The sequence below is a fragment of the Salarias fasciatus genome, assembly GCF_902148845.1.
Source record: "Salarias fasciatus chromosome 7 unlocalized genomic scaffold, fSalaFa1.1 super_scaffold_4, whole genome shotgun sequence".
NCBI classification, from domain to species: domain Eukaryota; kingdom Metazoa; phylum Chordata; class Actinopteri; order Blenniiformes; family Blenniidae; genus Salarias; species Salarias fasciatus.
Genome location: NW_021941229.1, coordinates 13,101,287 through 13,155,036, shown reverse-complemented (window position 1 = coordinate 13,155,036; position 53,750 = coordinate 13,101,287). Strand labels below are relative to the sequence as shown.

At 41.5% G+C, this 53,750-nt stretch overlaps 5 protein-coding genes across 8 annotated transcripts; 3 read left to right on the top strand and 2 right to left on the bottom strand.

The window, feature by feature from the left end:
• The first annotated feature begins 3,818 nt into the window (after positions 1–3,818).
• ube2g1b (ubiquitin-conjugating enzyme E2G 1b (UBC7 homolog, yeast)) lies at positions 3,819–9,012 on the top strand. Of its 2 annotated transcripts, none has more exons than XM_030084937.1 (6): positions 3,819–4,034; positions 4,433–4,535; positions 4,625–4,722; positions 6,667–6,845; positions 8,434–8,527; positions 8,636–9,012. In XM_030084937.1, the coding sequence occupies exons 1-5, from the start codon at positions 3,992–3,994 to the stop codon at positions 8,518–8,520; spliced, it is 510 nt and encodes a 169-aa protein (XP_029940797.1). In that variant the 5' UTR covers positions 3,819–3,991; the 3' UTR covers positions 8,521–8,527; positions 8,636–9,012. The 2 variants fall into 2 exon arrangements, with proteins under 2 accessions (XP_029940797.1, XP_029940798.1); XM_030084938.1 differs by having other exon boundaries at positions 8,434–8,531.
• A 383-nt stretch (positions 9,013–9,395) lies between these two features.
• On the bottom strand, positions 9,396–12,424 carry arpc3 (actin related protein 2/3 complex, subunit 3). Its single transcript, XM_030084936.1, has 7 exons — positions 12,289–12,424; positions 11,825–11,924; positions 11,042–11,118; positions 10,621–10,689; positions 10,380–10,506; positions 9,850–9,944; positions 9,396–9,662 (listed from the first exon to the last, which is right to left on the bottom strand). Exons 1-7 carry the CDS (start codon positions 12,292–12,294, stop codon positions 9,600–9,602), a joined length of 537 nt encoding a protein of 178 aa, XP_029940796.1. The 5' UTR covers positions 12,295–12,424; the 3' UTR covers positions 9,396–9,599.
• Positions 12,425–12,743: 319 nt separating this feature from the next.
• On the bottom strand, positions 12,744–14,981 carry gpn3 (GPN-loop GTPase 3). Its single transcript, XM_030084935.1, has 8 exons — positions 14,828–14,981; positions 14,582–14,690; positions 14,138–14,305; positions 13,923–14,047; positions 13,735–13,850; positions 13,484–13,580; positions 13,276–13,404; positions 12,744–12,818 (listed from the first exon to the last, which is right to left on the bottom strand). The coding sequence occupies exons 1-8, from the start codon at positions 14,873–14,875 to the stop codon at positions 12,753–12,755; spliced, it is 858 nt and encodes a 285-aa protein (XP_029940795.1). The 5' UTR covers positions 14,876–14,981; the 3' UTR covers positions 12,744–12,752.
• Positions 14,982–16,398: 1,417 nt separating this feature from the next.
• rnf170 (ring finger protein 170) lies at positions 16,399–21,324 on the top strand. The gene is made up of 7 exons (XM_030085582.1): positions 16,399–16,528; positions 17,609–17,775; positions 17,937–18,012; positions 18,117–18,231; positions 18,453–18,526; positions 19,763–19,894; positions 20,044–21,324. Exons 2-7 carry the CDS (start codon positions 17,630–17,632, stop codon positions 20,311–20,313), a joined length of 813 nt encoding a protein of 270 aa, XP_029941442.1. The 5' UTR covers positions 16,399–16,528; positions 17,609–17,629; the 3' UTR covers positions 20,314–21,324.
• Positions 21,325–22,625: 1,301 nt separating this feature from the next.
• Positions 22,626–45,075, top strand: hook3 (hook microtubule-tethering protein 3). Of its 3 annotated transcripts, XM_030085047.1 has the most exons (25): positions 22,626–22,763; positions 30,776–30,861; positions 30,956–31,028; positions 31,131–31,181; positions 31,298–31,430; positions 31,557–31,624; positions 31,741–31,803; positions 31,978–32,061; positions 32,973–33,035; positions 34,860–35,023; positions 35,224–35,364; positions 35,539–35,626; positions 35,924–36,037; positions 36,154–36,264; positions 36,441–36,525; positions 36,626–36,695; positions 38,050–38,190; positions 38,578–38,665; positions 39,351–39,385; positions 39,511–39,593; positions 39,982–40,082; positions 40,205–40,309; positions 40,475–40,546; positions 40,783–40,919; positions 42,560–45,075. In XM_030085047.1, the coding sequence occupies exons 1-25, from the start codon at positions 22,707–22,709 to the stop codon at positions 42,573–42,575; spliced, it is 2,229 nt and encodes a 742-aa protein (XP_029940907.1). In that variant the 5' UTR covers positions 22,626–22,706; the 3' UTR covers positions 42,576–45,075. The 3 variants fall into 3 exon arrangements, with proteins under 3 accessions (XP_029940907.1, XP_029940908.1, XP_029940910.1); XM_030085048.1 differs by lacking the exon at positions 32,973–33,035; XM_030085050.1 differs by lacking the exon at positions 32,973–33,035 and having other exon boundaries at positions 40,783–45,070.
• Positions 45,076–53,750: the final 8,675 nt, after the last annotated feature.

Here is a 53,750-nt window from a genome sequence, read left to right as displayed (position 1 = left end):
AGTTTGGGGAGGCCATGGAGGAGGACTGTTGGTCGGCCTCGAAGAAATTCTGGCAAACCGTCCGGCGCCTCAGGAGGGGAAAGCAGGTCTCCGCCAACACTGTTTACAGTGGAGGTGGGGAGCTGCTGACCTCAACTAGGGATATTGTTGGACGGTGGAAGGAATACTTCGAGGACCTCCTCAATCCCGTCACCACATCTTCCGTAGAGGAAGCAGAGGCTGAGGTCCCAGAGGTGGACTCGTCCATCACCCAAGCTGAAGTCACCGAGGTGGTTGGCAAGCTCCTCTGTGGCAAGGCACCGGGAGTGGACGAGATTCACCCTGAGTACCTTAAGTCTCTGGATGTGCAGAGACTGTCTTGGTTGACACGTCTCTGCAACATCACGTGGCGGTCGGGGACAGTACCTCTGGATTGGCAGACCGGGGTGGTGGTTCCCCTGTTTAAAAAGGGGGACCAGACGGTGTGCTCCAACTATAGGGGGGGTCACACTCCTCAGCCTCCCCGGGAAAGTCTATTCCAGGGTACTGGAGAGGAGGATTCGACCAATAGTCGAACCTCGGATTCAGGAGAAACAATGCGGTTTTCGTCCTGGTCGTGGAACACTGGACCAGCTCTATACCCTTCATAGGGTACTCGAGGGCTTTTGGGAGTTTGCCCAACCAGTCCACATGTGTTTTGTGGATTTGGAGAAGGCATTCAACCACGTCTCTCGTGGTGTCTTGTGGGGGGTGCTCCGGGAATACGGAGTCTGGGGCCCCTTGTTAAGGGCCGTCCGGTCTCTGTATGACCGGAGTAGGAGTCTGGTCCACATTGCCGGCAGTAAGTCGGACCTGTTCCCGGTGCATGTTGGACTCCGGCAGGGCTGCCCTTTGTCACCATTTCTGTTCATAATCTTTATGGACAGAGTTTCTAGGTGCAGCCAGGGGCCGGAGGGGGTCTGGTTCGGGAACCACAGGATTTCATCTCTGCTTTTTGCAGATGATGTTGTCCTGTTGGCTTCATCGAACCCGGACCTACAGCATGCACTGGGGCGGTTCGCAGCCGAGTGTGAAGCGACAGGGATGAGGATCAGCACCTCCAAATCCGAGGCTACGGTCCTCGACCGGAGGAAGGTGGTTTGCCCCCTTCAGGTTGGTGGAGAGACCCTGGCACAAGTGGAGGAGTTTAAGTATCTTGGGGTCTTGTTCACGAGTGAGGGATGGATGGAGCGTGAGATTGACAGGCGGATCGGTGCAGCGGCTGCAGTGATGCAGTCGTATCAGTCTGTCGTGGTGAAGAAGGAGTTGAGCCGAAAGGCGAAGCTCTCGATTTACTGGTCAATCTACGTTCCCACCCTCACCTATGGTCATCAGCTTTGGGTCATGACTGAAAAGACAAGATCCCGAATACAAGCGGCCGAAATGAGTTTTCTCCGTAGGGTGGCTGGGCGCTCCCTTAGAGATAGGGTGAGGAGCTCAGTCACCAGGGAGGAGCTCAAAGTACAGCCGCTACTCCTCCGCATAGAGAGGAACCAGCTGAGGTGGCTCGGGCATCTGTTTAGGATGCCTTCTGGGCACCTCCCTGGGGAGGTGTTCCGGGCATGTCCCACCGGGAGGAGACCCCGGGGAAGACCCAGGACACTCTGGAGAGACTATGTCTCGCGGTTGGCCTGGGAATGCCTTGGGATCCTCCCAGAGGAGCTGGAGGAAGTTTCTGGGGACAGGGAAGTCTGGGCATCCCTGCTGAGACTGCTGCCCCCGTGACCCGGCCGTGGATAAGTGGTAGAAAATGCATGGATGGATGTATCTTTTTAGATGATTTATTAAATCTTCATCATCACTGAATATTTTAGCTCAAGACATATTATTATTAGAACAGGTGGGAGACAAACTGAAAATCAGTTTGAAACCACTCTTTTGAGTGATGCGGTATTATTGAGTTGAAATTGGATTTATCCTTATAGATATTCTCAATTTGTTGATAAAATGCCGCTATACCTATATATAGATTGGTGATGCAGCAGTGACAGTCAGCTGTGAATGTCTATGTGATGGTGTCAAACATAAGGCCCGTGGGCCAAAACCAACCCACAAGCAGCTCCAATATGGCCATAAACTCACCAAGAAAACTGTAAAAATTTCAACGATAACTTTGGTTTTTCTGACTAATCCCTTAAGATTTTCTGAAAACATGCATAATACAACAACTATAGAAGAAGTTTTGGGGGAAATTTCAATACATTTTCCACCAAAAGGAATCATTAAAATTTGTTTCATCCTGACATTGCAGTAAATTTCAGTAGTAATCGTTTGCCTTTGTCCAAATACAGACATTTTGATCATTCTACAAAGAAAAACTTTAAAATTCCTATTTAAAGGATAAGTTCAGTTTAAACAGTTTTCACGTTGTTTATAGAACAAAGTAAAACAATACTCATCCAGAAGGGTTTTCTGATCCCATAAGTGGTTCGGGAGAAATTTAGATCCAAAGTCGAGCTGCAGACATCCTTATACTGTTAGCCAATGGGGCATGTGTGGCGCCGGCTCCCAAAACGGCTTTAATCGTCCAAAAACACATTAGTTTCACCAGTATTTCGGGTGGCGACCAACAACATAAGTGCACAGCGCCACCTACTGTGTCTCTTGGTGAATGTACTTCAGTTTACATCCTAATCACCGTATTCACTTCAGAGATCTGTAAAACCGCAACAGCATGTATTTTGCGACACCAGGCTGTCGTGGAGGAGTGGCGTGAGCAGACCATGAGGAAATATTGGTGAAACTAATGAGTTTTTCGACGATTAAAGCCGTTTTGGGAGCCGGCGCCACACATGCCCCATTGGCTAACAGTATACGGATGTCTGCAGCTTGACTTTGGATCTAAATTTCTCCCGAACCACTTATGGGATCAGAAAACCCTTCTGGATGAGTATTGTTTTACTTTGTTCTATAAACAACGTGAAAACTGTTTAAACTGAACTTATCCTTTAAATAGGAATTTTAAAGTTTTTCTTTGTAGAATGATCAAAATGTCTGTATTTGGACAAAGGCAAACGATTAGGCAAAGACTAACGTGCTCCAAAATGCTGCGGCAGATTGATCAGTTAAATTTCCAAATAAAGCACAGTCAATAATTATATATATATATGTATGTATATATATATATATATATATATATATATATGTATATACATATATAGTATATATATATATATGTATATATACTATATATATGTATATATATATATGTGTATATATATATATTTTTTTTTTATTTTTTTTTTGTTTGTTTGTTTGTTTGTTTAATTAAAAATATATATCAGCATCATTTCATTTCTATTTGAGATCTCATTCAGTGTTTGTGGCCCTCATCCAAAATTAATTTGACAAACCTCGGAAAGAAAAATTCATGTCATTGTTGGAGGGGAAAACAAACAAGAAATAAATAAAATGTCAGGAGCAATTTCAATAAATTGAACAAGTATACTTGTGCAAAACAAAGAAAAGAAAAGAAAAGAATAGAAAAAAGAGGAACCCTGCTTTATGGCTCTCTTGAATATGCTATGCATCAAACAGGCCTGTGGGCAGAACCGACCAATCAGAGCTCGTGCTGCGCTTCAGCTTTACAAGCAAGAAAACTTTGGTGGAGCCATTTTCGCCCTGAACGCTACCTTACAGGCAGTGTACCCTTCGAGACTGCCACCGAGTGCGCACTGTATTTGTTGTAGTTTGTCAAAAGTAGGATATAACTCGTCTTTCCTTTTACTTTACTCGTTATTTCTACCGGGAATAGTTCATATGTAGAAAATAGATTTTGCCTGGCGGATAAATCCAGGGCAAAATAAAACCCAATCTCCTCGGCTCATCTCTCGGCTATTGACTCATGTTGACGGCGCTGTCGGACAGAGTTTCACAAGGAAACGTGGACGTTCTACTTTACCTTCTTTTTCTCTGTTAACATCGTTAACAGTCGCTTAATCCGTTCAACACTCACGTCGAGAAATAGTACGAAATGACAGAACAGTCGTCGTTATTATTACGTAAACAATTAGCAGGTAAGTTAGCTAACTTCGGCTACAGAGTCCAACGCGGTGGTAGTTTTACTGTCATTTATATGTGTCTTATCAGTCATCTGCTGGCAGTGTGTGTGAGTGTTTTGACTGTGTATCACTTCAGTCAGTTTGTCTGTGTTTGCCGTGTGGGTCTCGGTGAAGTTACAGTGCACATGTATAGATAGCGTGCCAGACAGCTGCTAGCACAGATATGACTGTGTGAGGCTAGCTGCTGTTACTCAATAACTATTTCTAAATCAACACAGTTTCTCTTCAGTCTACCGTACATCTGCTTTATCGTCGTTACACATGTCTAGTTTAATCACAGCTCTTTGGTTCTTTATCACATTAGAAAACAAAATCCTCAATGATTAACAACTTTAGAACTGTTTTGTTGCCAGAGCTCAACAAGAATCCAGTGGAAGGCTTCTCTGCAGGTCTTGTAGACGATGATGACATCTATCTGTGGGAAGTGGTTGTTATTGGACCTCAAGACACATTATTGTGAGTAAAACTATTCACCCATTCGCCCCAAAGTGAGTTGTTGAGTTGTGTGTTCTTCCTAACGCAGTCCCCCTTTTTCACATTTACAGTGAAGGCGGTTTCTTTAAGGCCAACTTAACTTTTCCCCATGACTATCCACTGAGGCCTCCCAAGATGAAATTCATCACCGAAATCTGGCATCCGAATGGTGAGCACAAACACCCCAGACTACAGTCTTTTATAATATTAACTTCATCTTATAGTCCCTGTTAAAATGAAATAGACATGGCTTCATTTTAACAGATGTAGTGCAGTTTAAAACAACACAGTAAAACTGGAAAAGTACAGTTAAATTGAGTTGAAAGAGGTCACTTCTGAGCCTGGTTTCCTCTGGCAAGTCGTCCAAAATGGATGGGGCCCTAGCAACTGCTCTGTCACACTTTTTTTTTATCTCGCTCTGGGCATCAGTGTCAAGACCTTCCACAGGACCTCATGCTATGTTTTTGTTAACATGGTGTGTAAATCATTTAGTGTATGTGATACTCTCAGAGGCGAATCCCATCCGTCTTTTAAAAGTAATAACTAAAAACTGTGAACGGGCCTGCACAAAGCATGACGTTCAAGCCAAGAATGTATTTTGGACCACCAGAACAAACAGGGAAAAAAAAAAAAAAATCAGCATACTTGTGTAAAGAATCATATTTTTTGCTGTCACTGGACTCTACAGGTGTAGACTGCAATTTCAATACTTCCAAGGTTTTCTCTGACTTTTCAGTTGTTCTAACTTCAGCAAGTAAAATAAAGCTGATAATGAAGAGCTAGAACCAATGCAATGGCACTTGCCAAATTGCTCATTGGTTGGTCGCCTTACTAATGGAATATAGTGTAGAAATACTTGACTAGACGAAACATTCCATTCAACAAGCTGGAGAATGATCATGCTTACTTGGGCCAAAGGAAAACCTCACAAAAGCCAAGGTGTGAAGTAGCATTGTGATTGCTGAATATTAAAAAAAAAAAAAGGTATGTACCAGAATAAGTTCATGAAAGAAAATTTTCACTGTGGTGTGGATAATTAAAGAACTTTCATCAAATGTGATGTAAAGCTTGATGCACGTTATCAAATCTGACCTTCGGGTTATAAAGTTTGGCTTGTCTTAACATCAATTCTAAAATGAACTGGGAGCCAGTGCAGTGAAGCTAAAATTAGAGAGTTTTGTGGGTTTTTATAGCAGTGTGGCAGAAGTATTTTTTTTTATTAGCTGAAGTTTGATGTGGACAGACAGGAGGACCTGGGTCGGCAAAATTCAAAGAGCAGCATTTGCCAGGCTCCTCCCAAATAAACCTTTAAACAACGTTTTACAATTTGTATCAGGAGAGCGAGTTTCAAACTTGCAAACCTCCAACACATGCTTGCTTCTCTCAAATGTTGATTATGTACTGTTTGTAAAGTTAAAAAGTACAACTAAGAATACATCAGTAACCCAACATCAATCACCTGCAGTGTAAAGCATCCATTTCTTTTCCTCACTTATATGCTACATTTTTCAGCTTGAATCCAAAGCAAGAAACACTTTGAGGCATTTCTGCTTTCAAACAAAAATCAATAATACGAAGCATTAATCTACATGTCACTTATGGAAAGCCACAGGAAGCTTCACGCAGAGGCGGAGGAGTTCCACGCAGCTCCTCATCTGCTGGGATGGTTTAACAGAGGATTCACAATCGATGTTTTTGTTTGCAGTTACAGATGCAGTTCATTAGATGGTGATTCCTACTGAAAAACAACATTGTTTCACAATAGAATCAGGCTCTGTTAATAAGCATATTTAATCATGTGCTTGTTGGGATAATGGCTTGAACAGAAGCCGTCTTTTAACTTGAGCTTATTCACAAGTATGGAACCACTTCTGTATCGGCGTTGCAATAAATTGAAACAGCGGTCTTTAGTTGCTGCGAGCGGTTCATTTGCAGCTCAGGCTCCATGGGAAAAGTCCCTTGATGAGATTTTCATCGTCTTTTAAGTGGTTTCATAATTAAGTGTATTAAGTTTTATTCACGTAGTTTTTTTTTCTTTTTTTTTTTTTTTTCGAGACCACAGAGCTGTAACCTTCTCTCTCAATGATTTTTTTTTTCTTTCTGTTCCTTCTAGTGGCAAAAAATGGCGACGTTTGCATTTCCATCCTGCACGAACCCGGCGAGGACAAGTATGGCTACGAGAAGCCCGAGGAGCGCTGGCTCCCGATCCATACCGTGGAGACCATCATGATCAGCGTCATCTCCATGCTGGCAGACCCCAACGGAGACTCCCCGGCCAACGTGGACGCAGCTGTGAGTGTGGCACCGTCATGTTTCTCATGTCAATACTAACCCATGTTATTATTGTACAATTAAGTTCTATTACTTAAAATCATATTAAAGGATTAGATGCTGTATGATTTCTGCTTTTTTTTTTTAATAATCACAATAAACTGTTCAACATGGGGACTGTTTCAAGCCTAAACTGATAATCTGATTTCTTTGAGGATGAAGTGTCATTCTTTGGCTTTTTGTCTGTAGAAGTACATTGTGCGACAAAGAATTTCATCTTGAGTGGTTACATTTTTGTGTTCTGTGACGACAGTGTGTCAAACTGAAAACCTTCTGACACTGTGTAGTTTTCAAAGGGTGCAGAAGGTAAAAGAAACGGGTGTAAAAGTGATGGTAATGTTATTAGAACTGAATGGAATGAAGACAAAATTTTAAAGTCAGGTGGAGCAAACAATAACAAACAATTCAACAAATGCAGCCTTCCACTAGAAGAGCTTCCCTTTTCAAATCAAGGCCTCTGTCATCCCGCTGATAACCCATTTCCAAGTTTCAACATCAACCATAATTTGCTACTTAACCCGTCCTGACCTGTTTAAACTAATCTCTGAAACGAGTCGAGTGTTTGACAGATCAGCACCGCCTCCCTCGCCTCTCCAGTATTGGTTTTTGTTTCTGATTTTCAACCAAATCTTCTTGCTCAGTTGCAGTAACCAGGGTTCTGTTGATAAGGATTGTGTTGGGGATTATAACATTTTGGGGTCGACCTTCATCCCGTCAGTATCGGTTCAGCTGCCGATCACTGTGAGCTGATAGAAACTCTGTAAGACAGACGGGTTGTCTGACCCCGCTGCTCCTCATGGTGATTAAACATTCATGCTCACCCTGCTCCCAACATTAAGATTAATGGCTTGACAGGTCAGTGTGAAAACGACATTAACCTGAAATTATACATGCTGCATGTGACATTATAGAGTTAATAGTGACTTTTACTCCATGCTTGAGTTTTGACAGCTCTGCTTTACTTTGATTTTAAAATGCATTCATCTGTTGCTGAAGTAGCTTTTAATGAGCTTAAGATAGATTTGCTCTAAGTTTGGAAAATTCTTTAAATCAAGGTTTTCCTCTTCAGCTTGAGAAGTTACACCACTATTAATCACTAGTTGTAATTATAAAAGTTTGAAATAATTATACACTTTAAGTGTACTAATTCCAATCTTACATGAAATATTGTTTGACTCCAGCCATATGATCAAGTGGCCCTGCTGTCTTTGTTCTAAAATTAGTTCAATTTTTTTTTTTGTTGCACTATGTTTGTGGCAGGCTACGCATATAGTTTAGAATTCACATTCATCTTGAAATATGAAAACAAATGTATACAGTCTATGAAGCTACAAAAATGACTTTCTTCAATTTACTCTGGCTCTTCCAAAGGAAACTGAGCAGGGTGACAGAGTGGTTTGGGCCAAATAGACTCCAGAACAAGTTAAAGGAGCTTGCAGTTTTATTCAGAGGTGCTATTCAGTGCGGGGAAAAAAGGGTCCAAGTTCTAAGTATGATATAAGCAGGCTGTGTTGTAAGAATAAAGCTGACTTTTTATTTCACCCTGCAGAAAGAGTGGAGAGAAGATCCTAAAGGAGTTTTTAAGAAGAAAGTGGCTCGCTGTGTGCGGAGGAGTCAAGAAATGGCTTTTGATTAAAGGGCAAGTAGGTACAGTCGTCTCCTGCAACATAGTGTAACTCCTGAGACCTACGAACCCGTTGTTTCTGACATTACATGAACTGCACTGACCTGAAGTGTTGCTTTTCTTTCAGGTTTGGATGGCTTTTCACACCACAGTTAATTAGGATCAACTCTCCAACCAGGAGGATGTTTGAGTGTGGCTCTTTTCCATACAGCCGGTCTCCTTCGATTTAATTTTCTCCTGCAGTTTTGACCTCAGTTTCCCCATCATCAGATTATACTCCACATCACAGGACCGTTTTACCCCTCAGATAATTTCACTGTTTTTATAAAGTTAGTTTATATTAACTATTTATTTAGTAAGGCTGTGTGATGATGCATATTGTCTGTTTTGGGTTTTTGATTTTATTTTCAGCCTGCCATGCTGAGCCATTAAATCTACACTCATATCAGTGATTATGCAATTTTGCAAAGACATGAAAATACACTTTTCTTTCCTTTCAGCGTATTCTGTCTTTCATTGAGTGGGAAAACTGTACCTCAGCTCGGAAAGGTATTCTATGGGCCGAGTAATGGATGAGCCAAAGACCACGCATTACTAGATTTTACCATTTGTAACGATGATCAGCGTTGGTTGAGGTTCTAGGTTGCAGTTCAGATCATCTAACGTACACATCCTGAGCAGCAGTATCCACTTCTGAGGTTCATGTCACAATATGAACACCGGTAATAAAGTAACTATGGGCATTGAGTGTTTAAATTAATGATATTTGCAATCTGGTGTTCTAGCTAGAGTCTAATGAAACCTGATTTAATTCTTTCACGTCATAAGTGCATAAAGTCTTTCAGAGTTTTTGATAACCGCAATAAGGAACGAAGGACTACAGAATTACTTTCCAATCTCCATAATTGCTTTATTGAATTAAGCACCAGCTCAATATGATCGACATCCAGACAGTGGAAGAAATATTCTCAAACTCAAAGGGTATAAAATTTTCAACACAAAAGCAGTCTCATCTGTTCCCCCGGCCCTTCCCCCAAAACCGATCCATCTGTTTTGCAAGTGTGAAACAGAAAGTGCAGGTCCCTGGCCGTTTACTGTCCGGGAGCCGACAGGCTTTTGTTCATGAACTGCTTCTTGACAAAGCAGAGCCACCACTGAAAGACAGACACACAGCGTTAGCAGTCAAAACTACTTTAAAATAAAACGGTCCCAGACCCAATGATGCACATGCTCAGTTTGATTATAATCTGGATATATATTGTCATTTGACCCTTGGAGATCAAAGCATCATGGAGGAAATTCTTGAGTTTTATCTCCTTTTCTTTTCCCTCCTTCACTCACCTTGCTGGGTTTGTCTGTCTGGGGATCAAACACGCGATCACATAGCCTCAAGCCAGTCTCCTGACGGATCTGCTGAAGATATGCCCTCATTGTCTCTGAAAAAGGTTCAGAAGCAAATTTCAGTGTCACCCCAACCTAAAACTGATTGATCAGTGGAACAGAAAAGTCACGCTGTCAGAAGAAAGCTGAGGGATTTCTTTTTTTGTCTGATCAGATTCAGTCAGTTTGGACCTATTTCCATCATGTAGTCGTAACATGTTTAACTATCCATTAATTTGCTTCAAAAGCAACACACTAAATGAGAGCTTGTTTGAGGAGCAACTGTGAGCATAATACTGCAGGTACAATGGTCAGCAAAGTTATTTTTGGTGTAATTTTACGACGTGGTGCAGAATTAATTGAAATCTAAGACCAGTAGTGGGGAAAAAAACCGATGCTAATACAGTGTGTAGGTAAAAAAAAAAAGCATCAACCAACTAAAGATGGAACACTAAAAATGTGGGAACCGTAATCTTTTTTTTTTTTTTTACCTTCCTCCTGCTTGTTGGCAGGCTTGGCATACATTGCATTCAGAGGGAAACCAGGCTCTCCTGGAATGGGAAAGTTAGAGATACCCAGGGTGTACATCTCTTTCTCTCCCTGTCCCCTGGAGCTGCACTGTTGAGACACACACACCAACACAGACTGTTAGACCATCACTTATTCGTTAACCATAAAAGCCCATCTTCTGAATTCTCTGAAAAGCCTGTTTGAAGTGTGTATTTAACGTACCTTCTGTAGCCTCTTCAGGCACTCAGAAATGTAAAGTGTGACGTAGATCAGAGTCCTGTCGGCTTCGTTCTGAAAGAAACGCACCACATCTCATTAGCTTTTCTTTTCTTTTCTTTTTTGGAATGCAGCATGTTGTGTGACTGCTCGGTGCAGACCGAGTCTGAAATGCAAAAGGCTGAGCAGTTCACGTCTTCAGCAACTATGCCAGGATTGTATTGCTGACAGGGAGAAGCGAGCCCGGGCATGTGGAAGAATAAAGTGCTGCCGCAAGAAGCTGAGTGAGCGAGAGAAAAATGTACAGGAGCAAGAATACTTGTTTACTTCTTTGTGGGGTTTTTTTTTTTTCCGCTGTTGTTGAGGAATGCGAAGCTGAGTGAAGATAAAGCGACTTTCAGTTTCAAAGACAGCATTCAGGTCTCACCTTGATTTCATAGTTCTTAAAGAAGACATTGGCCTTGAAGTAGTAAATAGCCTCGTCGATGATATCCGAGTCTATGCCTGAAAGGACAATGCACCTTTTAATTGAAACACCATGACTGTAGACATCAGCGTTCAAGAATTTCCATTAGCTGTGCTGTGTGGGAGCGGTGGGCACTGGCACAAATTTTAGAAAAATCAGTTTTATTTCATTTAACCCGATATAAAAGAGGTGATGTAAAGGTGGTGATTGATGGGAGAAGTCTAGTTCAAACTGATGACAGACTTAACTCTACTGCAGGGCATTATAATTAGCGGAGGTTTTTTATTTTCAACATTTTGGTTCTCATTTCTGGAAATGGGATGGCGACATTAATAAAAATAAAGGCAGCTTCAGAAGCATTAATATGACTCCTTTCATAGGTTATATGAGCATGAAGTCACTTTAACTGTGCAATTACAACATGAAATTAAAAAAAGAACCAAATGTATGAGCTGTAAGTCCTATATGTTTATCTGGCTCTCTGGTAGTGAGCATGGGATTTCTGAAATTCTAAGATTGACCAGAGTTTCAGTGCACAGCAGCTTGACACTAGAAGGGAACTGATTTTATTTTCTGTCTTACAGACATTTGAGGATGCATCTTTATGTCCAAATAAGGAAGTGAAGCTGATGCATGTACATGCAGGAACTGAGCATCATGGCAGCACGAGGCTAAAAATAAAAAAATACAAATAAAGAGGACTTTGACAGCAGAGGCATCTGCACAGTGATCCTGCATCCCTACCGTCTCCTCTGGCTGGTCCTTTAAACTGAGTCTTGAGGGGGAGCAGAGCCATGTTCCCCACCAGCCTGGTTTCAGGGATCATCAGGCTCGAGTGATAAGCCTGAAATACACCAAAAAGTTGGTGTCACCAGTTTTTAGTGGGAACATTTCTACCGGGTCTAAAGCAGCAGCATCCGCGTTTCAATCGGCTCTGTATGTTCCCAGAGCTTCTGTCACCGCACCAGGTGATATTTACAACAGATCAAATCCTCACTAAGCCACTAAATGTTAAATATGAAGCGAATTTGTCAAACATTAATGAATTGGAGCTAAATGCTAACGCAGCTAGCCCACTGAGCTAAAGACACGGCAGCGCTTCCTCCGAGGCCTTTCTGTCTCTAAATACAGTTTCTTTACGCTGCTATTTCACGATAACGATGCAAAACGTAGACCTGCTTGTGGAAAGGCGATTGAAATGGACTTACCGGCATGTTGAATGATAAATATCAGTCCAACTGCTCAGCCAGAGAAAAATACCAGCACGGCCAGACGCAGCTTCCGCCTGTCCCACCCTTCAGCTTTCCGGAAGTGCTCACGTGTCATGCAGCGTGGCGGCCACGTGGGGGCGCCAGCTCACTCCATCCACTCACACAGATACAGGATGTGTCTTTGTGGTCAACTTTTATTTTTAAAAAAATAAATATCGATAAATGCTCAATAACATCTGTTCAAATTTTAACATACGCTTTAAAATAATGAAACCCACAGAGGTTGACATGAACTTCTCCAGTCATCAAAACAGAAGATAGCTTTAAATAAGAAAATATATGACAATATTATGATTCATGTCTAGATTTTATCCCCCACTCATGTCCACTTTTAGGTGTGCATGCAGTCGAGAGGGATTCAGCCACAACATCCGTCTTCAGCCACATCTCCACAGGACTCCTTAGCTGTACGATTTGTCTTGAAAAATCTCATCATAGTTCAGCTGAGCAGGCTCTTCTTCGAGCTCCTGTAGAAAATAAACACGTGAAGTTTTAATAAAATAAAGCATCAACTGCATCATAACTATGTCACATCATTTTTTTTTTGGGGGGGGGGGGTACTTTTGAGTACTCAAGGTGCAAAAATATGGAGCAATATATTTAAAACATTAAATAAATCTTTTTGCAAAACTATTTTTTCAATGATTATTCCAATTATTAATTCCAAAAAAGACTTTTATTGTGATTGAAACATATGAACTATATTTCAAGTAAATTGCTAACTTATAATCAATGCCTTGTTCTTAATGTGGTGTTACATTTTAACAAAGTTTTTTCTGCTATCCAATACAGGACATGGGATGATCAATCACTGCGTTTAAGCCCTTGATGTTGAGACTTTAAGATTTGGAAGATATTGTGTCATTGATCATCAACGATGTTCATCATTCGATAAAGTCAGAACTGCAAAATGTGTTACTCCACCTTTGGCTCCTTAAACTCCAGGTCCTCGCCATACTGTATGGAGAAATCGATGTGTTGTAGTACGATGTTAATGCCTTCTTCATCTGTACGGTCAAATGGGAGAAACCTCACCATGCTGTAGTCGTCAATCTGGAAACGGAAAAGTGTGCTGTTATAAAATTCTGCGATCCAAATCTCATCTTTACGCCACAACATGACCTCCACTCACCAGACTACAGATAGCTTGAGTTAACTTCTTGAACTTTGCACTTCTGATGGTATCAGAGTTATCTTCCATCATTGAGTACATGTCTGGGTCCAAATACCTGGAGAAAATGAACAAAGCAGAATTTTAAACACTCTTTCTAATGTATTCATGTTTAAATTTTCAAGACGATCCACACAGTTCAGTTACTGTCAGCCAGGCCAAACATCACTGTGGGCCTTGTAGAAGCTAAACTCTGTTCTTAGAAAACTTACTTCTCTATTTCTTTCTTGGCTTTAGGACTGAGCAGGTCCATCTTAGTCATGATGTTCACTTGAGGAATTTCTAAAGACACCATGGCACTCAGAGCAGCCATAACTCCTGAGATAAACTGCAGTGACAAACAGAAGTTAGACTTCAGCTTCACAAATGAATAGAAAGATAGATACAAAGAAATGTTTACCTTGAAAGATTCCACCATGAACTGCGAGTCAACGAGAAATACACCACAAACCCGAAACTCCCACTGCTGGAGTTGCTCCACCAGCTGCTTCATCACAGGGAGGTGTGTGTAAAGCTCAATCTGACCTGGAACATGAGACCACTTGTCAAAACCAGTTGACAAACTCAAAATGACAAAAAGACTGAGTAAAAAGAGCAGCTGCCTGGCACATTAACCTGGGCAGTCAAACAGAATGTAGTCATCTTCAACATGTCCCAGGCTTTCCTCCAGCCAGTCGAAGTTGTTGGCAAAGTACTCCATGCAGAACACCAGGCCTCCATTAGGACCAAATCTGAGAGAGTCATCCTCCATCACATCATCCACCTGGATGAGTTCGCGGATGTCTGGTAAATCAAAAACAAGATGAGCGTACACAATGTAGAGGAAAACACAAACTCTATAAAGGTTCTGACACTGTGTACGATAAACCAAAAAATATAATATAACCATTTACCTCGTTTACCTAATTGCCTTATATGGAGTACGCGAAACACTCTTTAGACCCAGTTTACAAGCGTAACAACACGTGAATGACACACATATCTTCCACTGGACTCGAGTCACTTTCTGGTACTGGTCATCTGCTTCGATTCTGTTCAATATGAACTGAACTTTCTCACCTGCCATGACAGGATAGTCAAAATGCTCAGCAGCTGGGTCCAGATTCACCACCTGTACTGAGCGGTTTATCGACTCTGAATGCTGGACCATGGTGGAGCAGTACGTACTCTGAAAAGAGAAGGAAAGGCTCAGATTGACGTTCATGCGTGATGGTCAAAACAAAACCTCATGCTTCGCCATGGAGCATTAGCACGTTAGCATAATAAGACGATGAGGCGCGAATAAGTGAAGAGCTGGCGCCTCACCTTGCCGCTTCCCGCTGGACCCATGACTAACTGCGCGAAACGAGGCATTCTGCCTCAAATAAAGTCCAAACGGACAGAAACAAAAGAACGTTTTGTTAATGATGGTAGCTCGAAATCCTGTATGTAGTAACCACCAAGGCTTCTTCTTCTTCTTCTTCTTCTGTTAGTTGTAGATGGATGGGTAAATGAATTTCTCCCGCCACTGCCCCCTATGGCCAAACTGTGAACTGCATTTTCTTTTTCAAAAAAAAAAAAAGTTGAGCTCATTCATTTTTTCTGAATAATTCGCTCATATTTGTAGTCTCTTGTGATACAAAATGTTTCTATGATGATTGGATTATTTTACCCATCACATCTGATTTCAATCTTTTTGTGCATTTGATGTGATAAAGATGTAGGTTTTATTAGTTTGCGTATTTGCTGCATTTTTTTGTCATGTGACGCTCTTGTCTTGATGTTTGTATTTTTTTGCCGTCCAATAAAAAAAAACTGTTATATGTAGCAACGTAAACAATAGGGTTCTACAGCCATTAGTAACAAAAACACATATTTTCTCCCGTTTTCCATTAATGGGAAAAAAATGTAACATTCACAATTATCACTGTATCCTCTATTTAACCAGCTTAAAGCCTCACTGAGAAACTACATCTCTTCTTCAAGAAGGGCCTGGTATAGCAGCAACTGGCAGTTTTAACATTCAAATTATTCATCCCTGACAAAGAATTGTTCCTAGTAGAATATAGTTTTGACCCATCAACCTCTGGGTTATGGGCCCAACATGCTTCCGCTGTGCCACTCTGTTTACAGTCAACCCTGTGAAACAGAGTTAAGAGAACAAATGTTTTGAGCCGTTTTTGGCAATGTTTGATGTTTTCCCCATTTTTCAGCTGTTTTGTCCATTATCAATTGTAAACCGATGCAGTATTTAAATTTGGAGAAATTTCCTGTTTACATAGCATGTTTTTAACTACCTTTCTTATTGTCATTATTGTATTTCTGACTAATTTTAGCAATGTTTGTGTCTTCTTCATTTTACCCAATTCAGCATTTTGTGACATCTTGGGCTCATTTACTTTTAATTTATTTCTCACAATTTTTCCTGTTTGGTTTTTTTCATTGTTCAATGCTTACCAATTTTAGCAATGTTGTCCATTTGAACTGTTTTAGAGCTCTCGACTGATTTTGTGGTTTTTCTCAGGTAAATCATTATCAACAGTCAAAGCAAACGAGTCCTTCCAGTTAGAATGCAACCCTGTCTCTATTTGAAGCTGTCTCTGTGAATGTTCTGGAAGCTTTGAGACTGAGCTGGAGAAATATTTAAACTCTTTGTTTTGTGAGAATAAATCCCCAGTTGAAGGAAGTGACGAGTGCTTCAGTTTTCAGTTTGCATGCAGTTGCTACACCTGCACAGGATGAAGAATTATACAAGACAGATGGATAGTCTGGTGTTCAAATATAAATAAATAAAAATTGTACAGAAAGTGTTCACTGAAATATAATTTTGTGAAAGATTCAGAAGAGAATAGTCGTGGTAGTACATGCTCCCGGACAGCAGGTGGCGACATGCAGTATTAAGCTTGTTCACGCGCCTGCGATTAAAAAGCAAAGAAGTAGAATAAATGGAGGAAATTGGAGCGCAGTCAAAACTGAAACAGACACATCAGCATGCTGCAGGAAAACAATGACCAGCTTCAGCTCCAGGTGATTTATCTAACTTCATTAAACATTTCCAGTCATGGGATCTACGTCTCGGTCGGTCGCTTCTTTTAGACAGGTCGGGGTTTGAATGAGAGGCTCCCGAGTGCAGGAGGATTTCTGGTAGGCGAGGTCGTTTTATCGTGATCTGTCAGGTCTCAGATGTTATGTCAGTCCCCGGGTTGTGTTTGTTCGCAAGCTGCACTTTTCTCTCTTGTCTGGCGCAGTTTGACAGATCTGTGCCGGAGTAACACTCCAAACATATCAGTGCTACTTTGTGCTAACTCGGCTAACAGTGATTATCAGAAGCGGATAATACCGAGAGCAAACAGGAGGAGACTTTTAGTCCCCAAGCAGGGTTTTTGTTTTTAACGAAATATATGACTCATTATATTCAATAAATAAACAAAACTTAACCAGATACTAGATATGTTAACATTAATACTTACGCTGATTGAGGTAGTTCACTGTAAATGTTTCAAAAGTGGTTCTCCATAGCAAATAACTCATATTTTATCAGATAAAGCATTTAAATTCAAGAAAACTCAGGGCGTCAGTTTAACGGTGGTGTTATTTTTTCTTTATTTCCCTGTGTATTTATTGAATGAAGTTGGCCCACTTGCCATCATATTAATCATATTAAGACACTGGATAAACTGACTTAACGTGAAGCTGTAATTCAAAAATATCTAAAGTATTTATTTGACAAAATATCTATACTTGTTTGATTAATTTCTGATTTGGATTTAAAAGTACATTAATCCTGATAATCTAGGCTTGACTCATTTACAGGTGTTAATGATAATGTGCATCACAATGTAACCCATACATTTGTCTTATCAGTTACATAACACATAACACTGCGACATATTTTTACAGAGCGTTATCGGGTATGTAATCATCCTTATGTCTGAGTTCCAGTTGCACTGTTTATGATTTGCTGTTACACGGCACAACATGTACTCAATATTGTTGTGAAACGGTAATAATCAGAATTTTCAGTTTGTCTTTGCAGTTGCGTGATGACAGTGTGAATGCTGAGTACCTGTAAATATTATGTTGAAGTTTTATCTTTGTGATTTGTAGATCTGTTGGTTATGAGTGTGGATGATGGAGGAGGACAATCAATGTGGGGACTTGGACTACCTCATCCAAGACGAGGACACCCTGATCGAGGGCGTCAGCAACCAGGTCTTGTTTGTTGTGGTGCTCAGCGTGGCCTTCCTCGCCGGGCTGCTCACGCTGCTCTGCAGGTGTGTGGTCAACTCAGTCTGATTAGTTGTATTAATTAAGGTGTTTTATTTCATTTTTGAAATCCACTTCTCTTTGATCAATCAAAGTAATTTTTTCCTGCGTTTACTACTGCATTGCCTTTCCAAATCTGTGTGATTTGATCTGATTTGATTCTCTGCAGAGAAGAGCAGCAGAACATCCATCCTGAGAATCAGGAGCACGTTCGAGCTGTCCGACAACAGCTCCAAACAGAGCAGGTAAGGAGGAAATGCAGTAATGAGATAAACAAACATGTCTTCTATTTTATTGAACATAAAAGTTTAACATGTGTTTTCACTCTGTGTGATTGATGTCTTGTCAGGATGAAAATCCCCAGGAAGAGACCAGGCATCAGTACTACACTGACATGTCATGTCCAGTGTGTTTGCAGCAGGCTGTTCTGCCTGTGGAAACCAACTGTGGACATCTTTTCTGTGGTGAGACACGTTGTACAGCTTCTGTCAGCATGCACTAAGTCAAACCAAACACTTTCGCTTTCATATTATGTGCAAATAAATAACTGTTTTGAAATTTTGCATTGAAATTGCAAAGTGTCATGCAATTTGTTGTGTAAAACTACATAAATCACCTGTAACTGCAGACATGAAGATAATTCAGATGTGTGTCTTTGTACACTCTCTTCATTGTTTCCTCCCAGGCTCCTGCATTATAGCCTACTGGAGGTTTGGCACCTGGCTGGGTGCCATTAACTGCCCCATCTGCAGACAAATAGTAAGATTTGTTGTGGCTGATGAGCCAAACAATGTTCCTGTGGGTTTTTTTTTTTAATTTATTTATTTATTTATTTTTTGGTTTTACAATGTAGACAGTTGATAAAATCTGTGTGTCCAGAAAGCTGAAAAATGAGTCTGGTGATGTTCATAATGTACAAGGCCTGATTTGAAGTTTCATTTCCCCTCTTAAGGGTTTGTACAGTTATGAAAGGTGTTCACCGCACGACAGATGAAAGTTGAGAAGGCTCTGTTTTGGAATATTTTAGCGGCTAAATAAAACCAACTCTTTAAAAAAAAGTGATGAACACTATTATCAGGACTGTTCTTCGGTGTGGAAATAGAATTAAGCTATTAATTAGTTAGTTTGTCAGCACTGTGGTGAAATTAACTTTTAATAAGGCACTCTAATGATTTTTAAAAAAGTGTAAAATAACAATTTTGACCAAAAGCTGTGGTTGAAAGACGTTTTTATATGTCAAGAATTTTACTCCTTACGTACAATAAAGGCCTTACTTTACAATCATACACTCAGGTGTTTTGAAAGTCTTGTAAAACTGTCCACATTAAATGTTACTTCTCCATTTCTACATAAATAGAATAGACTTTATTTATCTCACTACGGAGAAATTTACAGTCACAGAGGCTCGTAGGACACGAATACAACAGGACAAAAATAATAATAGAAATGTGTAAAAGAAAAGATCTAACTTTATGTACAACATAAATTTTAAAATATAACAGGAACTATGATATATACAAATCATGCTGTGAATGAACTGCATCCTCTGTAAAGACACCCTTAACATGATTAATTCTGGCTGTCTGACAATACCTTACTGACATAAAAAAAGAAACAAAGGCAAACACTGGTGGTTATGTTTTTTTAAGAAATGCTATTATTCTGTTTTCATTTATGTAAATCTTTATTTTACTAACTTAACTAACTTCTCTAAAAAAGGGTTTAAAGTACAACACCATTGTACAGCCCAGTAGACACTACTCTTCTCTTGAAAAGTGTTAAATTAGGCGATTAACATGGCCAAACCTCAAAGCTCCAGATTTACTTGTGGGTTGATATACTGCCAATTGCATTTGTGTGTGAATGCATAGTTGTTTTCCTTTTCCAGTGTTGCATGATGATCGTTGTATCAGCGAGAGTTTTGATGGAGGTCCTCCTCCCTCAGTATGTGCTTCTCTGGTGAAATAGGTTATTAATCATTCTGTCCTCTCCTAGGTCACTTTGCTCTTCCCGCTCTTCCATGAGCACGCGTCCCCTCAGAGGGTCCAAGATGGCGAGGCGGTACCTCAGCTTATATTGAGAGACATCAATGATTACAACCGCAGATTCTCCGGCCAGCCTAGATCTGTGAGTATCCTGGAACCAGACGAATCCACTTTACACTCTGATGTGTTGGACGCCATTTTTACCTTACTCATGTAAACGCAGCAGTTACTGTCTTTTACCATCAAAACATAAAAATAAAAATGTGTTTCTGCTCTGCTCTGCTCCTGTAGTTCATGGACAGGCTGCGGGACGTGCCCACCCTGCTCCGTCACGCCTTCCGGGAGATGTTCTCCGTGGGCGGTCTCTTCTGGATGTTCAGGATCCGAATCCTGCTCTGCCTGGTCGGTGCCCTCACCTACTTGGCCTCGCCGCTCGACATCCTCCCAGAGGCCCTTTTCGGACTCCTGGGCTTCATGGACGATTTCTTTGTCATCCTGCTGCTCTTCGTGTACATCTCCATCATGTACCGAGAGGTGGTCACGCAGAGACTCAACGGCTAGCCGACCGCTCTTCATGGAGGCCTTAGCTTGCTTTGTGTAAAAATGAGGTGGAGAGAATCGATCGTATGAGGTAGAATTGTTAAAAAGTTAATAAATGTTCAAAGTGCAGTTCATCCACAGTGGTCGTTTCCTCTGCATCAACACGGGGCAATTTTGTTTAACAAGACGTCTAAATGTTGTTACTATTGATGATTCGTAGACTAACTGAGTCAAATGAAATGTATTTAAAGGGGACCGTCTATGGCTTAATCCTTTGAAACACGTTTTATCGTAATGAGGCTGGCGACAAACTACAAGCACTCAGTGATGTGTGTCAGTGGTCTCATCATCTCTCGAAGGACAGAATCCAGAATATGAAAGAAAAGCCCTAAATATAAATTCAACAGGTCCCCTTTAAAAACTAACATCGCCCACTTTAAGGCACAAAGTATTTCCGAAGCACAATCTCACCGTGGCTCCTGCAGCCTGTTTGAAGATGCATTATACTTGTAACTATGCATTTTGATGACTTACTTGAAAAAACGCAATGCTTTGTTGTGCTTGTTCGAAAATCACTCAATCACTTAACCTGCAGAAGTTTACATTTATTGATCAAATGTGATGCGATCCAAATCTTTATCTGTGCACTTTTGGACGTAGAACGACCTGCGTGATAACATTGTGGAAGATATAAACAATCAGTTGTTCTGAAGAAGGAGCCAAAGCAAAGATCTCAAGAGAGGAAAAAGTGGATCCATTTGAATGCAAGCGCACTAAAACTATGAATGTTCACTCATTGTTTCAAGTTTACCTCAATGTTAATTCTGGTGTTTGTTCACTGTACAGATTTCATGATGATAGTAGATAGAACTTTCTCCAGATTTTGCATCTTTTGAAAATCTAAAATTTGAATGTTGCTATCTTGTTGCATTCAGAGGAATGAGATTGTGTACAATATGTCTTTTAAAGTTGCATATTTGCTTGGAAAAGGTGTCGTTTTCTTGAGAATTTAAATTAAATAACTGAGTTCAGTGAGCAGTTCAGTCAGTGTGCAGCTCTGTCTTGATCTTTTAGATGTGTAAATGAAGAACTTGAATGCAAGGGAGAAATTAAAATGAGGCAAATTATCAAGAACAGCCATTTTCATGCATCTGTAGGCACACACCGATTAATTTCTGGCGAGTAACGAGCTTCTCTTTGGCAACATTTTACTGAGGCTACAGTATGGCAGGATGGCAGACGGCTGCCACGCAGATGTAACTCTTTCTATACCCCTACATTTATGTGAAATAGATGAAATGCAAAATGTGTCTTTTCAGTTTGACCACTTGATGTCTCAAAAATAAGAGGTCACTCAGATTGCCCCATTTAAGGTGTGGCTCAGACCTCGGGTTTGTCTCTGGGGTGTTTGAACTGCTCCCACCTTTTTAAATTTAAATAGCTCAGATGAAGATAATGGATTAGAACCAGCTCGGTCAGCAGGTAGGCATCAGTTCTTCAATCAGAATTCGGAGAATGCACTAATCTAAACTGGTGACACAAGTGGTATATATAATATACTCCAAGTATGCATTAAAATGCATTTCAGACCAGATAAACTTGTAAAGCAGATCAGACTTGTGTGACGTGAAGTGATAAACTTACGATGCGAACAATTCAGTAGTTGTGCTTAATGAATTGCACAATGTCTCGTCAGTCAGAATACCTGACATGCTTCTTTTGGTATTCAGTCTTTCCTGAGCCGGGTGTGTCTCTCCTCCTGTAGAGCTCCTGGCTGAGCAGTAATGAGTCAGCTGCAGTCTTTTGAATAAAAGTGAGACACCTCATCTCATGGATAACTTCCAGTTTGCCTGCAGGAGAGTCAATTATTGCAACTATTTATTAGCTATTACACAATTAGTAACAGCTGCAGTTTGAGTTGTTCTGTCTTGACAAAACAATGCAGTGTTCCATTAAAATAAAGAAGACTTTATAATTTATTGTAATTTATTATAATATAGACATAATTTTAATATATACAGGATATTTTCATTTTATGATATACAAAAAGCAATTCATATTCAGTATGTCATTTTTAATTGCTGGCAGTTGATGTGATCAATATATTCAAGATTGATTATTTGCGCAGCACAATCTGCCAATATGTGCGCCAATCACAGGGATCCGTTATTTGCGCTGCGCACTCGGTACATTGCATCCATCAACCAAAAGTACAGGACAGATGTATTCTTTCTTTAAATAATATACTGCAGACTCCGCCCACTCCGCCCGCCTCCGGTAGAGGCCGGGCAGCAGAAGGAACGCAACCCGCCATTGGCTGGTGGAGAGCGAGACACCCAAAGACCGACAGATCTCCGGAGTGTGCGGAGTTCGGGATTTTCTCGCCACGTAAAGTCGGTCTGCGTGAGGAAAACATGAGTACCTCGGAGACCTTGGATCGAATGGAGCTCTGCGAGAGCCTGCTGACGTGGGTGAGTGCCGAAATTGTGTGTTTTCATTGACTGACAGGCTGTTCTGCGGCGCCCGGCGACGCTAGCCTAGCGTCCGAGGCTAGCTAGCTGGCTAGCCGCGCGAGCTAACGGGGAAACGGTGGAAATGACACTACGTGTGCAGGCAGGCCAGCTGTTCGTGTGTTTAGCTGCTGCTGTGCCGTTTTGGGGTTTTCGTTTTAGCCTCCTCGCTATCGCGTTTTCACCCAGCTCAACTCCCCGGTGCTAAATCGCTGCCCCGTGCTGCGAATGAAGGCTTAGAAGGCAGAGACATTGGCCTTGTTATGATTTAGCTCTTATTTGGCGAGGGATTTGATGCTTATGAAACGGACCCGCTCACTGTCTGCCTCACGTCTCACATCTCCTTATTGTTGTCTAGTGGTCGCATCTGCGTTTCTTATTCCCAATCATAAGTTAGTCATCTGCATCGATACACTTTAATAGGTGTGTTTCTGTGGAAAAAAACCTTCAGACAGCAGTCACGTGTGACAGATTACCCCATGTTTACATCTCTGAATCAGACGTCTAACTCTCCATAATGTGTCCACTGTAAAACATCAATTTTTATAGTTTAATGATCCATACCAATTGCGTTTATTCTATACACCACATCAAAAACAGCCTCGAGGTGCTTTACGGTCGAAATGAGAGCATCTAAAGACTAAATGTGCACCCCGAGCAATAAATATGGAAATAACACTAGATTTCATTGATCACAATAGTTTTTTTTAAGTTGTAAAAGTATTGTCTTGCTGATAATTACAGTAACATTTTCAAAGGGAAGTTGCTGTTTCAGAAGCGGATTTTGAAATACAGTATAAATTGATTAAATTTAAATAATATTAAAGAGGAATATTTCCTAGTTTGAATTATATTTGGAGCATCAACGTCATATCCAGCCTTGTTAAAAAATAGCATCACAACCCCCAATTTTAACTTTTTTTGTGAAGAAATAAACATTTTTACATACAGAAAATGTTAATATGTATTTTTTTTTAAATCAGAATTTGTAATAAATGCTACTAGGCCTGCAAAAATGCCTGGCCTGTCAGGTGGTGCACTGCTGCCAACGAGGTACATGGCTGAGGTCAGTAAGTGTGTGAATAAATGCAAAAAAATAATACTGCCAGTATTGGGGGCAAGTGAAGGAGCACTGGTATTTTGAAGAACAAATGTGATACCACAAAGACACGAACACAATACTTTCAAACAAGATCATCATCGACGTGATCATCTATTTTCATGCCGACCACAGGATTTCTTTTCAGACGAAGATTTCTGCAGCCTTCGTTGTGCACGTTACAACACACTGACCCTCAAAATATGAAATTGTGCGATTTTTACCTTGGGGCAGGAGGGAGTCCATGACTGCAACCTTTTCAAAACACACACACATCCGTCTCTGTCTGAACTGCTTTCAACAATGACTGCAATTTCAGATTCCAGAGTGTGATGCTCACTCTTTTCAGTTTAATAACACTTTTCCAATAAAGTGTATTTTAACAACCCCAGATGTCATGCAGAGACACTGCGATTGCTTTCACATCACACTCGGGCTGTGCCACAGTTGAACTGCTGCTGTCCTGTGACCTCCTCTTCAGGCCTCTCTTGCTTTCATACATGCACTGATTGTTCCAGACCAGATTTAGTTCCTGAGATGATCTGTTCTGTTTAGCTACGTCTGAAAGCTCATCTAGACTGTAGTCCGGATAAAATTGGTGAGCTCTGGTCCACCTGAAAACGTGGATCTTGGTTCACTTGCAGATGAACTGTAGTTTGGTCCGTGGACAGTGTGAAAGCACAGTGGACTTTCCAGCGCGTCGAGAGAGAGAGAGGATGTCGGATGAGGACGTAGAGTGCAGTGCATTTTGGGTTGTAAACAAACTAATATAACTGCGTGAATCTGAAGAAGTAGACACAAAATGGAAAGATGGCGTTGGAAAATGTCTGGTGCTCAGACTTGGAGGAATGAGGAAGTGCAGGTGCTCATTGAGATATGGTCAGAAGACCATAGCACAGTTGCTTGTGGCTACCTACTGGCAACTAGCCGGTTTATGGGGGGGAACACCTTCTGTCGGGACCAGTCAATGAGCTGGGTTTCTACTTCGTTGTGCTTTTTTCCTCTCTGGCCAATCTTCGTTTCGGGCGACAGCACCCTAAATGAGCAGCTGTTGTAATTGTGTTACGTTTTCCAGGCAGTTCGGTGTGCTCTTTAAGTGTAGGGTGACGCAAACCAAACCAAATGAAGTGGTGAAAATGTGACACTGAGCTTTTTCTTTCTGTTGATACATTTTTTAATTGGTTATTTGCTGATTGTGTGTCTGGGGAAGAATATTTTCCACTGAGGAGGAGGATCGGTCCTTCACTTAACAATCAGCCTCGGAGCACAGAAACGGGACATGCGTGTCTCCAATGAATTGTATATTTATTTTTTTTCCTTTCATCAGTATGCATGAAATGAAGAATCTGACAAAGATTGAGAACTAATCAGAATACTGATGCCTCATAGAGATGAACAGAAGAGAGAAGGGCAAAGACAACTAAATTACAGCAATGAATGTAGTTCAATGAATGCCAAGAGAGAAGGTGAAAGATGGGAATTGATGTATCAACCTGCATAACTTTTCAGGCTCACAAATATGCTGTTGTTTTAATCCCTGTGTCATTAGCTGGAAGGAGGTGAAGCAGAGTAGAGGAGATAAAAGAAAGGAAAAGACGACAACATGCCATGCGTTTTCATCGCACTTAATAAAGTCTAATTACGCTCTAAAGTGTCCATGTAAACGACTGAAAACTTTGTTCGGAATTAAGTTTAAATCCGAATAGACCGGCCTGTTTATTCTTCTTTGGGAGCAGAATTATATGTAAATTAGACGTGACTTTATTCCAGTCGTTCGCCTCATGCTCTCCGTTGTGATGAGGCAGAATTTCAAGCAGTTAAACTTGTACAGAGATGATTTTTGTAGCGGGAGTTTTAGAAGAAATGGATATAATGAAACGAGCGGATGGACGGGCAGATAACAATGCGGACATTTTCAAAGCTATTGCATCAGAGTTAATTGAGAAAGAAACAAGAGAAAAACCGCTGCTGAACTGCTTTCTTTACTTCCGAGAGACGCAAGTACGTCACGGCCGCCCCCTGTCCAATCAAAATGCTTCGCTGCCCCCATCATTAGAGGATATAATTCTGAGTTGCTTAGTTTGAAATAAACCAATTCCTAATTAAAAACACCCACGTAACCACACCCCTGGAGAAAAGAGAGAGCCACTGATGCAGCTGAGAGAGAAAAAATGACAAAGTTAAAGTGATCTATTGATCTGAGGTATGAATGTACAATGCAAGATTGAAAGTTCGTCTCAAGCATAGTATCCCCCCCAAGTGTATAACAGCCTTCTCCCCCCAATGCGAAACAGGAAGGGGGAGAATCATCTCCCATTTCGGAAATAAAAACTTAAGCGCTGAAAATGCCAACAGGACAATTTTGACTCCTTCGCAATGTGTTTGACACCCGTGGTTTTGTTGACAACTCAGGAAATAATGAAATAACAAAAACACGAGAAAGCTGGGATCACACAGTGCTACTTGAACACAGTTGTAAACGCTTGAGATGTCCTATTGTGGAAACTGTGTACAGGTACCTCAGTTGATGTTGTCACAAAACAGTCCTGTCATAAATGTCACCGTTGTATAATGAAAACACACGTGGCACCGGTTAGAGCGTTGGTTCGTGCAGGCGTGCCGTCCTGCTTTTTGCTCAGCTGTGTGCTTGCTTTCACGCCTTGACCCTGGCTGAGCTGGGTCAAACGGAGAGGGGTGTGTGATATGGAAAGACCCTAAATTTCCTGCAGATTGTTCCCTGCACATCCCCAGTATTTCACCCAAAGCATCAGTTGATTTATATTCCATCTATGTAGCATGCTTCAATGCCGTGAGTGGATTATCTTGACTGAAACTAAGGAGTAAGACTTTTTTCAAATTACAGTACAACTGGCAAACATTCCTCGCATACCTGCTAACTGTGAAGTCACATGGGTGAGTGTGACGGATCGTTAATGCAGAACACAAACCTGTATCTCTGACAAAACAGCAGGATAGCTCCTTATATTTGATTTTTTTTCTTCTTATGAATAGCTCTTGCTTTATGATGACGTGCCAGAAGTCAGACATCACTTTACACAGTTGTCACTGATTCTGCTGGTGTGCATGAGTGGCGTTGGTGTTCACTTGAGAAAAGCTACAGATGAAGACTTTCCGAGTTGTTATTGCGGTGTGATTGGTTTTTTGGTGTGTAGAGTAGCTCTGCGTAAGAAGAATGGGTCATTCTCGTACAGATTACAACTTGGCCACTGTTTAATTTTTCTCTCAATAAAAAGCTGGAAAGCAACAGAACTTCTTCTGTCACAGACTAGTTTGTTTATGTGACTCAGTTTAGTTATCTTCATTCGAAAGAGTGCATTGCCAGAGAAATTTGTGTGTAATATAATTTGACATCGTTATTTAATTTTATTGTGACTGAGATGTGTATATACCTGCTTTCCATCAGGAATAATGCAATGTACAAACCTGTGTTTTTTAATTCTCTAGATTTAATTTTTGACATGTTGTGGATGAAAAGTTTATTAAAAAACAAACAAAAAAAACAGCATTGTTTCTTTTATGTCACATGGTTGTTTACCACTGTTACTGGTCCAGAAGGTCATTTGGGTTCAACTTTAAATGATGGTGTTTAGTAGCCAATAGCATTGCCAGTACGGTTTTCTACAGAGGGAAGTGCTGAATGGACGTTTCAGCAGATGCAGACGTGGTTGTTGACCTCCATTCACTCTGTGGTCGTTGCTCCAAGGTCCCCCGATTAGCATAATCATAATAAGCTGATTGGAAGGCGATCACGGTGACGCAGAGGACACGGTGTAGCCCGGAGCCATTAGTGAAGAGGTCTGATATGACAACTGAAGTCACTTGTCCATTGCTTTCTTGGCTATTCTTGACAATCTTATTGATCCTTGGTTCAGTAACAACTGATACACTGATTTAAATCTCAGTAACGTTTACATGGAAAAGATCTCTTAGCAGTGTGATTGAGCATATATCAATGTTCAGCTGATGTATTGATCGATTGACTTTCATGCTGATGCCATCACTAGAGATTATATTGATTTCATTTTGTAACAAATCAGAGTTTAAGGTCCTTTCAGTATTCGCAGCTGTACCAGTCATATCAGGCTTCATGCATCTACGAGTGCGTGCACAAAGCCGTCCACCTGCATGGCCTCCCTGCGCCTTCACAATAGGCGTCACATGGGACATACCACCCTTTCAAAGGCTTTTGTTATCCTGTGATATATATCCACCATATATTTTTTTGGAAATGTGACCTGCAGTCATACATGTTGCGACCACGTGGCTATGAGGGGCCAGTGTGGCTCAGTAAGGATTGTTGGGGCATTTTTTTTAAAGGGACTCCACCCCTGTAAACAAAACAGATTAAAAAAGTAACTTTTGAATGCTTGAGAGTGACTTAAGGTCACGTGATCCACAGCTTTTCAGTGGCTTCAGTCTCTTGTACTCTCACAGCCTGTTGACTGTCATTGCTGTCATGCTTGCTGGTACTTTGTCTTCCTCTGATGAACTGACTCATCCCTTGTTTTCTTTTTCTCACACAACTTTCCTGCAAAGGGAAATGATGTAAAAGCCTGTGAGGTTTTAGAACAATGACTCTGCAGCCAAACTTCTTGTGCTTTAGTTACCTGTCACTAAAAAAATAAAGAAAGTATACTTTTTTAATGACTTCTCTGCATTTAATCCAGTTAACCTTAACCGCACATTCTCATACTGGTATAGATATGAGGAGTAATGTGTCTTGCAATGATTGTTTTAACCACATTTAAAAACTATTAAATATCTGAGAAGACAAGTAAAATTGGTGCTTTTTTCGTTCCGTTTGTTTTTAAGCGGTTTGTGCTTTGGTGGTAAATATCATGGGAATTATTACGTAGTGAAATCTAAAACAGGAAATCAGCAAAAAACCTTCTATACAAGATAATCAAGCCTTCACAGGAAGGAGAGTCGTTCCAACTGAGCTGCTGTTTGAATTTGGAGACAGCAGTTTATTTGAGCTGGTTGAGTGAACACTGAGTGGGTCATTGTCGCTGCTAACGTTTCCCTTAGCCTCTCATGGCTAATTGATGTTATGTAATCAGGAGGTATTGTTTGGGGTCGGGTTTTGTGTTTCCTCCATGCTCGAGAGTGGCTGGTGCTCAGCTACCTACAAAAAACTGAAAAAAACTCCATGAGCTTGTTGACAGGTCTCTCAATTTTTAAAGCTGTTTACAGCTAATTGAGCCGCTGAATTAATATCATGAGAGCATAACAATGTCAATATCACAGCATTGCGCTTCATCACCTACTAATTATAAAACTGGATGTGGTTGTGAGTGTCATGTTGTCCTCATGACGTGCAGTGTGTCCTTGTGTTGTGTATCGGCTCAAGTGTCTGCCTGTGGACAGATCTCACCGTCCTTCCTGCTAAACATACTGTCATGCTCTTAGCTGCCCCCGTAACCATTTAACTACGTCTGAAAGCCTGCATAATTATTCAAGATATTGAAAGTGTAAAATAGATAGAACACAAAAAGTTATCTTCTCTTTTTAATGTTGTTTAAACTTGTTCAAAAGCTGTAATAATACCCGTTCAGCAGATTAGTGTAAGCAAGGTTTGTTATTGCATCATGTATATTTTGATCAAATTGTGTAAACAGCAGTAAAGCCAGTAGTTACATGGCAGTGACGTGCAAATAAAGAAGCAGATTGACATTTTGAGCTGCTGATCTCATAGTTGATACATATCACTCCAGCGCAGAGGCATCTGATTCTGTAATTAAAACAGAGACGCAAATTAATTCATGACAGAATTCATCGCTGATCACAGCGTACGATTCTGTTAAGTAAAAATACTAAATCAATGGTTCAACTTCACTTGGCTGCACACTCTCGTCACTAAAGTCGTAACATTAAGAGTGTTGGATGGACTTTATACTGGACTTTCATGTAACCTGGAAATATGTGATTATACTGAAGCCTAGTTTCAGTCTGAGTTTGGCTGCGTTCAGTTGTGGCGCAGTTCCTGATTTCAGACAGATAATTGTTGACGAGTTTTCACTGACTCACTGACATCCTGTAAAATGTGTCAGGATGTGTGTCATAAAAAGGAAAACACAATTCAGGATGCACATTGATCACAGTAGCCTGCCTGTTGTTGGTCAGCCTGTGTACAGTGTTCAGACTTACATTGAGCTTCACAGGTTATGTTCTATGCCTGTTATGTACCAGCGTGTCAGTGAGAGCATTCAGACTCCCCCTAATGCAGTTTGTTTCAGCTGCTCCAGACACGATGCAGTGTAAACACACTCGTCATCCCCGTGTTTCCTTCTGCAGCTCTAGAATAAACCTGTCGTCAGGTAGGTCGTCCCTGATCTTTGAAATTGTTGATGGTGGATTTCTGCTCTCAGTGAACTGCTGACTGAGTCAGAGAGGCGGAGCGACGCGCCGACTGAATTTCAAACGTGTCATTTTCCTCCAACATTCCTGCTCTCGGCTTCCCCTCCTCCGGCACAGTGACAGTTGGCATGTAGGCTAAAGAATGTTACTCATGTGAGTTTCTTACTTGTACACTGGTTTAGAGTAAGATGTGACTCCAGAGACATTTGTTATGAAAAAAACTTGGAGATGAAATACCAACCAACACATTCGTACATCTTGCCTTCTACTAAGCGATTCACTGGTTTTTATTGTCAATAGTCCTCTTTTGAGCAGAATTTGTTTTTCCCCTCTTGCTCATTGCCAACAAACGTCATGTAATCCCGACACAGAGAGGCTGCACAGTGCGATTGTGTATGAGTGCACTCATACACAATCGCACTGTGAGTGTGAATGAACTGTTCCTGTTGTATCTTTCACTGAGCACTGCCTGTGTGTGTGCGTGTGTGTTGTTCAGGTCCAGACGTTCGGCGTGGAGGCCCCGTGCAAGACAGTAGAGGACTTGACCAGTGGTATCGTCATGGCACAGGCTTTACAGAAAATGTAAGTTTCTGTGCTGAATGTTTGTCTTTTCATTGTTTTCAACTTGTTTCATTGTCTGGTTTCATTCTATTCCTTTTTTTTTTTCTATTTCCAGAGATGTAGTGTATTTCAATGATGCTTGGATTAGCAGAATCAAGCCAGATGTTGGAGACAACTGGAGATTAAAGGTATGGACTTTATTGAACACCTGTTCTTGGTTTTATTGACAGTTGTGTGTTTCATTTTGTTTTGAGGTTCACTTGCATTTGTATCTAATCTGCTGCTTTCAGGTCAGCAATCTAAAGAAAATCCTAAAAGGCATCCTAGATTATAACCAGGAGGTAAGAAGATTTTTGTTTTTGAACAAAAGCTCTCAGAACCCATCTTCTACTCAGTGGCGCTGATTGATTCAGTTAATTACCAAAATAGTTTTAATACTTCTTCTGTGTTGGTTTAGGTCTTGGGCCAGCACATGAACGACTTCACGCTGCCTGACATTAACCTCATTGGAGAACACTCAGACGCCGCCGAGCTCGGCAGGATGCTGCAACTCATATTGGGTTGTGCCGTCAACTGTGAACAGAAACAAGGTGCGTATTGATCACTCGGTCTGTGCATGTCGATTGCATTGATATAAAAAGAAGGAGCAGTAGTTTAGCGTTCTGTCAACTTTAAACTCAAAGTCCTGATTGTGTGTTCACCTTCATCGTGTCTAGAATACATCCAGACCATCATGATGATGGAAGAGTCTGTTCAGCACGTTGTCATGACAGCCATCCAAGAGGTAGACTTCTGTTCCGTTTCGACTTGAGTCAGATTGTATCTCTATACAATAAAACCACTGACATTCATCACTTGTGCGTTGTGCTGCTGTTAAACTATTTTATTGTGTTTCCATAGCTGATGAGTAAAGAGACTCCAGTTTCAGGAGGAAATGACTCGTATGTTGATCTGGACAGACAGGTACGGACATGTCACCGTCAATTCCATGCTGTGCTTTTTTAATGTGTTGCTGATGTGGTTATACACTCTGTGTTTTGTGGAAGATCTATTAAACAACTGGTTGTGAGGAAAAGAAGACTCAGATCTGTTACTGTTTACCAACATCAGACACTTTATTCTTTCCGTTTGTTCCAGTATAAGAAGACGGTGGAAGAGCTGAACGATGCTTTGGCCACCAAGGAAGAGATTGCTCAGCGATGTCGAGAGCTCGACATGCAGGTAGGTTTTATCCTGTGACAAACTTCCAGGGTTTAGATCACTTCACTGCTGTCTAGACTGTGAGTTTAAAGTGAATAATATTAAATATCGCCTCCTGTTATAATTATAGGGTTGTTTGAGTTTCAGAAATAAGATGCTGCTGAAACTGAACATCTAAGTAGAACTTTCAAGTAGGTTTTATTTTTTGTAGTAGGGTCATTATAGTGCGAAAATGCCCTTAAGTATATGGTTGACCCATGCAGGCGGTACTTATCAGCCACAACTCGTAAGCTCTCGCAGAGCACTGTTATCAGACCACATGTTGGGATTTATTACAGTTTCAGGCAGTCTTTTCACACCAAAAAAATATGTGAGGATCAAAATGTAGAAAATCATTAAAATAATTAAGGGTCAGAAGTTTACTGTGATCTGTTATAAGACAGAATATAAGCAGACAGAATATTGATACACTGTGAAATACAGACCCATTGCTCATTTACCTGAATGACATTTTATTTTTTTCCTTTTCTGCTCTTTGTTCCAAACTCATGATGATAATGTTGTACTCGGTGCTTTTAGACATTTGTTTACACTTTAAAAGCAGCTCCTTTCTCTTCTTTATTAATCTTTAATGATTTATTATAAAAGGTGTGATTTATGTATTTATTTTTTTATTGTAATTGATGCGCATGACCTTTTCTCTCAATTATTTTTAATGAAAATCTCAATTGAACTGATGCAGTAAGGGGGTGACAGAGCCCACCCTGTGGCACAAACCGCAGTGTGGTTTAAATGTTTATGCTAATGAAAGCCATGACATTTCAGTGAAAACGGAGCTGTAATTTAAAGTGTGGCCTGCTCTTCTACTGTGTTGAATCGGTTTCTTCCTTTTTTTTTCTTACTCTTTCAATACTGTGTGCCTTGCTTTAAAGGCCCTCCATGTCCAGGAAGAGCGTGATAGACTGAGGTTAGAGTATAATGAGCTAGAAGAGAGGGTAAATCCACACTTTCTTTTCTTTCTGTCTTTTCCTCTGTTTATGACGTGTGGTGTGTCCGAGTGCTGAGTTTTTATTTTGTTTTGGTTTTTTTTTTTGAAAGTCTGCTTGCACCAGATTCCCCTTACCCAGACTGTGTGTTTGTGTGCATGTGTGTGTACACGATTGTGCACAAGAGCTTGTGCGCACATGTACACACGGTGTTCTGGAAGCACACCGGCCACAACTGCAGTTTTGTGTGGGTGTGTCAGGTGTCGTCCTTTCACTAATGATCTTTCTTTCTTTGATTATTTTCGTAACCTTGCTGCGGCTCATGTTTGACGAAAGCAACAGAACGCAAGAGAAAGAAGCATCGTTCAGTCTGTTCAGACTTCGATGTGCAGTCTAACTTGAAAATATTCCTCAGGTTTCTCGTTCTCTGTCTGATTTCAGTCAGCCTTTTTTTTTTTTTTTTTTTTTTAAATCTGGTGTCAATAAAACACATAAGAACCGCTTGCTCAGCTAATTGTGAAGTTTAATCAAAAACTGCTGTGAATGTTTGTTCAGAATCTCGTTACAAAGCAGAGTTACTCATTCAGAGAACACATCGCGCCTCAGAGGAGACAAAAGCTGCAAGTGAAAACATTTTTCCTTTCATTTGGAGTTTTTTTTTTTCTTTTTTTGCTGCTTGCGTACAAATCTTTCTCACTCCCCGACACATAATGGATAATTCTACACCTCGCTTCTCTTTGAGACATTTCCCATATTGATCTAGACGACCAGCTGTCTTTTCACAGGACTCCTATTTGAAAAAAAATTCTGTAGCTCCTCTGTCATGCTCTAGTTCATACACATTATTTAGAAATTAGACATGTTATAGTACTTAATATTACTCCTGTTTTTTGGTAAAAATTGTGTTGAGAATCCTCCTTTTGTCCTTTTTAATAAACTGTCCAGTGTCTGTTGCATGACTCATCGGCCTGCAGTCAGCACAGTTGTTAAGTCTTGCACGCACCCCTGTCTCCTCCCAGTAGGAATTAAGTCTGTTTGAGAGCGAGACTGAACACTCCAGACCCCTCCTCTTATTTTCTGCTTTTCCACCTCACGCGTTCACATCAGTGATGTGATTCAGGCTCGTTGCGCTCGGAGAATTTCCACACTGGTGCAAGTTCTCAATGATTGCTTTCACATGTTTGCGTTATCAGCACATTTTAAGGCATTTTAGACAGGCATTGTCTTTTAGATAGGCGTTGTTTTAACAATCACAAAATGGGCATTAATGAAAGTATACCTGGATATCAGAAAAGGTTTGAATTTCAGATAGTAATATTTAGAAGATTTGTTGACTTGATTGCTAAATCAGGCTTGGAAAAAACTTTGTCTGCAAGTTAAAGTACTAATTTCAGAAGAGCTCAGCTCTTCCTGTGTTTAGGTTTCACTGTAGTGCCATTAATAATTTTCTTGCCCTTTTTAAATAGAGTAAGACAACAACCAAACCAGCCTCTGCTTTGCTTTGCGTGGAGTTTGAAGCCTTGTTTATCGCACTCAGGAGACGTCGTCAGCTCACATATGCAGCCCTCTCTGCCTTGTTGAAGTGTGTTTGGTGTGTGTTTGCAGTAGTATCAGACTTAATGGTTTGAAGGCTTTTAGAGAATTAACATTGCTTTAGAGATGCAGCCAAGTTTTCAATTTAACTTTGTTTCTAATTTGTTTCCTTCTCTGTATCATTCTTTCCACATATTTCCATCTCTTCTCTTTCATTCTTAATCCATATCTGCTCCCACCTCTTCCGAATCCACGCTCTCCTCTTCTTTCCCCGTCTCTGGACCTCGTCGGCTCCCTCAGGTGGCGGCGCTGCAGGAGGAGAAAAGCAGCCTGCTGGCAGAAAACCAGGTGCTGATGGAGCGACTGAACCAGTCCGACTCCATAGAAGATATCAACAGCCCCGCCGGGCGCAGACACCTCCAGCTGCAGACACAGCTGGAGCAGCTGCAAGAGGAAACCTTCAGGTAGGAGATGTGGACGTGTCCTCATGGTTTAATCAGAGGCTTGTGATTGAGGAATTGAACGTTGGCCTGAGCTTTGGGCATCCAGCCCGATGTGACGGAGCACAGCAGATCAAACCTGGATGCCTCATATTGGTGTAGGTAGAAAAGATGTGTGATCATGACATGTAAGACTTCTGATGGCCGCTTTTGCTTCCCTGTAGGTTGGAGGCAGTGAAAGACGATTACCGGATCCGCTGTGAGGAGCTTGAAAAAGAACTTCTGGATGCAAAGTCTCAGAATGAAGAGCTCACCTCTCTGGCTGGTGAAGCCCAATCTCTCAAAGACGAGATGGATGTCCTTCGGTAATTCTGCTATATTCATATTGTGATCTTAAATGTGTAGATGGTTTGTCTTTGTTACCTACTATTGAATAAATGTTGCCTATTGATGAACAGTAACAAAGTCTACATTTGGAAGATGATAACTTTCTTTTGTTGGCATAACGTTTCTAAACAAACGATCCATTTTCCTTCCAGACACTCCTCTGATAAAGTGTCCAAACTAGAAGGAACGGTAGAGCACTACAAAAAGAAGCTGGAGGACCTGGGGCTTCTCAGGAGACAGGTACGCAGCCACCAGCATAGAAAATAACGAAATTAGAAAACGCTTAGTAATTGCTGTATGAAGTTGAATGACATTTTTTGATAAAAGTAGCAGCAAAATCTGGTACATCTTTGAAGTCATGGCTAATCTCTGGTAATGAGAAGACAGTTTTGTGACCCTCACGATGATCAAAGTGGCACAATCCTGTTGTAAAAAGTTACACAGGGAGGATTCAGGTGTCTTTAGTTTCTTCTCCTGTCTACATGCAAGATGAATCTGACTCCACAAAGAAAACTCAAAAGCGTCTCTATTTTCTAGAACAAACTCATGGAGGAGAAGAACACGGCGTTAATGCAGAGCATCGTCAGCTTGGAGGAAGAGTTACGGAAAGCGAACGCTGCGAAAGGCCAGCTGGAAACATACAAGAGACAGGTACAAGGAGCGCTGTTGGACATTTCTTGTTTTGTTTTTATTGGTTTTTTTTAATGCCCAGTATTTTTAAGTTTTTTGTGAGGTAATCTTTTTGTTTGAACTGTCCTCTCTCCCAGGTTGTGGAGCTTCAAAACAGACTGTCAGAAGAGTCTAAAAAAGCCGACAAGATGGAATTTGAGTATAAACGAGTCAAAGAGAAAGTGGACTCTCTCCAAAAAGAGAAAGATGTACGTTTGTTTCATATGACTTAATAATACAGTATAATTCATGAAAAAGCTCTCAGATCTATCAAAATGTGAGCATAGCAGAGCAGGCGTCGACAGTTAAATACATCGCTTCTGGATTTTGCGTCATTTCTTCTTTGCTTCGTCTCATTTCTTTGTACTTCTGTTTGCTTCTGCAGCGCATGCGTACCGAGAGAGACTCTCTGAAAGAAACCATCGAGGAGCTCCACTGTGTCCAAGCTCAAGAGGGACAACTCACATCAAGTACGGTCGCATGAGCGGGAGTTTGAGTTAGCCAGGGACTAAATCAGAGCTGATTGATGTTAATTCTAATTAATTGCGGCTATATTTTCCGTTTTTACAGGTTTGTTCCCGCTGGTGCATAACGACGGCTCTGATTCGCTGGCTGCTGAGATCACCGTTCCAGAGATTCGGTAAGAACTTTTGAAACCTTTTTTTTTTTTTTTCAACTTAGCGCAACAACTCCAGAACTATCGACTTTACAAACCAGGGATTGGAAATATTCCCACTATTTCACATTGAAAATCTAAGAACGGCTCATTTTTCACAGCCATAACTGCTGTTTTTTATTTATTCACTTGTGGTATCACTGTTTTACTTAGATGTGTGTGATTTTTCTCACTCACTTTGCAGACAGATGTGTTCTTCCCCATTCTGCTCGCTTCCTCTACAGATTTTAGGTGAATGGGTTTGACCCAAAAAGAGCTTCTCTGTAGAGAGTTACGTAACGGTTACATCAGCCCGACTGCAGTTTTCCAAGATGAGAGGGCTTTCTATTGGTTTCGTACTATTACTAGATTTTTTTTTTTCCTTCGTGCTGAAATCCTGAACTTTCTGAAATAATTTTACTCTGAGATTCAGATAATTCATCCAATCAGTTTATTTCCTCCAGGAGCAGATGAATGGAATGTTGTTGTGTCCCGAGTTAACTAAACATTTGTGAAACGAAACTAAGATGTTGCAATGGTGACATTTATGCGTCTCCAACATCAACCTGGAGCTTTTATTCTCTGCATCTGGGATTGATTGTTCCTCCTCCGCTGTGTTCGAATGCTGAAGCAGCGTGTGAGCAACAGCTGGAGACGCAGTAATTCTCCTAATCTACTGCGCCTCGTCTGAAGTCTTCCTTTTCCGTCCCGGGCGCGCAGCCTTTACGAGCCGGCAGCTGTGAGCGCTGTCTGGAAACACTTAGGCTGTCCCTGTCGTGAGGGCAGCCGCCACACCCCGAAAAAAGAAAGAGAGAGAAAAAAAAAAAACCAGGGTTCAGGCGACAGTCTGAAAACTAGCCCGATTCACATCTGAAGCAGATCAAAAGATCGAGTGTAGTATTTCTACGTTTTGGAGCCCATTTTACACTTCTGTGGTTCTATCTGGATTCTTTTGTATTTCTTCTTCTTGTGGACGTAACCTGAATTGATCCTTCCTCACTACAGACAACAGAGGAAAAACTGACACTGTCAACATGAGGCGTCTCTCGGGCAAACGTTGAAAGATGTGACTTTGCAAAAATAGTGGTTACCCAATCGCAGTTATATTTTTAGCTACAAAGTCAGCGAATCAAACACTTTTCTGGAGTTCCATTACACGGGTGTTTATTCCGCAACTCTTGAAGTTTCAGGTAGATAACTGCTGATGTTTGATTTAAGTGATTAGACTTAAATTTGGTTTTGTTTTAGCAAATTCACTTCTTACATGATGCAGTCAGTTGAATTGCAGCTTTTGGAGAACTTTACACAATTTTTTTAAATTTTTTTTTTTTTTCCTCAGGGAGCATCTGATTCGCCTTCAGCATGAGAACAAGATGCTGAAGTTGGCCCAGGAAGGATCCGACAACGAAAAGATCGCACTGCTGCAGAGTCTACTGGAGGACTCCAACAGAAGAAAGAACGAACTGGAGACGGAGAACAGGTAGACACTCAGACTGAAGCTGAAAGCCCGTCCGGACCGACTGTCTTGGACAAATGTGCTCCAGGCCGAGTTGCTCATAGCACTGCCCAAAGCACAGACGGGCTTTTATTTGTATTGAATTGAATTTGAATCAGTAATAAATAGAATTTGTCTCTGCCAAGATGGTTTTGGTTTGAGATTTCAGAGCAGCGCTGCCGCTCCGCTGTTGGATTGTAGATCAGTCTCCCAGTGCCTACGTCTCAGATCTCTCTTTGTCCCTGCTGGTATTTCAATCAATGGCCTCTCAGCCAAAAGTCCATTCCTCTAACAGTTTTTTTTCCCCCTTCCACTGCATGCAATCGGTTCCAAATCACTTAGTCAGACCGGTGTTTTGTGTTCGCTGTCCAGGTTAATCAATCAGCGCCTGATGGAAGAACAGAGTCAGGTGGAGGAGCTGCAGAAGACTCTCCAAGAACAGGGATCTAAAGCAGACGACGTGAGTGATCAGACGTTTTGTTTGGTTCTCTGTTCGACAGGGAGCGCAGCTGAAATGTGGCAGCAGCAACAAATATGCGGAGTCTCATCCCAGCTCCCGGTCTGCCAGTTCACAGAGCCATCTTTCTGTCAGTCTGTTGAGGAGAAAACATTTGTTATGCCTCGTGTCTGGTTTGATGGCATCGCTGGCTGAGTTAAACGTAAAATCCCTAAATTTATGAAATCTTAATTATTCGCTTTATTGGTGCATCCAGACAAGTAGGCAACAGACAGAACAGGAAGCAGGTTTCTGTTCGTCGTCTCACTGGCAAAATATTTATACCTAAACTTTCAATATAGTTGGAAGAGGTGTGTTCAAAGTCAGTGGTAAAAATTGAATCTTTTCTCCCCACACAATGCCCCACGTTCAGACTATAGTAAGTATATAATTTTGGTTACGGAGACGTTGGATGTGTTTTAAATTTGAACTCAAGTCATTCTAGAGATAGACAGTAGTGAACGTATTGTTTGTTTTGTAGAGCTGCTGTCATGTGTTTCTGTTTTAGATAGATTAGTTACATCTAACCTGATAGAAGGTACAATCCTACGATATGCCTGACACAACTGTAATTTCAGTAGTTTATTTTTTTAAGATAGAGTTGATATCTGTTGGAAAACATCTTGTGAATTGTACTTTGTCTTTTCAGTCTTCCATTCTGAAGAAGAAATATGAGGAACACATGTAAGTGGTTTTCTGAGTATCTTTTTTTCATTTAAAGATTTCATGTTATTTAATTTTTTTTAAGTAGGAACATCAAAGTAGAAAAAACAGAAAACTTTCATTCTGATCTTTTCTTTTTCTCTCAGGGAAAAGGTGCGAGAGCTGAACAACGAGCTTCTGAAGAAAAACACTCTGATCGATGAAATGGAGCCGAAATACAACGCGAGCTGTGAGTCCGAAAGAGTCAAACTTTTCATCTCTTTTAGGATTACTTCTCGTTTTTGCTTTTTGATATGTCACAATGTGATATACAGTAGATTTGATCAATATTGAAATCATGGAAGCTACTTTAATATTTGTATCAGATAGGTGTGTAAGTATAACCAGCACACAGTTATTTAATGATACAGTAATTTGGTCAAATATGCTGCACTTGACCATAATCCCACATTTACCTGCAAAAAAACGGTGATTATTGTTTTGGAAAACTGGCTCTCCGGCTGTAAAGTGTGGGGACCAGGACCCGATACGGCCCAGAAGCTAACAGTTACCCAAAATCTGGTTCATAGATGACGGCAAACAACAATTAGACTAAGGTGCTGTTATTCTCCTTTCAGCCCAACGTGCAGAAGAGCTGGAAGAAGCCTTGAAAAAGAAAGATGAAGACATGAAACAGATGGAGGAGAGATATAAGAAATACCTTGAAAAAGCCAAGAGTGTGAGTTTTTTTATCATTATTATCTTTAAAGATTCCACTGTTGAACTGGGAAACCAACTCGTTACTACCAGCACTTCAAGGCACTGAAGGATATTAACAAGATAAAATTCTGTCCTTTCCAGGTGATCCGTACCCTGGATCCCAAGCAGAACCAGGGTTCAGGCCCAGAGGTCCAGGCCCTGAAAAACCAGCTGCAGGAGAAGGACAGGATGCTACATTCTTTGGAGGTAAACCGTCGTCGAGTTCATAATCAGAAGGTCAGATCTATGTAGTTGCAGATGGAAAAATGCTTCCTCTCTAACAGAACCGGGCACATTTCACTGATAACTTTGTATTTGGACTGTTCTTGCATTGCTTCAGCTTTTTTGTGCTTCGGCGTTTCCTCCTCACAGAAAGAAATGGACAAGACAAAGTGCCAGAGGGACCACGAGGAAAAGCTGATTGTGTCTGCCTGGTACAACATGGTGAGAAGACCCTGAAGACAGACGAGGCTTTGGCCACTAGAGGGCAGCATTGGCTGCTATATGAATGTTTTCTCTCAGCATATTTGATCAAGGGGGAGCTGTTGATGTTGATTTCATAAGTTAAACTAATTTCAATTCTCTTGCTTCTGGAGTAGCGAACTTCTCTTTTTGTTTTTTTCATTCTAAGCACCATAAGTGACACAGCCACGGTCTGTTTCCCGTCTCTCTCTCTCCAGGGAATGTCTTTGCACAAGAAGGCGGCTGAAGACAGACTTGCCAACACAGGGTCTGGTCAGTCCTTCCTGGCCCGGCAGAGACAAGCCACCAGCACACGCCGCTCGTACCCAGGCCACGTCCAGCCAGCTACCGCCAGGTAGACGGCAGCGGGGCGCACAAATCCCTGCAACTAACTACCTTCCTTAAAATCCCCCTGAACTTGCTTACTTGCCTATTTTAAGGCACAGTGTTTCCACTCATTTCTGATGGAAGTTCTTTATTTCCCATGCTTTTCTGCCTATTGATTTTCTTCTTGTTTCTTCTCGATCAGATCCATGAGGTAGAGATGCCAGACAAGGCTGTCCAATTCTTTCACCACTTTGTTTATTTTGTTTCTTTTCTTTGCCCCTGACTAAGCATTAATTAACTCTTGTGATGCAAGGCTTGTACCTTTCTTTTTTTTTTTTTAAGCCCCAGCATATTTGATCGGGTCTGACTAATCACTCCAAACGTCTTTTGGGCGTACTCTGGCTTCGGCCGCGCAGGTAATGCGGACTCCCAAGACTCAGAAGAAATCAGCTTGTCTCATCTGTCGTCTTTTGATGAGCGGTTGTCACTTTTTATCGGGAGGACCCGCTCTACCTGCTCATGCAGTATTTATGCACATCTCTACCTGTGACGGCTTCATGCTTCTGCCTGAAGTTTGCGAATTTTGATTGTGCGTCTTTTTGTTTTAACTTTCTACATCGTTACGTTTAAAGACTTAAAAAACTAATTTACATTTCAGCATTTTTTACCTCGGTCTAATTTCACTTCAAATCTGTCTTAAAGTGGACCTATGATGCTGTTCTCCAGTGAAGTGGATTTTTTATTTCTCTTATACAGGCTGTTTATATGTTGTAATTTTATTCTATGTTATGGAATTGTAGCTTTGCCTGAAGCCGCCCATCCCAAAAGCTCTGTTTGGCTGTATTTTGTTGCAAACATATACATTGAGTGCCTGTAATTTGACACCAGCCTCATCAGGTTGTATCTGGAGCAGATGATCATGTGAAAACTCCTTCGCTTCATCATATGATGGCTGCGGAAGCATCATGGGTCTCCTTTAAGCTGCAGATGCGTGGAGGCATAGGAAGACGTCTGGTTTGTTGGCTAACCGACCTGAATGAATAATCCACTGAACTCCTGGTCGGTGATCAGCTTAAATGATTTCCATTGAGGTTTGAAGTTGCAGTCCTTGCTTTGGAAGATCGAGGCTGAGATAACTCTTCCTCCGTACACTAACCTGGTTTGAAATCTCTCCTTAAAGAAGCAGCTTTGAGCCATTGTTTAGCAAAACTTACCAGCATTTATCAGAGTCTCTCTGTGTGCCATAGTTGTGAATTTCACTGCTCGTACCTCACTTATTTGAAGTTACCCCAACTTTACCATGTCATTCTAGATCAGAGGTTCTCAAATTATAGGAGCTTATCACCCCCCCCCCCCCCCCCCCCCCCCCTTTTAATTCCTGCTCCTCGATGCCTCCTACACTTTGAGAACCTCTGCTTGTGGAATAAATTCCCACCATGGAATGAAAAGTCCTGTTTAATCAGGGTTGAAAGTTGTTTGGTTTGGAAGCGCCGCAGTCGGAAGCAGCAGGATTCTTGTTGTAGTCGTCGCCATCCTTGGAAATGTTTGTTTTTATTCCATCCTCTGCACATTGTCATGACTTTAAATTCTCTTCGGCGGTGAATGTGTGTGTTCACACCATTCTAACAGTCGCCACCGTCTGATCATAACTTCTCTCTCCTCCAACAGCAATGTCACTGCATGACCGGCACACCAATGAGCTGCCCAAAGCCTTGCCCGGCCTGGCCGCCACTGACCCCCCCACTACCCCCCCCTTCCCTCCCCTCCCGATGCAATGCATGAACTACACTGCCTGCGAACTGTTTGCATGACCTTCCATTGACTCCAGCCTGCAAATAACCGACCCGCCATCGGCAGCATGAGCACTAACAGCCCTCCTGCAGCGCCATGCGTCATCACCAGTTGATTCAATAAGCCTTTTCTGTGTGTTTAACCTGGATTTGGCTGTTTTGCGATACCTCAATGACAAATCTCCACATACCTGCTTTCATGTACGCGGTCCTGAAGAACGTCGGAGGGATATTTGAGAGGTTTAGCCTGCAAATCGGTCTGCATAACGGAAAGGCGTGTCCTCTCTGCACATTCAGCCTCTCCGTCTTTTCGCATGTTAGAAATGGTTTTACCTGAAGTATGGACTACACAGCAAGTGACTTAAAGCTGGTGGGACTCCACTGTATTTCCCTAAATACTTGTGGACAGGCTGCATAGGATGGCAGAAGAAAAAAATGTTACAAATGTGCTTTTTAAATTTTTTTTTTTTTTTTTTACAGAATAAAAGCCCCCATTAAGCCTTCTTACACTTTATCAGTATCGGTTCAGTATTGATGCCCGCCGTTTTCAGTATGATCGATCATTCGGATGAGACGGTGCTTTGGCGCGTTCAGGATTTAGGGATTGTCCGCTTTCATCAGTCTAAAGGAAATCAATGCAATAATTTTAAAAGACAATGTCGATCGCTTTGCTTCAGAAGCGGTCACATCAGACACTTCATCTTATTCGTTACTGCGTCTCGTCACAGGTCAAAAATAAAAAAAGATTGACTTTAAGGGTGCTTTCTAAACTCCGTGTTGCAGTGGTTAGCATGCTCGCCTCGCAATGAGGAAGTCCTGGTTCAGTTTGCATGTTCTCCCACGCACACACGGGTGTCCAGTCTCAAAAAAAATAACCATGCACCCTGAGGAAGAGATTCCAGTACTGTTACAGTGTTTCTGTATGTTACCTCGTACATTTATGTAGACTTTTTTTTTTTTTTTTTTTTTTTTTTTTAAGAATGTCTTATTTAAATTTTACTTTGAGCTTATTAAAGTTTGGTTGGAAAGGAGTTCGGAGGGACTGAAAACCAGACGGACCTGTGGACCGTAAAGGATTGCAATGGGGGAGAAGACGGCTTCCTCCACTTTAGTGCCTTTGTTGAACGTAGGATTTACCCTCAGCAAGGTATACTTTCTTACCGAATCCTTTTTTTTTTTTTTTTATAATATATCAGGAAAAAACTAATATGAGATGACTTTAAGCCTCATCTTCATGACGTATTCCATCATTTAAATACTTTCGGCGGGCTTAATGAGGGCTTTTCCTCACTTTTTAACCTATTTTACTTCAACTTGTTATAACATGTAACCTTAGTTTCAATCATACCATGGAGTTTTATCCTAATGGCTTATTTATTCCTTTGCCGCTTGTACAGCAGTGTTAACTTTTCTTCTCTCTTTTTTTTTTTTTAAAACATTAGTATTATTATATCATCACACATACTGTTACAAAGGATGTCTCTGTAGACGTGAAAATACTGTTGAATACTTTGCTTATGCAACGGAAGGAGGTCGAGCTCTGCGGCGTTCGTCTCCGCGTGACGACGGTGCGAATTGGAGAAGCGTCGGGTTCCATTTACCTCTGGTTTCTTCAGGAACAGGAGAAAATCACTGTGTTAAGTAATGGTGCGTTAAAAGGAACGTCTCCTCTTTTATGACTTATTAAAAAAAAAAAAAGCACATTTTTCACTTTAAATTTGCTGAAAGGTGAATTTACTGACCCAACAAATGACTATATTTATACAAAGACTAAAAGTCTTGTCTGTGGAAGAAAAAAAAAAAACGAGTTAATTGGCCGTTGAGCATGTTTGTAGAATTGCGTTGATGTGATGTTAATATTTGAGCATCAAATGAATATTATTTCTCCCCAAATATGACTCAAAATCACATTTCCCAATCTGATTGTGTGAAGAGTTGTTGTCTCATCCTTGTGTAAACCACTAGCCATTAATCCTTCATTTTAATTAACCGTCCACCCTCAACTGATTCTGGTAAGAAGTCTGTATATACTGGAGCCCATCCACCTATACAGTTAGTATCTACATCAGGGATGTGAGGAGACATTTTTCTAAAAGCGGTTTTGATGACTCCCTCGTAAGAAGGCAGGCTGTCTTATCACCGAATTAGACACTGGTTTTCTGTTACTTTAATTCGTCCTTGTGTTTATGCTTTGGTGTTACCTGGTTTCAAATATTTTATTTTGACAGTCAGACCTTATAAATACAAGTTAACTGAAGGTGGCTGCTGACTGCAATGAGAGCCAGCTGAACTTTATTAGTCTAAAATTAAACCCCACTCAGCTGTTACCAAGTCAGAATTACACCGTGTGCAGTGTTGGCCGTTTTTTTTTTTTTTTTTTTTTAACCGATTGGGGGAAGAGGAAAAAAAAAAGGTTTCGTTACATCTTGAAGTAGCAAATAACCCTCCATTTGCCAAGTTTTCTATTGCTTGTATACAGACACACTATGTACATACAGTATGTGGTTGTGGGATAGGAAGTGGCTGGATGTTTGACAATGAGGAAAATAAAAGTTTGTGTCTAGCTAGATGGGTTTCGTAGAGCGTCGGTCCCACCGGGGCGTTTATGACGGACATGTGCTTCCTACACTGCAAAACTTGGAAATGACATTGTAAATAAAGCTTGTATAAAACTGCTGGTTTGTCTCAGGAACTTTTATTTCTCCAACTTTGGAAATGACTTCCGCTCATAGAAAGAACTTTGTATTTCTCTGACTTTTTGAAGTCTTAAACAGAAAGACTTTTGGCTGAAAATAACAAAAACAAGACCCTTAAAATGCCCATGTTCCCTTCATTAAATGAAAATTCCAGCAAAGCCTCTCGGTTTTCAAAGTTCAGCAGACAGAAACGACCTCCGGGGAGAAGACGGAGAGATGAATTCGATGTGAAAGGTGGTTGTGAAAGACTTTCAAGTCCACTAAACGGCCCTGAAACGAAGACGTGTATCTGTAATCTAGATGCTAAGTTCTGCTTTCCGAGCAGACATGTTTTCCTGTTTCCCAACCCGCTGTCCCGTCCTCGGTTTCACGGACGCCGCTGCAGTCACTAAAGCCGTGCTATTCTGTCATCCTTCCATAACGGCGGTGGATAACGCCGAGGTTTGATTTTCGATATCTGCCCCTCGTATGAATTGAATTTGCAAACTGGTTCCAGTCCTGGGAAACAAAGCCCGGATGCCCCTCGAGGCTGCGGACGCAGGAACTTCCCAGTATCGGTGTCCCGTTCTTCATTCCTGAGAGCGTCTCTCTCCCTCTCTGACCCCGGCCTCTGGGTTCTTCCTCATGTCGAGTCACGGCAGAGGTCCAGAGTCAATATAAATACGCTTCTCTGGTTACTCACTCGCTTCTGAGAGTGAAGAGGGGAGATGATTCCTCTAAACATCTGTGTCAAGCCGTGTCTGCCGACCAACACCAAACATTTAGACGACAATAGTTTTTCATCAGTTCCACCCTCTATTTGTGTGCAAGAATGACCGAATGTTCGGAAATCTGTTCTTATTTTAAATGTTTCACAAACAAGCAGGTGGTTCAAAGCGGAACAACACTGAGTACTATAAACACGATTTATTAGTCTGATGCTTCTCAAGTAGCACAAAACTGCAAAACTGGAAACGTTTTTCACTGCTGGTGTTAACAATGAAAAAGACGTGTGCAAACATCCCGAACATGTGTCTGTTGGATCAACACTGTTCAATCCAAAGTTCTAACATCTATATTTCATTCAAAAGGATTTTTTTTTAACCATTTTGATTTTCTTATTGATTTTAATCCCATGAACAGTGGAGCTGACTTAAAGGTTTCTTGTAAGGTGTGAAGGTCAGTTACTGCAAGAAGCTATTTTCTAAGAAGGCAGCGAGTCAGTCTGCCCTGCGATGGACCGGCCGTAGCTCCAGTGACCCTGAGGTGGATGAAGGGGTGTAGATGGGTGGATGGATTCATCCACAGCTGAGTGACGGAGAGGAGCCAGCAGCTCCCACACATTTCCACTGGTGTGGACGGATCTCGCAGTTCTCCCGCTGTCAGTCCAAACATGACCACAGGGTGTCCGCTTATTATTCCATTACAGTCAGACCTGCTGTCAAACATAACAAACACCGGGAGGGTTTCTTTCTCAACGGCCGGCGTCGGCGCGAATAAAACTGTATAATTTATATACCCTGGAGGTGCTCGGCGAGGATTTGCCTTTGTATGGCTTGGACTGAGAGCCACTTTCCTTCCACTTCAGAGTCCACCTTTATGAGAAAAGGAAAAGTTTGACACCTCCAGAGCTCGGAGAGCGCCGGCTTAACGGTAAACCTGGGAGAGTGACGACTGCAACACTGCACCTATTTTACACAACGCTGTTGATCCTTACAGCAAACGCTGTCAGAGCGAGAAAATTGTTTTTAATATCCAAAGAAAACGTTGTCATTGATCCCAGATGTTTTCTTTCCTTTCTTTTTTCTTTTTTTTTTTTTTTCCATCTTCCTCTCTCCCAATATTGAAGCAATTATGGAAACATTCCTGCGAGAAAGAATCAGAGCAAACGAGAACTGTCATTCCCCTAATGAAAGAGTCTGTTATTATTTCTTTATAACTTAGCATTTGGCTGACAATATGGGCTTTATGACACTTTCAATTTACATTTCAATCACTGTGGCGGAGCGCGGTGGCGGGGGTCGGGGGGGCACGGCGGAGACCTGATAACACAAGGCCCTCATTGATGCCCACAATCACGCACGCACACACACACGCACATGGATCAGGTGGTGTTTCAGCACTTTTGGATGGAAGCCTGGCGGATACCTGACCTAGAGATTTTGACACACACACACACACACACACACAGAGCACTTTCAGCGTCGGCCAGCGCGCAGGCAGCCCCTCCAATTTTACATTATCATTCTTGGCATGACTTCAGTGGGACGCAGGTGAGAAGTGCAGCGGGGAAACTGAAACCTCATGCTCGGCGTGTTGACACAGTCGGAGAGTGAAAGGAAAGCAGAGTGGCTCTTTAGATTGTGTTGACCCCTGTGAGGAAGGAGAACAGAGCCGGGTGCGAGGCCGGCGGTTTGATGGACAGCCGCTGAGCACGAGGCGGTTTATAAAGAGGCTGCTGCACAGGCCCAGGCTGGGATGTGAGGTTTTCTTTTTTTGGAGACACAAGTCTTTGATTTGTGATAAAGATTTATTTATTCCTGTCATATTTCTGGCCTCGTGTCAGACTTCTGATGAGTGACGGCTTGCAAAGGTGACTGGACAAACAGATCGCTTGTTTCCTGCATGAAACTTCACATGTGAAAGTTATTTTTTTCTGCTACTGTGCTGGAAGCAGAAACTTAAACAGGTCTATAGTTATAAACAATTTAACTCTTTAATCTTGACTTGAAATTATAACATAATACATAAAACCATGTCTCCTCTCTGTGTTTACGCGGTGTTTTCCACATTTCTCATATCGTAAGCTTGTTGCGGCTTCTGCGACTCCAAGTTGGACATGTATTATAGAAGATGGGTGGAAAACAAAAGGCCACAAAATCAGGAGAACCACAAAGCAACCGCAGCTAGACTTAAAAAAATGATCCCAAATATGTAGGATGAGCAAAAACATGTACAAAAGGACAAAGGTCAGAAGACAATCAACCCTAAAGAGATGCAAAGTTTCCACATGAGGCACAAAGGAACCGCTCTGACCACAGACATGTGGGAAGAAGATACAAATAAATACAGAATGACTGAAATGAGACGCCAAAAGCATAAACTTGGACAGCAAATTTGAATATTCTTTGATATCAGCCAGTTCATCCATCCAGCCATCCGTGGAAAAGAACTCGACTCTCTATGTAAATCCCTTTGTTGCACAAAATGAAAATAAAAGGAAAAGACAAAAACAAAAAATATCAAATGCGATCACATTAGGATATGAACTGATCAGGACCAAAAACTGCTGCAAAGGAGGTAGTTGTGTATTTCTGCACACGTGGGACGTCGTCAGCTGAACTCTGGTGCAACAGCAAATAAAACAGAGAGCTGACACGGCTCTTCATCTGAGCTCGCTCGCCACACCGGCTCTCTTAGCATTCAGATTTTCTATCACGAACAGATGCTCACGGGAGCCTGACGCACATTTGATAAAGCTGCAGAAAAGAAAAAAAAAAACCTTGCGTGGAAGAAAAATGATCGATTAAGTCTGTTGACTTTTCTGCTGCGTTGGGTTTTTCTACTTCCTAAACACAATCCATGTGGCCAATTAACTTCTCCCATGTTCAGGTAATCAAGTTCACACACACACAGCGCACTTAATCTGTCTTTTGCACACACATACACACACACACACACACACACAGGCCAGGAGGGAGCAGAAAAGCGCCGGACCAGAGGGATGAACGTCTGAGTGATCTCCACGCCGTCTGAGTCACACTGGGCGCCGCGGTCTCTGAATCAAAGAGCTGTTTGAACAGCTGCATTCCTTCACACCCCTTCATCCTCTCTCGCTCGCCCTATCTCGCTGTGCAGTAATACTAATTCTGATTTTGCTGCTGACCCCCCCACCCTGCACCCACACCCTCTCTGCTGTGAAGGAGATCAGGCTTAATGGAAAAAGAGTGCAGAAGTGAGCTAAGTCGCCCTTTGAACGCGGACAGGTGTCCGTTTGAGGTCGAGCGTGAAGACGACACGGAGGAGCCCGGCGAGGCCCCGCAGCGGCGGCCGCGGCTGATTTATGGACCAGCGACAGGCCGAGTGAGTCATTACGGAGCTTCCATTTCTCTTCACACATACAGCTGCCCTCCTCTGCACTCATTCATTGTTGCGCCGTTAGTTTCCAGTGACAGGCAGAGTAATTGAAGTTGCATGCAGGACTCCAGCAGCGAGACGTTTCTTTTAGTTTAACTTTCGGAAGGTTTTGTTGGTGGCCTGAATATGAAATCCAAGGGGGAAGTTGTGAAGTGTCAGAGTGGTCTTCAGGTATGTAGAGAGGTTTTATCTTTTCTTTTGATTCCCTTTACCTGTCAGTCTAAGCTTCCTTTTATTCCTCTGCACACTGTGTGGATTCAATTTAGTTGGGCGCAATTCTAAAGACGGAGGCCACAGCACTAAAATAAATAAATGGCGCCTATTGGTAAGTGTTTTTTCAAAAACTGTGATTCGGCCAACATCCAAAGTGATTTCAGATGGCTTTGTAACTTCCTCCAGTCTGATGAACACCATCAAATCTTGATTAAAGGTCATTAGATGTCTCCAGCAGACGCTGCTCCTGAGTGACGAACTCCGATGCCTCATTGATTAAACATCAGTCTTCCCAAGTCCTGACTTCACCCATCCATCTTCTGAACTGATCCCAGATGACCTGTGGGTAAAGGCCTGCTCCGGCCTGGACAGGTATTCACACTCACACCTACAAGCAATTCAGAGTCAAGTTTTTTCGAGTGTGGGAGGAAACCATGTGTTTGAAGAAAGAACTTCACCAACAGGCGAAATATGAAAAAAACTGAAGTATGGGGAAGTATATTTATGATGTGTACTATCTCTGTACCTTCTCTTTCCTCTCAAAGTAATTATATGGAAGGTTCTGAATCCAGATCAGTGAAATATGAGCAACGCTTCGTGTTTCCTCTCTCGAGTCCCACTGGAGTCGGGGGAAGATGGCTTCTTGGTGGGAGAATGAGTAATTAGGCGCATAAGCTGGGATCAGAGCGTTGGACCGAGCGTACGTGGTATGTGTGTCTGCCCGCAGAGCCGGCAGGACACCCCGGATTCCAGTAAGTGCTTCTTGCCCCGAACACCATTTACGCTTTGATGGTGTGACTAAAGGCTCAGTCACACAAACACTTCCATCGCAGCCGAGCGTGCAGTCGTGCCTCTCTCTGGTCAGTGTGCCACATGCCATTAATGTCATGTTTGTTTTTTGAAACGTGAGACTACACATGCTCACAAGAAGCAGAAAATTGAACGTGTCGTGAATAACAGAAACTACAATCATGTGGTTTGTGTCACTGCTGAATCGGGAGAGTCTGAATCTCCTTGAAGCTGAATTATCTGGGAGGCTTGTTTGCTTGTGTTGGGAAGTCAGCGATTAGAACAAAGGGGATTATTGTAAGAAGAATAAAAGCACCTTTCAAATGATCATTTCACACCGAGAGAAACGATGTGGTTTTTCCATCTTTATTTTCCTTCAGAGCAGGATAAACATTATTACATGAGTGAAAGCTCTGAATCACAAATACGATTATCCAACCAGGGTTCATAACGAAAAGCTGAAAATCGCTGTAATCGGATCAGCATTTTAAAACCCATCACAATAACCACATTCAGAAAGAACAACTTTCAGGAAGTTTGTCTTTACTGAGGTTACATAGATCAGGATCCATCTGTAGGACACATTCCACACAGGGAAGCTCACTGCGGTCTAAAAAGCCATAAAACGTCTGAGTCACTGTTTTGGTTGTGAGCGATTACAAAGCTTCCTTCAGCAGGAACCTACCTCATAAAGACTTTCAACATCACTGTTTATTTTGCTGTCTTGTGTTGTCGGTTTGAATCTGGGCCTTGCTTTTCTTTGCTTTATTTTTCCCCTTGAATGTGCAGATGTGATGACCCTGAGAGTTGCGTGACTCTCGGTGCGTGCCCACCTGTCCAGGGTGTATCCAACCCTCACTGATAGTTTCCTGGAATCCAGCACCCGATAATCTGGAATGAATTGAAGCAGAATGTATGGATGGACAGTCAGCAGAAAGCTCACGGAGAGCGCAGCACTTTCCATGCACGGATTATTCAGATGGTATTAGTTTTGTTTGTAACACACGGAATTTGAACTCATTAATGCCAAGTGAAAACCATATTTTTCAAAACCATAGTCTGTGAAGTACATTCTTATTATTTTAGTTTCTTGCGTTGATTTGGACTAAAAAAAATAAAACCCATCGATATCATTTTCACTCTCTTGAAGAGCGATCCCACATTTGGCAGCGTCCATAGAGAGGATTAGCGTCTGATATATTTTTCCATCTCCTCCTCAGAAGCCCACAAATGAAAGCAAGCAGTGGTTTTACCACCATATATAGCAGCACACATGTGGAGGATGGACATGCATGCAGAGCTGCAGATCCTTGTGTACTGAGAGTGAAGCCGACCATGGGGAAAATGACTGACCATCTGTAAGCGGACTGAGTCATGTGGAGTCAAACTCTTACTGGAAGGCTTAAAACGTCCACATGCTTCTCATCTCTTCTCCTCCGTTCTTGTCTGCTTCAGCACATCGTTTGATATGTTCAGGTCCACAGTGGTTTGATTCAGCCAAACCCTCCCCGCACACAGCTTCACTCCCTGATACCAGTCTGTTGCTTAAGGAGACTGGAGGTCAGTTCAACACAATAAAAAATCCTCTCTGGGCCCGACAGGCTCCTCCAGTAATGGCGTTGACCTGCTACTTCTGAGATCACAGCGCTCACGGTCTTTTGATGACAGCTCCGAGTTGTCACCGCTGGACGTTGTCCACATGGCCCACATGGATTCCCTGTTTCTTATCTGAACATAACACACAAAACAGGGAGGTGTGACGCCTCATCAGCAGCTGCAGCCAGATGTTTCTGTTCACCTACACAAGCAGTGCGTCTGCTACTGTGCAAAGGTTTTATCTTAAAAGTTAAGATATTCTACTACTTTACTTTTATTTCGACTGAAATGTTTCAATTTGAAAGATAATATCAGTATTTTTCAGTATTTGCATGAAATCTGTGTAAAGACGAAATTCTACCCATAAAAATTTGACACTAAAACCACACACAAGACATCTGCACAGCCTTCAGTGGATTCACACGGATAACCGGTGGATGTGACAAGGTGTAACAAGACAGAGCAGACAAGAGAGGGAGACTAAGCATCAGAGAAAACAACTCCGATTCAGTGAGGTCTGAGAGAGGAAGAAATAGTTGCCACATGGCTGAAAGTAATGATGACAGATGAGATTCAAAGCAGCAATCCAATCCACATACATTTTTATTTAATAGAACTGAGAATGTTGGCCCCAAGATTTGAGAACTCAGTAGAAAAACTCAACGCGTATTTTTTATAATTCGTGGTCTGCGCATTTTCTTTGCTTCAGCTTAGGTGAATAAATGGAATTTTCTCCTCCAGTAAATAATATGTTGGTTTTTGCAAAATGAGACAGGCCATTATTTACAATCTTGCAGTGTGTCTTTATTAAGGCCCCACCCAGAGACTCTAAACAAACAGACACAGACTTCCTCTCAGCGTCTCCACACACACCGCTCAGCCGGGGGGCTTGGGAGTGTCACCACACCCTCCCTCACTTCTCACCGTGGGCAATCCGGGATCAGGGGACGGAGTTGAGACCGTCTCCAGGAGGTTTAAGAACCACCGGTGGAGAGCCACTCTCTCTAAATGGGACTTTTAATTCCTCTTTTATTCCAAATACATAGTTTTTTTAAAAAAAAACAAAAAAAACTCTGGGCTAAAACATCATTCTGGTGTTTCAGCAAAAAGTGTTTTTGACAGTGTTTAAAAAACAAAATATTAAATTCTATGTTCTCATGAATCTTGTTACCTGATAGGATCAAATACAGCCACCACCCAGGCTTCATGAAATAAAGCATATGCGGTCGTTTCCATATTGCAAAATCCTTTTGAAGATTTCTTTAAAGAAGAGTACGGATCTGTTTGATCTCGGCAAACAGGGACACTTTAAAGTGGAAATGTACAGATGTGCTGTAGTATCGGTGCTGACAGGAGGGGTCACCAAAATCCATTACAGGCTTCAAACAGATCCCCTTTCAGAAAATAAAAAGACTTACATCAAAATGTTTCAGTTTTCAGAGGATTTTTGTTTTGTTACTTTGGGGTAGAATGACTGACATGGTCTGGAAGCACACACACACTCACACACATCAGCTCATATCTGTAGAGCTAAAATAAAAAAAGATATACAAACATTTTTAGAAAATATTACATCACTTTAGTCCTAAAATCCAATTCACAGAGGAATGAACATGATGTAATTAGGATGGTGTACTTTTCAATTTGAAAGAAATGTGT

What these genes read in the sequence shown, in the direction of transcription:
- hook3 (XM_030085047.1), top strand. Translation starts at nt 22,707, where the DNA reads ATGAGTACCTCGGAGACCTTGGATCGAATGGAGCTCTGCGAGAGCCTG. An exon ending in GACGAGATGGATGTCCTTCG is followed by an intron (nt 35,365 to 35,538) that starts GTAATTCTGCTA and finishes TTTTCCTTCCAG; the next exon opens with ACACTCCTCTGATAAAGTGT. An exon ending in AGGGATCTAAAGCAGACGAC is followed by an intron (nt 38,666 to 39,350) that starts GTGAGTGATCAG and finishes TTGTCTTTTCAG; the next exon opens with TCTTCCATTCTGAAGAAGAA.
- rnf170 (XM_030085582.1), top strand. Translation starts at nt 17,630, where the DNA reads ATGATGGAGGAGGACAATCAATGTGGGGACTTGGACTACCTCATCCAA. An exon ending in AACAGCTCCAAACAGAGCAG is followed by an intron (nt 18,013 to 18,116) that starts GTAAGGAGGAAA and finishes ATGTCTTGTCAG; the next exon opens with GATGAAAATCCCCAGGAAGA. An exon ending in GCCCCATCTGCAGACAAATA is followed by an intron (nt 18,527 to 19,762) that starts GTAAGATTTGTT and finishes GTCCTCTCCTAG; the next exon opens with GTCACTTTGCTCTTCCCGCT.
- arpc3 (XM_030084936.1), bottom strand. An exon ending in GCCTGAAGAGGCTACAGAAG is followed by an intron (nt 10,507 to 10,620) that starts GTACGTTAAATA and finishes GTGTCTCAACAG; the next exon opens with TGCAGCTCCAGGGGACAGGG. An exon ending in TGCCAACAAGCAGGAGGAAG is followed by an intron (nt 9,945 to 10,379) that starts GTAAAAAAAAAA and finishes AACCTTTTTCAG; the next exon opens with AGACAATGAGGGCATATCTT.
- gpn3 (XM_030084935.1), bottom strand. Translation starts at nt 14,875, where the DNA reads ATGCCTCGTTTCGCGCAGTTAGTCATGGGTCCAGCGGGAAGCGGCAAG. An exon ending in TCATGGTGGAATCTTTCAAG is followed by an intron (nt 13,851 to 13,922) that starts GTAAACATTTCT and finishes TTGTCACTGCAG; the next exon opens with TTTATCTCAGGAGTTATGGC. An exon ending in GCCAAGAAAGAAATAGAGAA is followed by an intron (nt 13,581 to 13,734) that starts GTAAGTTTTCTA and finishes CATTTTCTCCAG; the next exon opens with GTATTTGGACCCAGACATGT.
- ube2g1b (XM_030084937.1), top strand. Translation starts at nt 3,992, where the DNA reads ATGACAGAACAGTCGTCGTTATTATTACGTAAACAATTAGCAG. An exon ending in ATTACGTAAACAATTAGCAG is followed by an intron (nt 4,035 to 4,432) that starts GTAAGTTAGCTA and finishes TTTTGTTGCCAG; the next exon opens with AGCTCAACAAGAATCCAGTG. An exon ending in CGGCCAACGTGGACGCAGCT is followed by an intron (nt 6,846 to 8,433) that starts GTGAGTGTGGCA and finishes TTCACCCTGCAG; the next exon opens with AAAGAGTGGAGAGAAGATCC.